General features: G+C 40.4%; 2 protein-coding genes across 3 annotated transcripts; both read left to right on the forward strand.

Annotated features, from left to right (window-relative positions):
• The first annotated feature begins 2,286 nt into the window (after window positions 1-2,286).
• TEX30 (testis expressed 30) lies at window positions 2,287-8,919 on the forward strand. 2 transcript variants are annotated; one of them, XM_080798342.1, is made up of 6 exons: window positions 2,287-2,424; window positions 5,550-5,623; window positions 6,102-6,332; window positions 7,090-7,141; window positions 7,643-7,848; window positions 8,446-8,919. In XM_080798342.1, exons 2-6 carry the CDS (start codon window positions 5,609-5,611, stop codon window positions 8,617-8,619), a joined length of 678 nt encoding a protein of 225 aa, XP_080654468.1. In that variant the 5' UTR covers window positions 2,287-2,424; window positions 5,550-5,608; the 3' UTR covers window positions 8,620-8,919. The 2 variants fall into 2 exon arrangements, with proteins under 2 accessions (XP_080654468.1, XP_080654469.1); XM_080798343.1 differs by lacking the exon at window positions 5,550-5,623 and having other exon boundaries at window positions 2,310-2,424.
• Window positions 8,920-14,332: 5,413 nt separating this feature from the next.
• Window positions 14,333-42,622, forward strand: CCDC168 (coiled-coil domain containing 168; the record flags this gene model as incomplete). Its single annotated transcript, XM_080798325.1, has 5 exons — window positions 14,333-14,560; window positions 14,903-14,936; window positions 15,036-15,069; window positions 20,986-24,408; window positions 25,615-42,622. The coding sequence occupies 5 exons, from the start codon at window positions 14,333-14,335 to the stop codon at window positions 42,620-42,622; spliced, it is 20,727 nt and encodes a 6,908-aa protein (XP_080654451.1).
• Window positions 42,623-56,019: the final 13,397 nt, after the last annotated feature.

Raw genomic sequence — 56,019 nt, forward strand, 5'->3', positions numbered from 1 at the left:
AAATATTATTAAAATGTCTATACTACTCAAAGCAATCTACACATTTAATGTGATGCCTATGAAAACACCACCAGCATTTTTCATGGAGGTAGAATCCTAAAATTTTAATGGAACCAAAGACCCCAAATAGCCAAAGCAATCTTGAAAAAGAAAAGCAAAGCTGAGGTCATCACAATCCCTGAACTTCTAGGTATATCACAAAGCTGTAGCGATCAAGGCAGTATTGTACTGGCACAAAAACAGAAATATAGATCAATGGAACAGGAACAGAAAACCCAGAAGTGGACCCATAACTATATGGTCCACTAATCTTTGACAAAGCAAGAAAGAATATCCAATGGAAAAAAGGACAGTCCCTTCAACAAATGGTGTTGGGGAAAGAGGACAGCAACATTCAGAAGAATGAAACTGGACCATATTCTTACAAGACACACAAAAATAAATTCAAAATGGATGAACGACCTAAATGTGAGATGAAATCATCGCAATCCTAGAGGAGAACACAGACAGCAACCTCTTGGACATTGGCTATAGCAGTTTCTTATTAGGTCTTTGGAAGCAAGGGAAGCAAAAGGAAAAATGAACTACTGGGACTTCATCAAGATAAATCTTCTGCACAGTGAAGGAAATAGTTAACAAAACTAAAAGGTAACCTTTAAGATGGGAGAAGATATTTGCAAATGACATATCTGATAAAGGGTTAATATCCAAAATCTATAAATACTTAATAAAGTCAACACCCAAAAAACAAATAATACAGTCAAGAAATGGTTAGAGACAGGACCATCATCATTCATCAGGCAAATACAAAACTAAAATGAGATTCACCTCACACCTGTCAGAGTGGCTAAAATTAACAACTCAGGAAACAACAGATATTTCCCGGGAGGATGCAGGGAAAGGGGAACCCTCTCACAGTACTGGTGGGAATGAAGGCTGGTGCAGCCAATGCCTGGAACTTCTTCAAAAAATTCAAACAGCACTACCCTAATGCAGCAATTGCACTTCTAGGTATTTACCCAAAGGATACAAAAATACTGATTCGAAGGGATACATGCACCCCAATGTTTATAGCAGCATTATCAACAATGGCCAGATTATAGAAAGATCCCAAAATGTCCATCGACTGATGAATGGATAAAGAAGATGTGGTGTATTGGGGCGCCTGGGTGGCTCAGCGGGTTAAAGCCTCTGCCTTTGGCTCCGGTCATGATCCCAGGGTCCTGGGGTCAAGCCCTGCATCAGGCTCTCTGCTCAGCAGGGAGCCTGCTTCCTCCTCTCTCTCTACCTACCTCTCTGCCTACTTGTGATCTCTGTCAAATAAATAAATAAAATCTTAAAAGAAAAGAAGATGTGGTGTATATATACAATGGACTATTCCTCAGCCATACAAAGGAATGAAATCTTATCAATTGCAGTGACATGGAAGGAGCTAGAGTGTATCATGCTAAGGGAAATAAGTCAGTCAGAGAAAGGCTAATTTGTCTTAAATTCCACATATGAGTGAAATCATATGTGGAATTTAAGAAACAAAACAGATAAATGTAGGGACAGAAAAAGAGGGAGGCAAATAATAAAACAGATCCTTAATTAGATTGCTGAGGATTGCTGGAGGGGAGGTGGGCGGTTCAATGAGTCCTGGGCATTCAGGAGGGCACTTGAGATGATCACTGGTCTCTGTGCACAAGTGTCGAATTACTTAATTCTACTCCTGAAACTAGTATTACTGGAATGTAAATAAAAAGTTGAAGCAAAAACAAAAGTATAAAACTTTGGTGGTCCTCGTAAGGGCTTTGGCTTTGGTTGGGAGAGGTCGGGAGCCTCCGGAAGGCTTCGACAGGAGGCGTCTACAGTTCAGCCAGGTCCAGCTGGTTGCTGTGCTGATCAAGTAGCCAACAGTGGAGGCAAAGGCGGGAACAAGAGAGCAGTTAGGAGACTTATTTCAACACTTGAGGCGGAGTTGAATGGGGGCTCTCCGACCAGTCTGGTAGAGAAGCAGGAGAGGCGGCTGGGTTTTGTTTATATTTGCAAGCAGTAGGACTGACAGACTGAGTGTGAATAAAAGAATAATCAGAGATGACCTCACATTAATGGACCTGCGCAACTGCTGGAACGAAGCTGCTGGGATGGGGAAGGGTCCAGCTTGAGTGAGCCGGCGGTGAGGCAGCGACCGGAGTTGGCTCAGGGGCCACCCCGCTGTTGGTGAGTACCTTCCGCCCGGTTCCCCAAGGAAATAACAGGAAAACTCCCGCTCCCAGCGTGCCCCGCGCGCCGGCCCGCGCGCCAGGGGGCGGGGCCTGCGTGCGCGTGCGCCGAAGCGGAACGGGCTGGCGGGTGCGGAGAGGCGGCCCCTTCGAGCGCGGTAGTTTGTTCCGCGAGGAGAGTGAGGACGCTTAGACGCTCTCGGCCACCTACCTTTCCCGGGTAAGTGCGGCGGCGGCGGTCGATGCCGCCGCCAGGTGGGGAACGGCATCCAGGGGAGGGTGCTGGCGCGCCTGGAGGCCCCATCTGACACATGTCGAGCTCGCGGCCGTCGCCCCTCGGGGGGTGTTGGTCGCCTTCGTGAGGCGGTCGGTGTTAGCTCGGAGCCCGCGGGCCCGGCCGCCGGGATTTCGCCCGCCTGGCGGATGGGGAGGCGGGAGTGAGGGGACGCGGCGGGCGGGGAGAGGCGACCTGCGGGGAGCCGTGAGGGGTCGCGCGGAACCCTGGGGACGGCCACCCAGCCCCGCGCACGCGCGCCAGTTGAGTGAACGATGGGAGCCTCCGGGGCTTTCGAATCCCGAACTCTGGGGGACTCCGCTCCGAATTTCTGCCCTGCGACCGCTCGGTGTCTGTCGTGGACCCGGCCGGATTCTCAGCCCCCGGAAGACTTGAACTCTTAACGCTTTTGTTTGCCCACGACTTGCAGCGTGCTGCTGGGGGTCCGACCGGTGGTGCCCACGCCGGTTTCTGGTGGAAGTTACGGTGGTTGTGGCATGTCGGTCCTGCAGCGCGAGCTGCGATCGCTCATTGCACGCTGGGCTCGAGGAGTCGTCGTGCGGGTCCCTCTTGAAGGCTCGCGATGTGGGGACACTGCCAAGGGAAGGGACTACCGACCCCTCGGCGCGGTGTCTCCGCAGCTCCGGGTTTGCAGAGCCAGACTCGAACTCTGCCCTGGGTCGAGACCGGGTTGCGGTGCGGTCCTGCTGTGAGTGATAGTGAGGACCGGAACACGTGTGCCAGTCATGAAGAACAGACTGTTCATCGGGAAATCTGGGAGTAGAGTTTTTTCTGGAGACACCCCCCCCCCTTACACAAAATCCCACACGCACGCAAACCCAAGTTTCTGAGGAGGAGTAGAGCATTCTGGGCTAAGATAGTGGGTTGAATACGTGTATCTGATATCACTCCCTCCGGAAATCTCACCAAACTTTACGGTGAAGAGGATTTTTAAGAGACGTGAATCCAGATGATGGAGAGAATGGGAAAGGAAACAACAGCAGTAAAATATTGGGGTCTGGAAAGCAAATGTTCTCCGCAAAGCTTAGCTTAATTCTAAACCTGCAACAAGAAATACCGTTGAACAAGTGTCTAGAAACCACACACAGACACTGGCAGCACCGGTCACCTTGGGAACTGACAATGAAGGGAATGGTGTTGGGGGTGGAGCTGGAGGGCTTAAGTAAAGCTAACTTAGGTGAAATCTAATTAGATATCTACATCTCCTTCCCCATTTCACATTTTTGGGTGACCGCCTTTCTCCCATTAGAAGGCAGGAGGCTGTTCTCTTGAGAACATAAAACAGGATCTTTGAACCAGGGGACCCCAGGCACACTTAATTATGGGGCTACATTTATGAAAGCAGGGACACTGAAGGCTGAGGTACTTTATCCTCCTTCTCCCACTCAAATCTCAGAATTGTTGTAGCTAGACTAATTCCCCTCATGTTCAAATAAGAATTTTTCTGCACACACATACACATATATGGAAGGACGATAAGTTCGTCACAGTGGTAGCTTCTGGGAAAGGAAAGGAACTAGGCGGCTAGGGGAGAAGGTTGAACATTTTTGTTCTTTTAAAATTTTGTACCATATGCAAATATTGCCTATTCAAAAATTAAATGTATTCCTTAAAAAATAGATATTCAAGTGAATACATCATTTGATACAGCAGTTCCTCTCCCATGAATTTATTATATGGGTTTGTCTACACATAAGAAAATAATGTAAGTACATGCCATTCATTGCAATATTTTAGCAAAATATTGGAAATAATCTCAGTGTTCAATAATAGATAATGGTTGGTGAAATAAATTATGTAAGACCCTTCCTTGGAATATTCTGCAGCCGCAAAATACAATGAAAGACACTCATTGTATAAAAAAAAAAGTAAGCACAAAATGTATTTTAAGTGGTAGGGGATTCAGAAAAACATGAGTTTATTTTTTAAAAAGGAGGGGTATGTGTGTATATATGTATAAAATATCTGGAAGTACATGTAAGAAGCAGGTAATACTAGCTCACTTTGGAGAAGGGATCTGGGTAATGAGTCAAAAATGGAGTGTGGGAGGCTTTTCACTGTATGTTTTTGGCATCTTTGAACTTTGAACCCTCTTATTGTTACCCAGTGAATGAATAAGTAAATGTTAACAGGTAAAAATAGATGAATAATGGAAATCTTGATGTTGGTAAGATCCTGAACAGGAAAAGATTTCTCAAAACAGGAAGGAATGCTGCATAACAATCCCAAAATCTCAGTGGCTTACATTTCATGCTCTTGGTTCTTCAGTGGCTTAGATCTTGGCTGGATTAGGCTGGACTCCAGACTTTAGTTTTGGGTTCGTATCTGCAGCTTGTATCTTCGATCTGGGACCCAGGCTAAAAAAGCAAAAATACCTGGAACATGCTTTTCTGATGGCTGAGGGTGGGACTTCAAGGGAGGCTTCTTGAAATTTGCCATGTTTTCTGCTCAGAAGTGACACATCGAAACTTTTACATATATTCCATTATTTAAAGCAATGTCACAGAGTCAAGTCCCAAATCAATAGGGTAGAAATGTATGTACACTCTGTCTACTGGGAGGCTCTGCAAAGGCACCTAACAGAGAATGTGGATATATACTTCTGTTGTGGGGTGAGAGGAGTTGGAGGGATAATATTGGAAAGATAATGATGAAAGAAATGGGTTAATAGAAAGATACTGTGAAATTAAATTGAAGATAGTTGGTTGAGAATAAAGATGCTTAGGAAAAAAGATATGCATAATATATGCCAAGATACAGCATTTTACTCCGATACGAATTTTCTTAAGGTTTCCATGTCAAGGTATCATATTGGCTTTTCTTATGTAACATCTGCCATCCCCACACCTGGCCCTGTAACCCAGTTCTGAGTACCTGTGGTTTTAGGAAGCTTGAAAATAATTAATGAAATAATGCACCTGTAAAGGCACCAGTTCTTAGAGAATTAGTTCTGTATGTGTTTATTTCAGCTACTGAATGTGTTCATTCATAGTTCTTATGTCATATCCATGTCTGCCAACCCACCTTTCACAACAGAATCTTCTTTTCAGGGAGATGTCCTTTGCTTCTCAGATGTAATGCACTTTAAGTTTGTTATTCAACAGTGAAAATGAGTCATACAGAGGTAATACATATTTTCGTATGTTCTGCATCTTCAGGGTTCCTTTTTTTTTTTTTTAAAGTCATGTGGCTCCAGAGTAATTTTCTTATTTTCAGCTTGTACAGTGAGAGACAGTATAGCATTAGTGGTTAAAAGGAAGGACTTTTAGAGCAAACTGCCTAAGTTTGAATCCTAGCCAGTGGCTGTTTAACTTTGGGCACAAAGTTACTTAACCTGCTGTGGCTCTGTTTTCTCATCTGTAAAAAGGAGGTGATGATAGTACTTCATAGAATTATTAGGAAGGTTATATAAGTTAATACATATAAAGCACTTATAATAGTACCTGACACAATAAATAAATACTTAAATACTAGCTATTGTTAATATTGCTTTTTATTTAGTGGCCATGTGAGTCATGGTTCTCACAGAACAAACATAGTTATTTAGTTGTCTCAATAGGCAAGGAAGTAATTTTTGATCCCTTTATTCTCTTGAATTCCAGGTTAAATTAAAAATACCTTTTGGAAATAAATTACTAGATGCTGTTTGTTTGGTACCTAACAAGAGCTTAACATATGGAATAATTCTTACACATGGAGCGTCAGGAGATATGAACCTTCCTCATTTGATGTCACTGGCATCCCATCTTGCATCTCATGGTTTTTTTTGCCTGAGATTTACCTGTAAAGGCCTTAATATTGTACATAGAATTAAGGCATATAAATCAGTTTTGGTAAGAAAATTTCTTTATATTTACTTATAACAGAATTTTGTTTTAAAATTCTTAATACATTTAAGACAAATTCTATTAGCAGTCATTTGATTTATTTAAAAAGCTTTTAGTGAATATTCTTAGAAACTCAATAGTACATGACAGCTGTATAGTAGTCAGATTTTTCTTTTTTGCTCTCAGTTTCCATGGAGATGAGTGCTCCCATCATAAATGTTCTTTCATGGTACTGCCAAGGAAACTATGATGTAATTTTCTTAGTGGTATTATTTAACTTCAGAATATAGTTCTGGATATTTGCCTACTATACTATGAATGTATAAATATAGTATTTTGAAGCTGTAAAATCCCTGGATAACACAAATTTGAAATTTTTAAAATCCAGATTATTTCAAACTTGCTAAGTTTTTCAGGTCTTTAAGTTAGATTTTAGTACTATTCTGTATTAGTTGGAAGATTTTACTGGCTTTGTTTTTAATGTAATTCTTTAAAGATAATTTAATACTTTTTTTGAGACAGGCAAAGTGATTTTTTTTTCTCATTTATTTGCCTGTATTTACCCAGCTATGATTTGATAGTGACAGCATGATCAGAAGAGCAAAGAACTGGTTACCTCTTTCAAGAAGAATCCCTTGAGATTTTATGGTTGTCTTTGCAAACAGTTTTATACACTTCACTAATGATGAGAAATATATGTTGGTTTTTCCAGTGGAGTATTTCATAGGAGAAGGACTGATAATTTTTTGGTTGGTTTTTCTAGAATTACCTAAAGACCTCAGGAGAATACAAACTGGCAGGTGTTTTCCTTGGTGGTAAGTTGCAATACTTGCTTTTAAATCTACTTATATTAATATAGGAACAGGTGATCAGTAATTAAAATTAATTGGTGATAGGAAGCTAATTTAAGGATTTTTTTGTTTTGCTAATTCACTTTCTTTTATAACATCAAGGCACTTTATATATTTAAAGCAAATTTAGACCTCATATATACATTTTGGAACCCAAAGATCGTTCCTTTTATTTATAACCCTGAGTCACTGTCTCTCAAATGATTCTTTGGTCCTTACCTCAAGTATTCTTCAGAAAAAGAAACCGCCCCCCCCCCTTTTTTGACTTGGGATCAATTTTTAGCATTTCATGAAGTTGTAGATGTCCATTATGGATATTACAAGTTGTTAATTGCCACCTTTTGGAGTTAAGTGATAGAGTTATGATGGATGAACAGTAAATGAAATCTTACTTGCCATATTAACACCACTTCTATATATGAATGTTTGTATTTCAAACTGAACTTAATTTTAATTGATTTTTAGGTCGTTCAATGGGCTCAAGAGCAGCTGCTTCTGTAATATGCCATATTGAGCCAGATGATGCTGATGATTTTGTTCGAGGTCTCATTTGTATTTCTTACCCACTGCACCATCCAAAGCAGCAACATAAACTTAGAGATGAAGATCTCTATCGTATAAAAGATCCTGTATTGTTTGTGTCAGGCTCAGCGGATGAAATGTGTGAAAAGGTGAATTATAACTTGATGTTTGCATAAATGAGAGAGTGAATGAAAGTGTCTTGGAACAAGATATTATCTGCAACTTTCAGTCTCTCTAAAAGGTGCTGATTGGACTAATGCTAGTTTTGTGACTTAGTTACCTATTACTTCAGAGAACTGAAAAATATAAGCATACTGACAGAATTCATCTCCCTGGAAAGAGTTGCTAAATGGATTGACTCTTATTTGGGAATAAAAAGATTAATATCTGAATCTTGTGATTTGGGGGTTTATACTAGGCTGTACATTTGGTTTATCATTTCAACATTTAAGCGGATTCTTCAGTTTGTTATAAAATTGACTTGAGACAGTAACTTAAACATGTTACTTTAGATGGTCTAATGGATGTTTGATCTGTTCTATGATATTGCTGTATTTGAGAGATGTGGACTGCCACTTCTGTGGACATTTCTTTGCATAGTCCATTGCCTTGAAAGTTGTCTGTGGAGTAGATATTAATGAATATTTTGTGAATGGATGCCAGTATAGGTGGTGCAGGGAGAGAGAGGATCTTTATTAAACCCTGAAAGAGCATTAGTCTAGCATCCTCTTCTTTTTTTCCTTTAGAACTTGTTGGAGAAAGTGGCACAGAAAATGCAAGCTCCCAATAAAATCCACTGGATTGAGAAGGCAAATCATTCCATGGCAGTGAAAGGACGATCAACAAATGATGTTTTCAAAGAAATAAATACACAGATTTTGTTTTGGATCCAGGAAATCACTGAAATGGACAAGAGATAATTGTATCTAGCTATAAACTACATTATTTTTAATACAAATACAGTTCATTTGATAAAGAACAGCATACCTCTCAGCATTATGAGATATTTCAGATGAAGTTAATGTTCTTTAATGTTTCCCCCATTTTTAAAACATTTTAATTGTGAAATTAATGTCCTTTATAAAATGTCTTTTGAAAGCACTGTTATAGTTGTATAAAGATGATGTACAAATATTGAAGTGGTCTAAATATAATTTATTTTCATTAATATAGTTAAGTTTTGAAAAAAAATTAAACATTTGAATTTTGTTACAATGGAACTTTTGTCTTCTTTGCTATGCAACTGAGAAAGTACTCTAATTTTGCAGAGCAGTGTCTTTAAAAAAGGAAAACAACTGTTTATTATGGTAAATTTAGTTGTTTTATAGAATGTATGCATTCATTCACCTAATCTTTTAATCTCAAGGGATAGGAAGGAAGATACATTTTCAAATTTGGGGACTCTGAACATTGTTTTTGGAATGAAGTAACTTCATTCAAGAAATGTTTCTTGAGGGGCGCCTGGGTGGCTCAGCGGGTTAAGCCTCTGCCTTTGGCCCAGGTCATGATCTCAGGGTCCTGGGATCGAGCCCCGCATTGGGCTCTCTGCTTGGCAGGAAGCCTGCTTCCTCCTCTCCCTCTGCCTGCCTCTCTGCCTACTTGCGATCTCTCTCTCTGTGTCAAATAAATAAATAAATAATCTTTAGAAAAAAAAAAAAAAGAAAGAAATGTTTCTTGAAGGCCTGTTACAGGCAAAGCCTGATTAGGTTTGTGAAGATAAGTAAATACTTAAGAGCTTAAATGTAATGGAGGAACTTGATATCTAGACCTCTCCCTCTGATTAAGGGGAGAATTAAATAAGGCCTAAATAGTGGGATTAACATCTTTGCTGTATCTAGGTGGAGTTAGGGTACCTAATTTTGGCCTGGAAAGTTCAGTTAATACTTGGACTGGACTTTGGTGGTGTTGAGTTACATATTAAAAACATAGTGTCTGTATTTCCTACAAAGGACACAGAATGTGATGGGGCTGATATATATGTTTGTAGGAAAGGGTAGTTTTCTATAGTAAGATATTAACTCTTTTTCCTGGCTTCTCTACTGCTCTGTTATTAGGCCCTACAGAGAACCTCAGAGTGGCCCAAGCCATGCAGATTTTTGAGGTCCCTCATTCTTCCTTCTCTGATAGAGTCAATGGATTTTAATTATTTGTTCATGTTTTCTAAGTAGTGCATAAAGAACAGAAGCCTAGATAACAATGTCTAAATTGTTTTATATTATAGAATGAAACTATGAAATCTAATTTTCTGTATCACTCAGTGTATAATAGTTACTTTTTAACTAAATTTCTCAAACAAGGCCTAACATTTTAAAAATAGTATATATTTAATCATTGATTAGCATTCAGAACTTTAAAACAGTACTGTTGTCAAAATATAAACACGTTAAAAACATCCAGAGCTGACAAATATAATAATGGTATATAAACTAGTATAAATCAATTGGGAAATATTAATACCGTAAGTCAGAAGTAAAACTAATGGGAAAGTGGAAAGGAAAACTATAGAGCAGACCATAATACAGAATTACAATGAAAAAATAGATTTAAAAGATTATTAACCAGGTTATATAGTTATTATAGTCCAGTTTGTAAATTAAAGTATAGGCATGATATAGATGACCAAAGTTACTAAATCAAATATAGAGAAAATGTAGAGGGTCATTTAAAGTTGATTATTTTCCCTGAGGGGCATGTAGGAAACTTCCTGATTGATGAAAGGGCTTGTCATTTGAGACCTGTGTACCTAGTCAGGGATGGGGAACATAGAACTCCTAGAGAGATATGAGTGAGCTGGGTAAGGCTGAAATAAAACATTTGTGAAAAGGTCCCAGCTGCTTTTCACAGATTTGCCACATCTTGCAGGAAAAATGTGCAGCCCCTTCAAGTTTGAGATTATGGTCAGGTGCTGTCCTGGCACCTCTTCTGGTAGGCACCCCTGATTAATGGCACAACCATTACCTAGACCAATAGTTCTCAACTAGTGATTTTGCCCCCTGAGGGACATTTGATATGTCCACTGCCACTTGGTCGGCACAATGGGGTAGCAGTGCTACTAGCATCTGATAGGCAGAGGAAAGGGATGCTGCTAACAGTTACAATGCACAGGACCGCCAGACATAAAGAAGTATCGGATCCAAAATGTCAGTAGTGTCCAGAATCTTGTCCTAGACAAACTTTACCTGTGGGGATACCTTGAAATCTTTTCTCCCTCACCATTAGCTTTTCTACCCCCTCCCAAAACCATTTGCTTCCTTTTAGTTGTCAAACACTGGGTTTTCAGTCTCAAAGTCTGATTTTATCCCCTCTTCTGTTTACACTGCAATCACTGTAATGTAGGCCTTTATCGATTCTCATCTGCATAATTACAGTAACCTAACTGACCTTCCTCTTTTGCGGTGGTCTTGCTTCAACAAACCAGTTGATACCCTCAATCAAAAGCTGTTGATGGATCTCTAAAAGTGGCTATTAAGGCCAAAGTCTTGAGTTCAAGGCTGTCCACAATAGGCACTATAAACTTTTTAGCACATTTCCCCATAATCTGAACATGTACAGCACAGTGACTCCAGTCAACCTGGACTATCCAAGGTTTTGGAACAAAGTGTTTCCGTTTCCTCTTCCTGAAACTTTCCTGTTAGTCTTCGTCACCAAATCTTCCTCATCCTTTAAGACCCTTAAATTCGTTTCCTCTTTACAGCTTTTTTTGAATTACCACAACCAAGTATCCCTTCTTGGAATACATATAGTATCTTCCTTTCTTTGTTGTTAATCACACTCTGCCTTCTTAGTACATTATTGCCATATTTGTGCTATATCACATGTTAAATACTCCATGTCAGGGAATGGTTTTTACAGATCTTTCTATCCACAGAGCACTTTTTAATTAGTTGTGTTGAACTAAGATATTCAGAGGGAGAATTTTTAACCATTATGAGCAATCCTTGCTTTTTTGTTGCTATTTTAAACACATATTATTGGGACTTTTTCCCGATACATAAAAAAAAATGCCTAATTCACGATGTCCAAATAGTGTAAAGAATGTAGCATTTGTAGATATAATTGGTTTTTAAAAACTAAACAATCTTTGGGCATATTCTCCTAGAGTGTCTATATTACTGTTAGTGATGGGGTTTCTCTGGTGTTCATTATTTTATTTTTATTTATTTTTTAATTTTTTCTTAGATTTCATCCATTTATTTGTCAGAGAGAGAGAAATAGCAGGCACAAGAAGGGAGAGCGACAGGCAGAGGGAGAAGCAGTCTCCTTGCTGAGTAAGGAACCTGATGCAGGACCCAATTGCAGGACCCCAGGATCATGACCTAAGCTGAAAGCAGACACTTAACTGACTGAGCCATTCAGGCGTCCCTGTTTTATTTATTTTTTATTGTCTTCATACTTTTTATTTTTATTTTTTTAAATATTTTATTTATTTTTTCGACAGAGAGAGATCACAAGAAGGCAGAGAGGCAGACAGAGAGAGAGAGAGAGAGAGAGGAGGAAGCAGGCTCCCCGCCAAGGAGATAGCCCGATGTGGGGCTCGATCCCGGGACCCTGGGATCATGACCTAAGCTGAAGGCAGAGGCTTTAACCCTCTGAGCCACCCAGGGGCCCCCATAATTTTTAAGAATAAATGCAGCTTAGCACTTACTTTTGCACAGCTTACTCGAGATTGAAATGAGAAGAGGTTTCTGGGATAAAGAACAGAGGTGTCTACGCTGAGAACTAGGTGATTGTACCTTTTTAGTAGGCAAGTGCATAGGTAACAAACATGACAAAGCCCTAAAGGAAGATATGCTTTTCTTCCCCATCGGCAGGAGTGGTACACAGAAGTTCCACTTCAGTTCTTACAGAACTGGTCGGTGGTATACAAATCAGGAATTCAGTGCCATAAAGCTCTGAAACATCTAAGGAACTGTAAAGTGTTAAAACATTGAATACAGTAATTAACGTTAAATGAATTAGAGAATTCCTGCTATCAGGCAAGAGAAATCGAGTATTTTGCCAGCTGCATTAAATTCTATGGAAAAATCAAGCAGAATAAAATCACCCTGATTGTGTAGGTGGGTTGGGGGGTCAGAGAGGAGGGTGTACTTTATCCTAGAAAAATCCAGAGGAATTGCTGAAGTTTCTTCAAGAACTAAGGAGTGCCTGCCCTGCATTCTGGAGAGCTATCCTTTACAAAGACAAACCCCAAGATCGTAGTTAAACCTAAGTAAAGATTGTAAATACCTGTAGGCTGTGGTCTGGTAGACTGGAAGACTATAAACCGATGCTTGGGCTGTGTCACTGAGCTCATTATTTCCAATAGTCCAGGAAGATAAGAGCTCAATAAATCTTTCTTTCACTCAGTTATATATAATATGACAGAAGAGACCTGAAGAGATAACTCTGTTGTAAAGAATATACTTCTTTCCTCAACCCACCTGGAATGAGAGAAGACAAAGAGAGAATTAATCTTCAAAGAGAAAGTACTCTAAATCCAAGGTAGTGTTAACACTTTTTTTTTTTTTTAAATAGTCTAGACTGTCTTGTGTTTGCTCCGTAAACTTTTACACCTACTCTCTAGACTTGGAGGAAAAGTGAGCAGTACTTAAAGCTGGCTCGGCTCCATGCTAATTCTGACATTAGGAAGCCTCAGAAGTAGCTGTTCCTTGGAATCACCAGAAACAGGGCAAAAAGGGAATTCATCAGGAGACCATTCCAAAATCCAACCTTGGTTTTTAGCATAACGGCAGATTCTTTTTTTTTTTTTTTAAAGACTTTATTTATTTATTTGACAGAGATCACAAACAGGCAGAGAAGCAGGCAGAGAAGAAAGAGGGAAGCAGGCTCCCCGCTGAACAGAGCACCTGATGCGGGGCTCGATCCCAGGACCCTGAGATCATGACCTGAGCCGAAGGCAAAGGCTTTAACCCACTGAGCCACCCAGGCACCCCACAGCAGATTCTTAAGGAACATTGCTAACAGACTCCTCTAGCAAAAAGAATAAAATGAGACATTCTATTAAAAAAAAATCAGGCAGGCCTATAAGAGAAAAACTATCTTATGTCCTATGTCCTACCTAGTAACAATGAGACATACCAAAAAATTATTTGGTATTTATCTGAAACTCAAACTGGGGCATTTAGTTTCATTTTTTATTTTGTTTTTCCTAAACCTGGCAAAACTATATATTTCCCTTATCACGGGCATACATATACAGTATTCCTGGTGGTTATGTCTAATTCAAATTTGTTCTACATTTTTTGAATTCCAGGGTAGTAATAATCCAACTGTGCTAAAGGATTGTTGATAGAATTATGTTTTCTTTTTGTGAAATTAATAAAGGATTTAAAATTTTTAAATGAAAAAAACTACTAAAGCGGCATACATGTCTCATCAATGAACTTCCATTATTGCTAAAGTAAGTTGACATGAGCTCAGTTGAATACTCACTATGACACGTACCTCCCTTTACTTAGGCCCAGAGCAGGCCCTGCTGCACTTGACTAAGACACTAAGCAGCACCAAAAATATTTTTCTGGCAGAGCATTGCATGTGGTTATGAAATGGGCATACCACCTTTTTGTGTTTTGGGGCATCCGAAATTGTAAACTTCAGAATGAAACATCAGTCTATCTCATATACTACATTAAAATGGCAAAGCAATTTTATTTCTTTAAAAAAGCAGGACAGAATAGACTGGAAGATAATACATTTTGGACATTGTGGGAACTTTTAGAGTCCTGGACTCAAAATGATTGGATGGCAATCTTTTTCATAATTTTCCTAGGGATTATTTTTGAGATCATACTCATAAAGATTTGTTCATCCTTTAATAAGAAGCCTACACTTCCAGAAAAGGGTAGTTCAAGCGCCGAGAAGGTAAGAACAAATGGTTGATTTCTTTCTTTCCTATTTTTCAAAATCATACATAAGAATAACTTACAAAATTGGGTGCCTGGATGGCTCAGTGGGTTAAGCCTCTGCCTTCGGCTCGGGTCATGATCTCAGGGTCCTGGGGTCGAGACCTGCATCGGGCTCTCTGCTTGGCGGGAAGCCTGCTTCCTCCTCTCTCTCTCTGCCTGCCTCTCTGCCTACTTGTAATTTCTCTCTGTCAAATAAATAAATAAAATCTTAAAAAAAAAAAGAATAACTTACAAAATTGTAGAACTCTGGTATTTGGATTACTCCTCTGATATTTGTTATTAATCTCCCTTGAAATAGAAGGAAGACAGTTGCCTGAAAAGCACGAAATTTGGTATGTTATAAATTTCATACTTTAATATAAAACTTGCTCAACTTGAGCCTCTCCTATTGGTGCTCTGACCTTTTTTTTTTCATTCCCTCTTATCTCTAGATAACTGTCCAACTCTTTCATCTTCTGAGGAAAGGTAAGTGATAATATTTTGAATTTAAGTGAAACAGGTTGGTTTTGTGCTATGCAAAATTGTGTTTACATCTGAATTACAGAAAAGTATTTTCCCATATGTATAGAGGACCTCAGGTACTTGACATCATAATTCAACTTAACATTGATTTTTATTTTTTCATTTTTTAAAAATTTAAATTTATTTAGCCAACATATAATACATCATTAGTTTCAAATGTAGAGTTCAGTTAATCATCACTTGCATCTAACATTGATTTTAATGGTTGCTCTGTTCCAATCTGTATTAATGGCTTTTCATGTACTATTGAAATTATCCTTCTAAGTGGGTAGTATTATTACTGTTTTTACAAATGAGGAAAGTTTAATGAGGTTTAGTAGCTTGCTTCCCTATCCAACCTTTCTCTCCAGTACCTACTGTGAACCAAGTAAACCCTGAGCTAGGTACTGCAAGAGTGACATTCTGTTTATAGAGTCAAAATCCTTTAGCATCCCGAAAATATACTAGTGCTAGGGATTAAATATGACATCACTACTCTTGTTGCATTAATATTTTAATTGCTCGTATCAAAATCTATTCAACAATCATTAGATATCTACTCTACAATGGACATTGTGTTTGGTACCCCCGTACCAAATAAGTGGGTAGTACAAACAATAAGAAACAATACAAACAATAAGACAGTCTCTATTCTCTAGAAGCTTATATGCTTGTGGAGGAGATACATGCGTAAAGGATGATTGCCTTACAGTATGATAACACAGTGACAGAAGCATTAGGAAAACATTTAGGAGATAGCTAAGCCAGCATAGGGTGTTAGAGATGGCTTCATGAAAAAGCTTATACTGAGGTGAATTTTAAAGAATGCATGAAAATTAGAAAAAGACAGCAGGTTGGGAGAATAAGGAGGGTGTTCCAGGACATGAGTAGAGGCAAGTAAATAAGAAACAGCAGGGTATGTGCAATAAATTATGACTACCATTAGGGAAGATATAGGGCTCCTATGGTGGGCAGCATATTATAGTGAAAAAACACAAATTTTAATTTAAAAAAGTCTAGGTTTATGTCATAGTTCTGTCTTTTAATGACATTATAGCCCTAGGCTTAAACTCACCGGCCTGAACTCCATTTCCTTACTTTCAAAATAGCAGTTAGAAGAATTATCTCTTAGAAAATCATGAAGATTAGCTAAAATGATATGTGTAACAAAGCAAGAATACTTTACCCTAGCACCAGAATTATTTTTGAGGGCAGAGCCATATTTGGGAGAGCATCTTAGATTATTTTGAAGTGATCCTGCTTGAAAATTGATGGAAGCCCAGGCATCACGCTGGTCAGAGTGGATTGCATCAGACTGAGTGAGTTCTGTCTTGCTTATGAGGTGGGAGAGAAGAAAAAGGTGGAGGGATGAGCAGAGGAGGGGGAGGAGCAGGCGAAAAGACCTGAGGCTTAGTACTGAAAGGCATCAAGGACATCAGAGGATGAGACCACCAGTCACTAAATCAGGGAGAGTCTTGCTGGCCAGGTGTAGTCTCAGTGAGCAAAGCAAACTGCTCATGGGACATCGATCCACTTTTGGGGAATGGTTTGTTTCAGGGTTGACGTCAGCCTTAGAAGTGTGTTGGGAAAGCCTGCCACCATTATATGACTTTCAAAGCTTGGAGCTGTCATTGGTTGGTCTCAGAAGCGTGTTTCCTAAAGGGTGTTATCATTGATAAAAATGTTTAAAAACGGAATTGGTATTTATTTGTTACCATGACCTTAGGACTATACTGACTGTATTCCATTGAGTGGTTTAACAGATTTACAATTATTTCTGATGTGTCCTTGTTACCATGGCTGTAGAACTGTCAGTCTTTTCCCAGGAGTGCAGGGACTTCTTTTTAAATTTTCCAAGGCCAGGGCACCTGGGTGGCTCAGTGGTTAAGTGTCTGCCCTTGACTCAGGTCATGATCTTGGGGGTCCTGGGATCAAGCCCCCACATTGGGCTCCCCGCTCAGCAGGGAGTCTGCTTCTCCCTCTCCCTCTGCCTCTTCCCCTGCTTGTGCACATGCACACTCTCTATCAAATAAATAAATAAAATCTTTTAAAAAAAATAAAAAAATTTCCACAACCAGTTGAGGTTGCTGGGAGAGGCCAAAGGACATTGCAAAAATGGGGAGACACAACCAGTGTTTAAGTGGGTATTATTTGTATTACTGTAACCAACTCCCCTCCATTTCTGCCTTCAGTCCTGAGCCACTTTTATGGGTGTTTTGTATATATGGATTTCCCCCCCTTACTGAACTAAAAGAAAAGGCTGGGTTGTATGTCTGGGTCAGCTTGTTGTGGCTGAAAGTTAGTAATCAGAAACCTACAGTGAAGAGTGGTCACTCAACAAATATTTACCAAGGGCCTGCTATGTGCCAGGCATTATTGTATGCCCTTGAGATGTATTCGTGAATTAAAAAAAAAACAATCATTCCTGCCTTAAGGTTTAGTTGGAGGAAAGTCTGATAATAAAAAACAATAGAATAAATAAAGAAATAATATGACAAAACATGATAGGATTTATGGTAAAGCAAAAGATAGAATAGGGTGAGAGGAATGAGGTGCCAGAAGTAGGGGAGGAGAGGTAGGTTGTAACATATATGGTGGGGTTTGACTAAAGCCTTGAAGGGATATGGGAGTTAAGCAAACAGTTAAGGTAGAAGATGATTCCAGACAGTGGGACCAACTAAATCAAAGACCCTAAGGGGGGGTGTACCTAGTGTTTTAGAAACTATAAGAAGGCCAGTGTGGCTGGTGCAGGGAGTGGGGGGTAACATATAGAGGTTGGGGTCCGAGAAGTAATCGGTGACCAGATCATGGTTGGGTCTCTTAGGCCATGTTAAGGACAATAGCTTTTACTCTAAGTAACAATGGAGAATCATTGTAGAGTTTTGCATAGGGAAGTGATTTTTGTATTAACATACAATGTATTATTAGTCCCAGGGGTACAGGTCTGTGAATTGTCAGGCTTACACACTTCACAGCACTCACCATAGCACATACCCTCCCCAATGTCCATAACCCAACCACCCTCTCCCTCCCCTCTCCCCCCAGCAACCCTCAACTTGTTTTGTGAGATTAAGAGTCTCTTTTGGTATGTCTCCCTCCCTATCCCATCTTTTTTCATTTTTTCCTTCCCTACCCCCAGCGCCCCCCCCCACATTGCCTCTCAGATTCCTCATATCAGGGAGATCATATGATAATTGTCTTTCTCTGATTGACTTACTTCACTCACCATAATACCCTCTAGTTCCATCCACATTGTTGCAAATGGTAAGATTTCATTTCTTTTGAAGGCTGCATAGTATTCCATGGTATATATATATACCACATCTTCTTTATGCATTCATCTGTCGATGGACATCTGGGTTCTGGGAAGTGATATTTTTAAAGGACTATTCTGCCTGCTGTGTTGAGAGTAGACGATATTTGCTCAAGGGCCTATGCAGATGGCAGGCTGAATTCCGAGTAACCCAAAGTGAGAGATAAAGGTGAATGACACCAGGGTGGCAGCAGTGGAGGTGGTGAGACGTGGTTGGTTTCGGGACATACTTAGAAAAGTAGATCTGACAGGGTGTGGATGTGAGAGAGAGGAGGCAGAAGTGAGTCCTAGGAGTTTTGGCCTGAGCCGGTAGAAAGTGCAGCTGTTGTCAACCCAGATGAAGAAAACTGTGGGTGAGGCAGAGTTTGATGGGGAGATCAGGAATATTGTCTCCTCTTTGTTGAATTAGGGCTATTGATTTGATATCTAATAGAGGTAGTGAATAAGTGGTTTGGGAAAGATGTCTGGTAGAGGCAATAAGTTTGGGGGTTGTTGGCTTATGGACAATATTAAAAGCTGTAAGAGAGGATGAGATTTCAAAGGGGCTGTGAGAAGGGAAAAGGAACAAGGACTGAGCCCTGAGATACTCTAAAAGAGTTCAGAAAGAAGAGGAGGAGCCATCAAAGGAGACTGGGAAGGAGCTACCAGGGAGTGAGGAGGAAAACCAGGAGAATTATGATGGCCTGGAAGCTTGCCAGATGGAGATTATGTGGAATTGGTATACAAGATAGATATCAGACCCAAATCCCTTATAAATAGAAAAGCAAAATCCCTAACAAGATACTAACACACCAATCCAGCAGCATATTAAAAGGATTATATATACACTGTGATCCAGTGGGATTGTTCCTAGGAATGCACAGTTGGTTCAACATATGAAAATTATCTAGCATTGTTTTATTATGTTTAAAAACACAGTATTACATTGCTGAAATACCTGTCTTGTATTTCAGCTTTCCTCTTTTTCCTGAAATATGCAAAAATTAATCCTTTTTGTATTATATTTTCACTATTTGTTCTACTTTTTTAAGTGAATAATCACATTCTTGTCCTGATGAAATTTTATCCTAATTATGTTTGGACACTGCTATAATTTACTGGGGTCACTTGATTCCCCAGAATGTTTGTACATCCTACCTTTACCAGTTTGGATATTTTAATTCTCAGGTAACAGAAAACCATGATTCAAACTGCCATACTAAGAGAATTTATGGTATCATATGATAGGAAATCCTGAGGTAGACTAGGCTGCAGAACTGGTTGACAACGTGCTCAACAACTTCATTAAGGGCCTTTCTCTTCTTTTGCCTTTCTCAGTTTTAGTTTTATCTTGAGGTGGGTAGAAAGGTGGCCCCTAGAGTTTCAAAATCAGAACTGCAATGTCCAGGGCAAGTAAGAGGTCATTTCTTCCTGTGTCTTTCTTAGGAATGGGGCAACTTTTCCCACAAGTCCTCAAAAATCATTGCCTTTTGCTAGGACTAGTTCATGCCCACTCCTAAACTAGTTACTTGGAAATAAGATTTCTGTTCAACTTAGCCTAATCATTTGATGTAGAATAGATGGTGGAGAGTCCACTTCCATGATCATTATTCCAATCCAAAGTTGGGCTGAGAAGCACTACCCTAAAATGTAGGCCTTTCTCTCGATCAGAAATAAACAGCTGTTAAAATAATCTGGATTTATTTAAAGAAAACACTTATTTATGGTACTGGACCTTCTTCTCTTGGATCTAAATTTTCACAAGAATATTTTTATCCTTGTCAAAACTTTCAGAGAGCAGAAACAAACTGATATTCCTTATAAAATGATATGATCTTTTAAAAAAGATTTTACTTATTTATTTGAGAGAGAGCATGAGAACAAGTGCATGAGCAGGGGGAGGGATAGAAGGAGAGGGAGAAGCAGACTCCCCACTGAGCAAGGAGCCCCATATGAGGCTTGATCCCAGGACCCAAAGATCATGACCTGAGTCAAAAGCAGATGCTTAACCAACTGAGCCACCCAGGTGCCCTTGTAAAGGGATAAATCTTAACCTGCAACTTTTTTTTTTTTTTTTAAGATTTGATTTATTTATTTGACAGAGAGCGATCGCAAGTAGGCGGAGAGAGAGAGAGGAGGAAGCAGGCTTCCTGCCGAGCAGAGAGCCCAATGCAATGCTCAATCCCAGGACCCTGAGATCATGACCTGAGCCAAAGGCAGAGGCTTAACCCACTGAGCCACCAGGCGCCCCTTAACCTGCAACTTTGACTCACTGCTGTCAAAAGTAGACTTCGGATGGGTTTTTGAGATTTAAAAAAAATCCCTCATTCTCTGAGAAATGAAACTAATTTACTTCGTTTTGTCAGTGGATTTATTTATGAATGAATGAAACTAGGTTATGAATTATTTTATAATGTGGATAATGGCTTTTCAATTTACCCTTCTGTTGAGCTATGTTTTCATATACTATATTGGGTTTCCGTAAATCTAGAGAGGGATTTGTTTCTCTCATATAAGAAACAACTTGTTTCTTATATGAAATACGTCCTAAGTGACAACTCATTTACATACTGTTTTATTATATCCAGCGTTAAAGACTCTTCAGAAAGAACAATTACTTCATCACTTACCTCTGAAGAAAATGAAGGTAACTTTGAAGATAGAGTTTCAACAATAGATGAAGTAATATGGTCAAGTACCAGTGAAAGTAAATATCAAGTAAGTCACTTTAGTGAAAGTCATATGATATCTTCAAATGGGACTAGTTCATCTTTGTCACTGTTTCATTCAGAAGTAAAGAAATTTTTTCCAAGCCATGGAGGGTATCCAGAAAATGAACATGAAACAATACAATTTTCATCCAAGAAATTATTTTCAATAATGAAAACCAACAAAAATAAAAATTTAATATTTTCTTCTGACTTTAACTTTTCAAGAAGTTCTAGAATCACTGTAGAAAGTGAAGATCTCGATGTGGCACCATGCCCTTCTGCCCACTTACTTCTTTCTAGGGACCAAGTCAGACTTCTGGAAGAAAATGTGAGAAATCAAATTGCTTTAAAATCCAAAACTACATTAGAGAATAAAATTACTTATCTGTACTCAAGACTTCAAGAGTCCTTGATCCAGAATCAATGTTCTGTTAGAATGGGTATTTCTGCCCAACCACAAGATTCTTTTTCAGGACAGAATGCTCTTCAGAATCAAGATTTTTATGAAACCAGATTTACTAGTCAAGCCCAACAATTTGTTAACAACCAAGAATCAGTTAATAGCCAGCCTGATATCATGGCCAGATACTCTGCGCTACCTCAGGATTTGATAAGGAAGCCATTTTCCAGCAGCATGCAAGACTCCTCTCAGACCCAAGATATGGACAGAAGCCAACGTTTGGTCGATATCTCATATTCTGTTGAGACTCAAGATTCAATCAAGGGCCTAGAGTCTGATAAACACTTCAGTGAGGCCCCGTATTCTGTTTGGCTTAAAGATTCAAACAAGATTAAATATTTAATTAAGGGGCAAAATGCTATTTTTAAGAATGCCAGATTTCTAGTTTTAACTCTAAATCCAGATTCACTTGCAGAAGGGGTGCTGCAAATGGAGAGTGTAAAGCCAGGGGGACAGAAACAAATTGCTTCTTCAGAATTAAGTCAGTATTCTGCATATGGCTCAGGGCCTCTTTCACCTATCCTTAAAAGGCAGAAAAACAGGAGACAAGCATTACACAGTAAGAGTAAACTTAGTCTCAAAGTTCCATCTCAAAAGTCAAAGAAAACACCAACTCCATGGGTATTTCAAATGACAGTATGTCACACTTCAAAACCTAGCAAGTTAGGATGCACGTATAATGCTAAGGAGAAAGAATTACATCAAAGGAAAGGTATATCAGATACGGCTTTGCATCTTACTTATGTTTCCAAGCTTATTCCTCCCTATGTTAAGAAGTATTCCGGAAAAAAACTAGTGAAAGTCATGCCAGGCGTAACAGGATGTAGACATTCTCTGTCAACAGATGCAGAGAATGTCGATTACCTGGGGTCTCTTGAGAAAGGAGGAACCTCAGGCAGTACTAAAAATATAAAGCAGCATGGTGGAGAAAATAAAGGACAAAAAACCATTTTACCAAAAATCCCACCTCAGCTAGAACAGTCTTTCATGGTCAATACTTTTCCACTAAAATCACCTTGTTCTTCCTTGATAGAAATGACCTGGAAGAATAGAGAGTCTCTTGGAGACCCAATTATACAAGCAAAGGAAATTGGTATTGCAGAGTTTCATGCCCCCAATAGTAAAAAAACATCTGACCTGCATATTCCAAAGCAGGAGGCCCCTTTAAAAGAAGCTTTATCAGAACCTTGGCAAAAACGTGTCTCCTCTACAGAAGTGGAATCAAACAGGAGAATGAAAATGCAGGAAGACCTAAAAAATACAGAGAATTCCCACCTTCCACTTTCAAGTAGAGAGAAGTTACCAACTAGTTCACCAGAAATGAAAAGGGATTTTCCACATGGAAACATACAAAAGCAAAAAGATTTTCTAGAAATTGTTCTGGAGACCTCAGAGGTTAATCTGCTTATTTTACTCGGAATCAAAGAGCATAAAACCAGTGAACAATTAACAAGTGTAAAAACTCAAGAGAGTACAGAAGATGTAATTATGAAGGAAAAGAAACCACTACTAACACTTCATATTACAGAATGTGATAACCTGAGTGAAAGTGAGGGACTGGAACATGACACTAGAGGCAACATAAAAAATATGCAAGGTAAAAGAATATTTGCTACATTTCACAATGCCACTAACACTGTCATTTCTGAACCACCTGATGTAGAAATGCATAGCAGATTAAAAGCCAAGATAGATACATCAACAACAGGGGTTAGTCATTCAATGGCAAAGCTGAAGAAATTACCAGACGAAAAGAAAACATGGGATGCAAAATACATTGAGAAGAGAGGTGTATCTAAAAAGCCACAAGAACATGACAGAGAAGAAGAACAACAAACTTTTCAAGAAGCATTTCCACAGCTGACACAAGATTTCAGCCTCAGCCTGCAACTAAAGCAGAAACCTAAATATGTCAGATTTAAAATAAAACAGAGCAGTTCAGAAAGTAGAAAAACTCAAAATAAAGAGCAAGAGGTACAACCACAAAGTCTTCCTACAGGAACAATTCTGGGGACTAGTCCATGCCCCACGATGGGTCCATTTCAAGTTGAGGTAAAGCAAAGCAGACATAGACCTACAGGCAGAGGAGCTGCAGATCCAGAGAATCCTCTTCCAGGGCTGGAGAACTCACGAGCTGGCGAAGTTTTGATTGAAACAACAGAATGTGGTGTCCCATTTGGTGGAAGCCCCAGAAGGATAACAGAGGATCATATTACAGAAGAAAAGGCAGACCTCCAACAAGTTTTACCTGCAGCTGCTCTGAGGTCCTTCATTATCCATATGCTTCCTTTATCATATTTAAAAAGACAGCAAATCAGAAAAAAATTATCAGGGGCAAAAGGGGTACTCCGTCCCAAATCTATAATTCTGAAAGTAAAGAAGCCAACAAATGTACTGATGCCTAGTATTAGCAGGCATGGTACTGCAAGTCTTAGGAAAAGATTGAGTGGCAGTTTTAAATCCTTAATGAAAGAGATGCTGCAAGATAAAATTGTAGCAGGTGAGCTTGTGAATGTTACTTACCCTCACATGTCTATTTTGCCTTGGATTAGAACACAAAGCAGATTAAGTGCAGAGAATCTCAGTCAGACCAAGCTAAAACAAGAGAAATCAGAAGATGAAAGGATAGAAAAGTATTCGGATTCTGTTAATAAAGGCAGTGACTCTGGCAACATACTGGAAGCTAAATTGCAAGGCGAAGCGAGTGGAGACAAAGAAGCGCCACCAAAAGCAGTCCTTCAGGACAGCTGGGGCCCCCGGTGGGAGGCCGGTCCAGAGGAGGTATTCAAAACAGAGGAAGAAATACCTCCACCAGTTACATCCTTGGAAACCCTTATGGAGTCTGTTTACTCTCCCATAATAGATCAATTTCATGTTGAGACTATGAAGAAAAGCCTAACAACACAAGCCGACTTACAATGCAGTGCAGATTCTCAGACGCCTCTCCCAACATCAGAGACACCTCTCCTAACCTCAGAAGAATCACTGGCTGAAGACCCTTCAAACCAAACCAGAGAAAGTGATGTTCTAGATTATGGAAGTGATACAAGGGAAATGGGTTCCTTTTCTGCAGAAACAAATTCTGCAGAATTACCAAAAGATTTACCAACAACCTTTCCAGAGACTTTTAATTGCCACATGCCTATGGCAACTCATTCCAAAATAAATAAAAACAAAGTAAGATTCTCATACACAGAAAGTTCGGTGAAGTCTAGACCTGTAGATGCGAAGACTGTGAAGCCATCAATTTCACAAGTATTTAATAGCACAGGTCAGAGAAGGACACTGGACTCCAAATATAAGGCAAAGTTGGAGAAGATCAACCAAGCTAATGGACTGGTATATGAATTTATAAATACCCTTTACTCTCCCATGCAGAGCTCCTGTCCTGCTCAGTTAAAGCAAGGGGAATTCGAGGAAGTGAGACCATGGTATTTTGATTTCTTTGACAAGAGCTATGCATTCCAGAACCGAGAGGAGAAAGCGGAAGATGGAGAGGAAGTAGAGCCAAAAACTTTGCTAGAAGCAGCTTCACAGCATACCCAGTATCTCTGGCCCAATGCCTCTCAAGGGAAGGAGACCCACCTTGATGAATCAGACTCAGTGCTGGACTGTTTAACACAGGAGCTGCCTGTTAATGAGCAAGATGTGCAGCACCAAGCATGGTTTGTACAAACTGCACTGCATACTGGCCCCCAAACGGGTCCTAGAGAAGCTGAGGAACTCAAGAAAGTGAGCAAAACAGAAAATGACATAATAGCCCCTATGGATCCAAAGATTCCACCTTCCAAAGCAGAGAACCCATCATCTGATATACACTTGAACACCATGACAAAGGGTGGCTTACCGTATGGTAGAAACCCTGAGAGGGTACTAGATTCTTATTTTGTGGAAAACAATTCAGAGTTACCAAAAGATTTGCAAGCGACATGCCTGACTTCTTTTGATTCTATTGAGCCCTTTGTTTCTAAATCTGAAAGAAAGAAAAACACATTAGAATTAGGGAGGAAGCATATAATAGCAAGTCACAGATACAGAACTATTAGGGGGAAAAAGCCATCAGTTTTACATATGCTTAAAGGCACACAGAGCAAGGGACTGCAGTGCAATTTTAAAACAAAGATGAAAAATCCACAACAAAATAAAAACAGGGCAGAAGCTTTTCTCAATGTCGTTCAGTCCAACATGCCTATTTTGTCCAACACCAAAATGAGTAGCAGGTTGAATGTAGAGACAGATACGCAGAGGATAGCAAGACTTGATTATATGCAGCCAATGCAAGACAAATTGCTAAATGGAAGAAAAGTGTGTTGCCCAGATTATATTGTGAGTACTTTAACTGACGGTGTGAGAGATGAGAAAGAGGAAGGGAAACATGAAGCTTTGCCAGGTCCAGAGAATAGTCGAGTCTTTACATTCAGTGCGTATCAGAAGACTCGTGACCTTGTCAAATCAGATGAGGAACTGAAACAACTGCGAAGTCTAAATCCTCAGGTACAACCACAAAAACATGGTTCACAAACTATTTTAGGTTCTGCTTCATGCCCCATATTGGATGAGTTTCAATTTGAAAAGCTGGAGAGTTATGCTAGGTTTTTACCTCCAAAGTCAGGGGGAGCAAAGATGGATGAAATCATTTTTTCTGCAAGAGAATACGGTGTCCCGTCTGATGCAAATCATCAAAAGGAAGACGCTGGTGGTATTGAAAAGAAAGACACAGTGACTTTTGATTTCCGCATACCTGCTTTATCTACATTCAGAAGGAAGAAAAATTTAAAAAAATACTCAGGCACGAAAACTTTAGTGAATCTCAAATGTGGAATTCTAAAAGCAAAGAAACCATTAGTTTCATACATATTCAGTATGAAGGGTGGCGCCGGCCCAAACCATAGAAAAGATTTGGGATCTAACTCTACGGCCAAAATGGAAGAGATAGATCAAGGTGGAAAAGTGGCAGCTAAAATATATTCTTTCATGGATAGTACACCTGAGGTTCATATGTATAGCAAGACAGAAAGAGGAAAAGCTACGTTAGGAGAGAGAAGTCTCGGTTCTAAACAAGTAAAGCAAGTCATATCACCACAGGAAGAGGATGTTACTTCAGATGACACTAAAGAGAACAGTCTTCAAGATGCAGAAGAAGAAAGTGAACAGGAACCATTAGAAGTAATTCTACAGCACAGCCAACACTTCAAATTCTGTTCAGACCACAAGGAAGAACTTGGTTTTCATCAATCAGAAAACCAAGGAAGTGGGAAAATTCTGTTTGTTACTAAACAAGACATCTCACAACAAATGCTGCCTCCAGATTCAGTGCAGGGACAGAAGCCGAAGAAATGCTACCAGACACAAAGTGGTGTAACATACACAGTAAGTTCACAGCTTCCTCTTCTAAAGTCAAAGAAATCACTAATCCATCAAGTTTTAATGGATCCTAAGTGTCCACTTAGGACAAGTGACCTAAGTGTTGGGAGCCATAAGGGGGAATTTTACAGTCATGATAAAGAGGAAAATGCAGAGTTTATAAAAGATCTACAAGCAAATGTCCTGGAGTCTTTGGTAGTCTCCACACCTGGTCTATCTGAATCTAAACTGCAGAGAAAGACATTTACATGTAGAGCCTTAAAAAATAAAATTAGTCCCAGATGTGTAATTATGAAGGCAAAGAAGACACCAGTTTCACCAATATTTAATATCTCAGGGAACGGTTGTCTAAAAAACCTACGTCCAAAGACCCTGAAATCACAGATTATTGACTTGCTAATTCATATAAAATGCTCTGGGATCCTGGAAGATCTTATTGCAGAGAGAAAGAAAGAATTAGCACAAGAATTACCAGCAACAAGTCTGGAGTCTTGGGATTTATCCACACTTGCTTTACCTGCATTAAAAAGAAAGAGAAGCAATTTAAAGTATATAGACAAGAGAAATAAAACAAGTCTTGAATGGGTAACTTCAAAGGCAAAGAAGGCAGTGATTTCCCAGACACTCACTATCACAAAATGTGGCACACCCAGCCATAGAAGGCAATTCACATGCAACTTCAAAATCATGATGAGACGAGGGAAACCCATGGCAGACATGACCCTAAATGCCACCTCCTCTCCTGTTCCTGTTTTACTTGATGTGAAAGTGCATAACAGAATAAAAGCAGAGTCTGATGTGTCCTGGAAAATGAGATTCAGTCACAAACTGCAACAGCAAGAGGAGTCACCAGATGGAGAGAGAGCCTGCTATGCTGACTCCAGTGATCGGAGGGGCCGCACCTCCAATGACACGACGGAGGTCAAAGACCAGCGTAAAGAGGCAGCCCCGTGGAGTTCTGAACGCCCCAGCTTCATTGCTGGTAAAATGAAGGAGCCTTATGTTGTGAAGTCAGAACTAGAACTGAAGAACTCAGCAAAGACAAAAATCCCAGAAACACTTAACACAGCCCTGGAGCTGCAGCAACAAACATTTCTCACACAAAGTGTATTACAGTCTGTTTCTTGCTCTATTTTGAATTCACTTCCCTTTGAGAAGCAACCAAAAAGAACAAAAACACAAAAAGGCTTACAATATGCAAAGCGTCCAAAGATTTTATCTCCAGTGCTAGAGAAATCAATTCCCAAATCATTAATTGTTACAACACAGAGTGACATCCCAGCTGAAAGAGGCCCTAGAAAGGAACTTGCTAGATCTCCAGAGGAAAAGATAAGGTTGCAAAAGGATTTACAAGGGAGAACCCTAAAGGGCTTTGATTTCTCCCTGCCAGCGCCATCTGAATTCGAAGGTGGGAGAAATGCAGCACAAATCCCCAAGTCTAGAAATGGGAAGGCATCAATTTTAAAGACAATCAACATCGCTAGGTCTGGTGCTCTTAGTCATGGAAAGGAACAGGACATCACCTTGGAAAACACGGCCAAAGAAACACCTCAAAGTATGTCAGATATATTTTTGAATACCTTCCCTTCCCCTACACCCGTTTCACCTGCCATCAAAACACGTAAAAAAGTAAAAAAGAGAGACCTATTAAGAAATAAAAGCAATATCATACAGCCAGAACGACACGAAGGGGAAAGATTCTGTCCCTATTCTTCTAATAAATGGAGCAACTCAAGCAGCCCATCAGAGTCAAGATGGCAAAATAGAAAAGAAAGAGAGGGCGACAGAGTTTTATTTGAAGCAGGTCTACAATTACTGTATGATACAGGAAGGAGAAAAGATCAAAATATGCTTCTTACGGAGCAGGACGTGCAGCAACAAACACTGGTTTCAGAAAGTAAATTGGAAGCTACTTGGGCTCCTCCAATTCCATTTCAAACTGAGGAGCTGAGCAGGACTACCCCACCGCGAGAAGACATACCGAATGGAACAGGGCAAAAGATTCCATTTCCAAAATCAGGGAAAACAAAGTTCGACGACTTAGTTGATGAAACAGCGTCTAGTATTGTGTCTGGCGGGAGCCCTGCAAGGAAGCTAGATGTTCACGTTGCAGTTTCCCTACAACCTGAAGAAGAAAATGTCATAAAAATTCCCAAAGTAATGAAACACAGAGTTGATCAAAATATCTTACCTACCAAACCAGGGAACACAGTACTTGGAGATCCAGGTGATAAAAGGTCTGGAAGGAAGAAAAGTGGTCCCATTGCCAAGAAACATAGAATGCTGCAAAGAGATTTACTAACAACATCCACAGTATCTCTTTTATTTGACTCCGAAAGTCGGGAGAAGATATTAAAATTTCCAGGAAGGAAAAATCGTAGGGGTCCCAAATGTGTAACCATGAAGGCAAAGAAGCTTCTTTGTTCACAGATGCTTAATATCACTGAGCGTGATAATCTCTACTGTAGAAAGGAACAGGACCACAACTTAAAATCTACAATAAACGACACGCAACAGAATAAAAGCACAGCAAATGCATTTTTGTCTCCCATGCCTGTTTCAACTGATAACAAAATAGGTATTGAGATGCATATCACATCAAAAGCAGAGGCGGGTCAACCAAGAGTAATACCATACAGCTGTACTTCTGCAGAGCTAGGGAAATCAGCATGTGATGGGGAAGTGTGGAAGGCCAACTCAACCGATCCACAAAACAGATCAAGCAACACAATGAAAATGAATGTGCAACATGAAAAGGAAGAGGAAAATATCCAAAAAATATTATCGGAATCAGTCCCACGCTATAAGCAGCACTTCAGTTTCAATGCCCATCATATGAAATCTCCTGGTTCTTACCAATCAGAATCTGAACTGAATAATTTAGAAGTCAGAAGCACTTGGAATTTGTCTTGTGCAGCACAGAAAATGAGGCCAGAAAAACGCTTTAGAGGAACTATTTTGAAGCCCGTCTCTAGACGCGTGATGAATTTTCAAGTTGAAAGAGTGAAAAAAAGTCTTCATACTCAAGAAGGAATTAAATGTATGGGAGGAAGAAAGACCCCATTTCCGAAAGCAAGGAAATCAGAGACTGGTTCAATACAATGTGGTGTTCTCCGGGATGGAAATCGTAGGAGAAAATGCGATAGTTGTATTTTTGAGAAAAAGGCAAGGAATCAAAATGACTTAGTAAGAACAGTCTTAAAAAATTCAGATTTTCCCAGCTTTGATTCATGTGAACCTAAAAGCCAGAGCTACACATTAGAGTTTTCAGGCAAGAAAAGTATAATAAATCCCAAGCGTGTAACTTTGAAGGCAAAGAAACAACCAGTTTCACAGTTGCTTAATATCACAGGATGTATTATAGGAAGCCATAGAAAGATGAAGGGGTGCAAATTTCAGTACAAGATGAAAGTGAGGCATTGGTTTGAGGGTGTGGGCGAGGCATCACTCCTTGCTGCGGTGGGAACTAAGATTCCACCACCCAAGTCAGTGACTGATAAACACTCCTTCGAAGCAACAGCAAGGGGCACTCTGTATAACAAAACACTTCACAGAAATCTGCACGGTCATATTACAGAGGAAAAGGCAGAGTTACAGGAAAATTCAGCCACAACTTTCCTGGAGCCTATAGATTTCTTTTCGCCAATTTTATCTGACTCTGAAAGCCAGATAAGCACAGTACAATTATTAGAAGAGAAAATCACATCGAACCCCAGACGTTTAACTCTGAAGGAGAAGGAGCCAGCAATTTCACAATTACTTAAAATCAGAGGGCGGTTTACCACAAAACGCAGGAAAAAACTTGGATCCGGTTTAAAAACCAAAATGCAACAGATACGTCAAGGTAAAAATGTGGCTGATACATTTCCAAATACCATGTACTTCACACCAGACACCTCTGACATTGAAAGACAAAATAGGTTCAAAATAGGGATGGACAGAGTATCAAGGTTTAGTCATGTACAACCAACACAAATGCAGTTGCCAGTTGAAGGGCTACTGATTTCACAACCACTTAATCCCACTGGTCATGCTGCTTTAAGCATTAATGAACAACAGGAAAAGAAGAGAGATGGAAAGAGAGAGGAGACTGCATTAAATGTGGACCTAAAATTTGTATATGAGTCTATGCCTATTTTATCACACATCCCAATGGAGCAGTCACCTAGTACCTGGGGTATCTATGAAGACTCTTCTGAAAAGAGACATGCCCTAAACAAAGCAGGTGCTAGTTCTGCTTATGCCTACACACCTATGTATCCTAAAATCATAAAACATAAAGCTAAGGCAAAAACAGCAGATGTGAAAAACACTGTGCATGCCAGACGGATGAGACTGAAGGCAAAGAAGCAACGTGTCTCCCCGCTGTTTCATACTATAGGTTGTGGAATCAGAAGAAACAAAAAGGAACTGAGACATGAAATGAAGAAACAGAAGGAGTTCCAGCAAGATAAAACCATAGCAGATTTATGTCTGAACACTGTTTGTGATTCTGGATCTCTTTCCTCTCAAATTAAACAATTTACAGAAGGAGAAAGGGAGAAAGACAGGCCAAGAAAGCCGATTTACCTTCTTCCACAGGTAGAGCCGGTGAAGTCACTAAACAAAAGGAAAATGTCATCTTCAGAGTCCACTGATATAAAGAGTACTATATCAAGACATATCAAAACACTGAAACAGTGTATTAGAGAGCAAAAAGAAAAGGGCCGAATTGTTTTACCAGACATTCTCCCACAATGTAGAGATCAGGTAGTGATTAGCCAAGAAGTGAAGAAGGAGCTTGACCATGTGAAAATAGGAGTAGCTTTGAACAGAGAAGTCCACCCTGGTCTGGCTTCCCAGAAGAGGGAAGTCAGTTACACTGGGTCAGACATCCCAAGAAACAGAACACATACGGAATGTGAATTTCTGGTCGCGCGAAGAGGAAAGCACAAAGATGCAGACGTAGTCAAACATTCAGTTTCAATTCCAGGCGGGAGAAGAGTATCCAAGAAAACCAATGTTTCAGTAAATTCAAAAGGACAGACTATATTTCTTAAAGAGTTGGATGCTTCTCAACAGATGACTCACAAGGAGAAAGTATTCCGGAAACAAAGAAATATTTCACTGACAATTTGGGGATCTTTTGCCTTCTCCATTAAGGAACCTCCTCGTTTGAAAAACACAGGAAAGGTAGCTGAGGAACATACGTCCACTAACCAAAGGACTATTTCACATCTATTGAGAAGAGAAGACAGAAAAGAAACTGATATCTCACGAGGTTCAAAAGGACAGAAATTTCTTTGTACCAATCTGCGGGTCTGGCCAACTATGTCTGCAGTGCAGAAAGGAGAGGTGAAACCAGATGGCATTCCTGAAAGTATTGTGGATTCTGTGTCTCGTCCAAATAGAGAGCGTCTTCAGGTAACACAGGCAGTAAATACAAAGAAAGAAGACGTAAGCACTCCTCTAAGTTTACATGTAAATCCATGCAGAAAAGAGCAATCAAAGCTAATGGATATTCCATTAAGATTAAATGGATGGAAAATGACTTCTTCTGAAAAACTGAGGGCAAAGCAATTCCATAGTTGTAATCAGAATAAAGAAAATATTCTGGAATCCGTTTCTTCTTGCATATTGGATCAACTCTATAATGAAAAGCTAAAGAAAAAAGTCTCAGCAAAAGGAATGAGTTCAAAAGTTTTGAGTTCCGTGGTAGACAAAGCATTGAATGAAGTAGATACTCCAGTAGATCAACCTTATATTAACTTGCATAACAGAAGAAGAAAGGAACATCAAAAAGAGAGTACCTGCAAGGTTCTCCAAACATCAGTTTCTCATTCCTCAATGGATGTACTTCAGATTAAGTTGCCATGTGTAAAAAAAACACTGAAGGCTCCAACATACCACACTGCAAATACAGAAGGGATTGGCTTGCATGTGGAGGGAAATGAAGAGCATCCAGAATGTATACATCATACTTCTCCAAAGTCTGCTTCTCACTCTTCGAGGGCTGTATTTCAGAGTAAGACACCATCTGAAGAGAAGGCATCAGAAGAAGTAGTTAGCACTGTGGAGTACATTCCAAGTACAGAAAAAACTAGCTCACTCTTTACAGGAAAAGAGACCAAGGTGCAGACAGATAAATGTAAATCAGCTATAAAACTGTCAAGCTTGTGTACTTCCTTACCGTCTCTATCACGTACTAATGTGGATTCGAGAATAAAAGTAGGGCAAGAGAAGTCAGGAATACCAAGGAGCTGCCTTCCACCACTAAAGCTCCAGGTATCACCAAATGTCAGGAAAACTTCATTTGCAGAGTCCATTAATAGAGGTAGCTTAAGCAATGTAAGAGAATCAGAACATTTGCCACAGGGAAAAAAGGAAGATGGAAAAAATGTAGTGTATGTGAAAGACATAATGGGCGTCAAATGTGTCGCTTTTAAAGGAAAGAAAACACCTTTTAAACACACACTGCATGGAAAAGAACCACAGTGGAACAACAAAGAACAAGAGGAAACGATGCAGAAAGATAAAAGCGATCTAGACATAGTTCACAGCAAACGCCATGCTTCCATTCCTCCTCCACCTCATGTAGAATGGGATCCTGAAATAAAACAGGTGCTCATGCGAGGGATCACAAGATTTTGTCTTCCATCGCTGACGCTCCAGAAATTATCAGATGCAATGGGAGTATGTGAGGAACCAGCTGATGATATTTTAAGCAGTATAAGAAAGGCAAAATATGTGCCACAGGAACATAGAGGGGAAATGGCTTTGGAAGCAATCAGGCATCCCAAAAGAACAGTTTTGAAGGCAAAACAGAGTTCAATTACACAGGAATTACAGTTGGACATCAAAGAAAAAGTGAAAGAGATGCAGGAAGGTGAAGATAAACAAGTTGGGATTTGGAGCAAATCTTGTGTTTCCGTCTCTATTCCTCCTGACTCAGAAGTAGACACAAGAATAGAAGGGGAAGATGCCTTGCTAATAAAAGCAAGATCTTCTTTCCTACCAAGAGAACTCCAGGAGTCCTCAGATACAGGAAAAATAGCGTACAAACAGTCTATTTATGGCGATACCTCAAACAGTGTAAAAGAAGCCAAGGAACATGATACAATGCAGGAAGAAGAGGAGGGAGTAAAAATGATTAAAGTCATACTTTGGAGGAAAAAGAAATCAATTTTACAGGAAATCCAGCTGGACACCAAAGAGCAAGAAGAGAAAATGCAAAAAATTAAAGGTGAGCCAAATGTCCTTGTGATCAATACTAGCACTTGCGTACCTGCTCCTTCTCATTTACAATCGGATACAAAAATAAGAAAAGCAGACTATGTAACTGAAGTAACAAGATACTGTCTTCCAGCACTGTCACAGCAGAAATCATCAGATGCAGTGAAAAAAGCAAATAAAAAGTCCACTGATGGTGATCTCACAGGTGATGTGCAAGAAGCAAAAGAACATACACCACAGAAAGAAGAGACTAAAGCAGAGAAATCAGCCAAGAGAGACATGATGCACCCAAAAGGTGAAGATGTAGAAAGAAAGCAAGCACTAGTACAGGACATACCGTTGGATCTTAAAGAGCCCGTGAAAGAGGATCCAGAAAGTGAAGAGCAGGGGACAGTGGATGGAGGAGGTAGATGTGAACAAGAAGTAGTTCTGCCCACAGGCTGGGCTTCTGAATCTTCTCTAACTCACCACGAATTGAACACAGGAATAGGAGGAGAAGAAGACAGGCAAGGGATCGCCAGACCTGCTGTTTCACAGCTCCAGCTACAGAAGTCATCTGATGCAGGGGAAAGAGTGTATGCAGAGTCAGCTGGAGATGATATTTCTAATGGTGTCAGAGTAGCACAAGAGTATGAGCCACAGGAAGGAGAAGATAGGAGAAAAATAGTAAATATAAAATATATAATGTATCCCAAAGACACAACTTCCAAGGCAAAGGTATTACCACTTCCACATGTACTCAACACCTCTGGAGGTTGTGACCGCCAGATTACAGAAGTACAGACAAGCATGAAAGAAAAATCAAGACACATACAAGGAAGAAGTGAGCTAGATAAGGCTCTGACAAGACCTTCTCTGCCTCAGTTTAAATTAAACAAAGGTATAGAAGGCAGGGAAGAGAAACGAGTAACAAGACCCTTTCTTCCACCCTCATGGCAAAGGGAATCGTCAAATGCAGAGAAATTGAAATATCCAGTACTACCTTTGAATGCTATTTCAAACGATTCGAAAAGAACAAAATACACGACACAGAGAGAAGAGGATGAAGAGAATACTTTTGAGAAAGACATAATGCATTCCAAGTATATAGCTTTGAGGGCAAAGAAATCACCCCTTTCCCTTATACTCAAAACAAAGACGCTGCAAGTGAACATCAAAGAACAAGTGAAAGTGGGACAAGAAGATAACAAGGAAACCGTTGTGCTTCTGAGCAAAATTCATCCTTTTCTCACTTCCTCAACTCATCTTAAGTGGGACACAAAAGACGGGGAACATGAGCCAGAAATAATAAGAAATGATGTGCCACATCTTGAGCTCCAAGAATCATCGCCCCCAGGGCAAATAGCATCTACAGAGTCACCTGATAGCCACGTGAAGAAGGGAGCACAATGCCCACAACAGGCAGAAAGGGACAGAGTACAAACGGAAGCCATGAATGACTCCATGCAGCCTCAGGGCTCAGATTTTAAGGCAAAGACATCACCGCGTCCTCATGAATTCAGTGTCACTGAGCACAGTGCTTCGGACGAGAGAGAGGAGCCGCAGTGTATAAAGGAGAAAGTAGAAGCGGAACAGCGAAGCATGGGAGATCGCGACGTGGCTCGGACAAAAACTCCTTCTTCCACACCTTCTCCGTCTTACCACAGCTTGGACACAAGAACCGAAGTAGACAAAGACTTGCTTGCAGTTACAGGATTCTCTCCTCCACAACGGCCGTGCCCCAAGTCATGTGCAGGAAAAACCAGATATGCAGATTCCAGTGAGAGCACTAGATCATGTAATATAGTAATAAAAGCGTATCAACATGTGCCAAAAACAGAGGTAAAGGACAGAGTAAAAATAAAAGCTGGGAAAGGTAGAAGATTCCCCCAAATAATTACCTTGACAGCAGAGACATCCCCGTTTCCACATCTACCCAGCAGCAAGAGGCTACCCGGGAACATTGAAGAGCAAGGGGAAGAGGTGCCAGAAGACAGAAGTGAACCAGAAATGGTTCTGAAGGAAACCTATGCCTCCTTACCTTCTCCATCTTCTCCGAAATGGGACACAAGGATGAATGAAAAGGAAGACACACTAAGAATAACACAGTCCTGTTTTCCACCACCAAAGATTCAAGATCCGTTCGGTTCAGGCAAAAAGCCATATACCAAGTCATTTGATGTTTGTGGGTTAGAAGAGAAGGACAGACTCAAAACAGATACAGAAAACAAAGTGGTCCCAACACCTGTGGCTATGAGGGTAAAGGAATTACCACTTTCACCTGTACTCGATACCAAAAAATTGCAGTGGAAATTTAAAAAGCAAGAGAGAAAGGTGCAGGAAGATGAAAAGGACCTGGCTACACATCTGGAGAACATTTGTACTTCTTTACTTACTCTACCATACCTTAAATTTGGTGCAAGAGAAGGAGAGGGGTACATGATGAGAATTACAAAACTGCCTCTCCCGCACCTACCGTCCAGGGAATCCCCAGATGCAGTGAAAACAGCATATGCAGAAACAACTGACGGAGAACTTTCAAATGCTGTAAAAAAATGGGAAGAATACGCGTTACAGAAAGAAGTGAGGGATAGAGAGAAAAACGTGGATATGAATAGTGGAGTGGATCCCAATGACAGGTGTTTAAAAGCAAAGGAGTCGCCTAATTTACTTAGATACAATCTAAGTGACCTTGGATGGAAAACCAAAAAGCAAGAGGGAATGGCTCGGGAAGGTCGGCGTGAGCCAGGTGAGGCGAAGCTGGCTGAGACCTACACTTGCCGATCTTCTCTCCTTCGCTTCAGCACGAATGCCAGAGACGAGGGAAGGAGAATGCCGACATGCACGACTTGCTCTTTTTCCTCGGGCAGCTCCGAGGAGTCATCGGATTCTAAGGCCAGGGAATGCACAGAGCCCATTACCAGCGATAGTTCGATGAGTCCACGAAAGGGAGAACATCCTATGCCCCAGAGAAAGGAAAAGGATAGAGTGAACCTCAGGTTTCCCAAACACCAAGAAAAGAAGATGCAGGAAAGCGAAGACGAACCAGGTGTGGTTGTGTCCGGCTCCTCGTGTTCATTATCATCTCTCCCTCACCTGCAGCGGGGTAAGGAACTACAGGTAGGTGATGAACTGCTAGGACCCACAAGGTCTGTTGCGGAGAGAGAATCAAATACCAGGGAAGTAGTACACCCAGAAGCAATCCATGGTGACGTCATTACAGACAGTCAAAACGAGAAGCAACTCGTGCCTCGGGAAGGGCAGCGGGACAGAGAAAAAACAACAGATATGAGAAATAAGACACAGATCACGGATGTAAGTTTGAAGTCCAGGAAATCACCTCCTTCACTTACGCTCCACAGAACAGAATTGCATCTGAACATCGGAGGGCAAGAACAGAAGAAACATGAATGTCCAGGTAGACCAGCCTGTACAGTGCTAAGAAAAATTGATGTTTCCAAACCTCCAGCTACACTCACACTGGGTAAAGGTATACAAGTAGATGAAGGTAGGCTTAGAATCAAAAGACCCTCTCTAATTCCACGAATGCTTTCAGCAGTATCAGATAGAAAGAGGAGAGCAGATACAGGGGCAGTTTGTGCTGTGAGTGAAAGAAAAAACAAACAAATGTCACAGAAAGAAAATAAGCATGAAGTGAAAACAGTAGATATGAGGATCAGGATGCATCACAAGGAGGCCAGGATCTCTTCAATTTCACATATCTTTAACACAAAGGCATTTGTGTTGAATATTAAAGAGCGAAAGGAAAATGTGTGCAAAGGTCAAGATGAGCTACCTGTGGTTTTGACAAGGACCTTTTTTTCTGTTCCATCAGCACCTCCCCTTTCTCTAGACTCAGGGAGCAAAATAGACAAAGATGTGCCAGGATTTACAGGATCCTCTCCTGCACAGCAAAATCTCCAGGAATCCTCAGGTATCCAGAAAACAGGAATTACAGAGGTAGTTGCTGGTGATGGTGAAATTGTTAAAAAAGCAGAACACTCCGTACCCCAAGAAGAGGCGGTGCAACAGTGGGCCTCAAACTTCCTGATCAGTGTACGGCGAAGGAATGATCCTTCACGAGTCAAATCCGAAGGAGATTTGAGTCAGTTAGTTTTAAATTCACAGCATGAGGATGTTTGTTTAACAGGATTTGGTACCATAAGTGGGAAAAGGCTGGAGTATTTCTTTACAGGGCAAGAGGTTCAGCCAGAAAAATACAAAACAGAAACTTTCACGACATTTCTTTCCTACCCCACCAGGGAGCCCACTAAAATTGGAAATCTGAAGAAGCAAACTGAAATAATGGATAACTTAAACCATAAAATGAGTCCTAAGGTTTTAGTTTCACCACCAAGGGAAATATCCAAGGAAATATATATTACATTTGGTGCCCCTGTAAGTGCAAAAGGATTTTCTGTTTCAGAGCAAGTTGCCCACCAACAAAAAACTTTATCAAAAGCATCTCCAGGATCTGCAGATTCATATAAATTGGATAAGCCAGAGAAAGATGTACACAGTAATGATAAAGGGAACAAAATGCTCTCTCCCAGAGTCTCAGCCCCACAGACAAAGGGATCACTTGAGAAGACGAGAATCACAGAGTCAGATGCCTCCCCAGGTACAGAGGAACAAGAGATCGTTGTGAAAAAGCAAGTGGTGCTACAGTCGGAGAGTGGACATAAGACCTGGCTGGACTCCAGCTTTTCTCTTAAGTTCCCACTTCAAAACGGAAGGCAGAAGACACCATTGGAAAGAGATGTATGCAAGGAGACTGTAGTGTACCACAGAATACAAATACTACCAGGAATACATGTGGATATTACAGTGTTTGATACCGTAGGAGGGAAAGGAGAGCAGGGACTGCCAGTTCCAGAACAAGAGGAATGTATTCTAGAATCACTCCACAAGTCTCTTTCTTCCCACTGGACTTTTCCACTTCAATCTGGAGACCTGGCGGGAGAAAATAAGGTGGACACAAGCACTACTATAAATCTGGAGCAAAAAACATTAGAAGTGGAAGAAGGGGAATTAAAAATAGACACAAACATAGCTATCCTTCTGGCAGCGGACAAAGCAGAAGTGCATAAATACACCATGGTCAAGCTGGAGGAGAACAAGAAAAGGGACACAAGCAATACCGTAAACCTGAACATTCCACCTCTAAAGGCACAGAAATCTCAAATTAACACTCAGGTGATAACTCATATAGCAAACAGCTGCCCAATCGAGCAAAAGCATAAAAAGGAGCTAGAAGTCTCTGGTGCAAAACAAAATATTCAGCCACAGAAATTGTTTCAAAAACATGTTCTGGATTCATTTTATGCCTATATTCCTCTTTCTCTCAAATTTAAAGGCTGGAAAGGCAGATTGACGGTGGCAGATTTGAAAAGAGAATTGAGCCCCAAATCTTTAACCATGAAAATCCCAAATCATCCAATTTCACAGATTCTCAACAACACAGGACGTGGCACTCCAAGCAATAGAAAGAAATTAGAGTATGACTTGAAGAAACCAAAGAAAATAGTTTTGCAGAGTGAAGATGCCTCGGGAATATTTATCAGAAATCTTTCTCTCTCCGCAATGAGTTCATCTCAGACAGAAGAAATAGTAGACTCTGAAACAAATCGAGGAAGAAAAAAGATACTCTGTCTCTCTGAATTCCAGCAGAAATCACCAAACACTCAGGGGAGCAGCTCAAGCACTGTGAAAGAAGGGGACCAGCATTTCACCAACACAGCCCCACAGGATTCCCAGCCCTCTGTGGTGGAGAGGCAACGAAAGCGAAAACTCCCCCGTGTCAAAACAGAAGCAAATCTCCGCAGCAAAACAAAAAAAAAGATTTTCATTCCACAAACAAAAGAAGAAAGGGTTGTTCCAGGGCATGACAGTTCAAGGATCATGAAAGAACCTGACTTGCTTATGACTGAAGATGAAGAAAAGGCACCCAAACCCATCCTGACACCAACAGAGCGTCCACTCGTGTCTGACCATCTGAAGGACAATGTGGACGCCCCCATGGAGAGTACCCTAATTATGATTATTTCCCCTCCAGGACCAGAAGAACCACAACATGCGATTCAGCCATTCAAAACCATGGAGAGTGGCTCACCCCCTCAACAGGGGGGTCAGAGCAAACCCATCCAGGACGCAACCACACAAAAGGTTGAGCAACAAAAAACTTTTCCAGGAATTGGGCCTATAGCATCCCAAGTTAAAAGTAATGAAATAGAAGGAGTGGCAGATAGTACAAGTACAGAAAGTTTACTTCCTCTTTTTGAAGCAATTAAGAGTGTCTTTGAATCCCAGATAAAAAATATCCATGACAAAATTTGTGAAGATATACTGAAAAAGGTAAAAGCCCCAAAACCCGATGATTGGAAGTCACCGCCATGTGCAGGGAGCCCAGATACAACATCCACAATGATACCTCCCAAAGTGCAGCCAAAGCCCATTTTAGAACGTTTTACTCCCAAAGAAAACAATAAGCTCATTAGTCATTTTGAGTCAAAATCATTTGAAATAAAACTGAATCTGATGCCAGAGATGGCAAAACAATCCTTCCAAAAGTTTAACTTTTACCTAAAACAGTCTGTTTCAGAAGATAACCGTTGGAGGCTATATCCAAGACGTAAAAAAATGTGCTTTGTGTCTCTAGAAGGGATTGATCATATAGAACTTAACTTAAAACAGAAATACACCAAGGATTCACTGCCTGTCAGGGGTATGAAGACATTGACTGTCAGTGTTTCAAGGGACAGCAAAGAGATCATTACAAAGCTGAAGAGTATTAGGAAGCTCGAAAGTAGAGCGTCTTCAGTGACTTCTGCTAAGCAGATGCCATTGCCTCATATTCTTCAGAACTACTCAGTAGAAGAAGAAGACAAACTGCTCATACACTTTTCTATGAAAACACTGGAGATTCAAATGAAAGCCTTTCCCAGAATTGTAAGAGAATCTTACGCAATGGCCAGACCTCAGAATATAAGGAAACCTTTATCTAAATGTATTCATTCTGGTTTCAGAGTACCAAAACGAAAAAACAGAATTTTGTTACTTTTTGAGGAAAAGTCTCTTCATCAAATAGATCTTGATTTACAATTCAAATACCTTCGTTTTCTCCTGGGGCTTCCGGTCGGACATATATTCCCTAAACCAGCTACACTTCCCAAACATACTCTTAAGTTAAACACAGTAGCAATATGTGAAAATATAGGTAACAGGGGAGAAAGTGATGGTGGTCTCTGCATTGATAAGGAACTGTTAGAACAGCACATCTCTTTCAAGAAGCAAAATCCTCATGAAAACTCAAAATTGAGAAAATTCCTGGAGCCACCCCTTGTGTGTGCTCCTGACCCCAATCAACAAGGCACAGTGGCGAAAGATACTACAGCTCTTTCAGAGTTAAAATCTCACATGACTCTGGAAAAAGATAAACAATGTCATGTATGGTTTCAAGAAACAGATACATCCAAATCTTTTGATTCGAAGACTCAGGAAAGCACTCCCAGTTTAGTTGATTCCCGTTCAACTCAGGTTTCTGAAGATTTTACCCAGAGTCAGACAAATATTAAGAGTTCAGTCAACTTGGAGGAATGCTTAGCTCTTGAAGCATGTGAGAGTGAAGAATGTGTGTTTTTAGAAGCCAACCGTTATTTAAGTCAGGAATCACGAAACATTCTATTTGAATTACAGAGAGGCATTCCTTTGGAGAATCTGTACAAGACGAAAAAAAAGAAAACTAACTTGAAACCATTGTACAGGGAAGATTCGGGTTCCCAACGTGTAAGAGGCTGTAGAAAACATTCCTCAGTCATCACACCTTCCTGTGAATCCCACAAAAGCAGGAAATATAGATCGTCCTCTAAAATGCTGTCTCCTGACTGGTTGTGCCACGGTTCATTAAATGCTATAGAAGTTCCATCTAGATCATCTTCTGTTCCATTCAGTGAGGAGAAGGCTTCATGGACTGCAAGGTGCAGAACCAACCATTCTTTAGCTCCCCTAACGGAATCAAATATCAAATTGCATCTTACAAAAGGCCAAGGCAAACCTCACAGGCATATGGAAAGCAAAGAAGGAAAGAAGGCCAAATTTGATTTATTTAGAAAGAACAACATTCACTGGGCCTGTGATTACAGTTATACATGGAGTAAAGAGAAATGCACAAAAAAGAAGAAAGTCCGTAATTATGAGTCAGAAAGACCAAATTACTGCCCAAGCAAACCTAAGTTACCATCAAAGCTTCCTCAAGAGGATATCAACTTTCATTTTGAAAGAAGACAAAACCGGCCATTTTTTTATGCCTGTATACCAGCAGACTCACTGGAGATTATGCCCCAAACCATCCGCTGGACTATTCCCCCAAGAACTTTAAGGAAAACAAACTTCAGAGCTCCCCTGGTGGCAAAGCTTTCAAGCTCTTTCAATCTATGGACTTCACCCAAGAAGATTCTGGAGTCCCTCTTGGAGTCCTTCAGTCCAGTTCGTCCAAATTGATATTAGCACATCTAGATTCATCTGAAGTGGAAAACTGGTTGCTATTGTGTTATCCTGTGAAAAATAAAATCACATAAAGTCAAATGGTTTCCTCGTGAACTGTTTTCTAAACTGATGTATTTTATTTCTGCAGTAAATTTGCACAGTTTTTCTGGAGGACAGGATGGAAGAGCGGATGACTTTGGGCTTGATCCCACCATGCGGTGGGATCTCCTTTTAGTTTAAGCTGCCTCCTCATAATCCCACAGCAGAGCAGCAGAGACGAGGAAGCCCTCTTTCCATCCCACATGATGACTGAGGGTGCGTCTGAAGAAAGGGACCCTGTAAATGAGATTGGGAAAGAGTGACCAGAAAGTTGGGAGGGCATAGAAACCAAAGGGAGAGAGTTTTAAACAGCAGTGAGGGTTCAGCAATGTCAAAGGTTACAAAATACAGGTGAAGGTATTGGTTTTGCAGAACCATATTCCTGTGATGATTTTGTCCCCCTTTTGGACCTGAGTGGCAGCTCATTGGCCTGCACCTGATCACCGTCTGCCACTGCTGGGTCACCTGGTCATTTCAGGACCTCAGTCCGGAGCATCTGCTGCTGTGCAGGAACGTCCTCTGAGGGGCAAAAAGTCATCCTGCAGAACTACCAGGGGAAGGGAGACTGCCTCCCAGTGTACCTGCATGACCTGTCTGCCCATGGCCACCTGCCAATGTACTTCCCTGCCCTGGGCTTCAGGGCCCCTGGCTCGGGGGTACCGCAGGCTCACCTCTTGGTGCAAGTGACTGATTTGTGTCAAAATGCTAATGGAGGGGCACCTGGGTGGCTCAGTAGGTTAAGCCTCTGCCTTTGGCTCGGGTCATGATCCCAGGGTCCTGGGATCGAGCCCTGCATCGGGCTCTCTGCTCCGCGGGGAGCCTGCTTCCCTCTCTCACTGCCTGCCTCTCTGCCTACTTGTGATCTCTGTCTGCCAAATAAATAAAGTTTTAAAAAAATACTAATGGAGAAATGGATGAGAAGTAGATAAGACAAGTTTGGCTATAGATTGAGGTTCGAGGGCTGCGCGAGGGGTACACAGAGGCCTATACTACTATCCCGTCTTGTGTGTGTGTGTGTTCAATATTTTTTATAATAAAGACGATTAACATATTCAATCTGATTGTCAAACCCCATGGACAGATCTCATATGTAAGATGCCAAGACCATCATTCTGATGACAGAATCTATTAAATTGGTTGTAGTGCATGTCTTGGGAGGTAAAGTCTTTCTATTGTTAAATATCAAAAACAAATAATTTCATTATTTCTATTGTTAACATAAAAGTTATATGTAAATTGTATAAAATTATCTACTTTGCTTGGTTAAAAAAATGGAATATTTTGCAATTGTTTGTTTTATTAAGCATGCCCAAATATTCCAAGCATAGTAAGTATGTGTTTTAAGAAGATCAAGTAACATTTATAATAAAAGCATTGTTATTCTATCATGAATATAATGGTGGTATGAAAAACGATCATCTGTCTTGTCATAATATTATCTACAAATATTTTCTGTATCTCCACAAGATAACTATTTTTAACAAAATCATTTCACATCTTAAATAGTAACATTGATTTCTTAATATCAACTATTCAATCAGATGATTTCCAATTATTTCAGAAAGTCACTTTCTAAGTTTGTTCGAATTGGGGTATAAAGAAAGTTACACTTTACACTTGGTCTTTTAAGTCTTTTTTAATTCATAGGCTTCTCATTCCTTTGGGATTTTTTCCTTACAATTTTTCAAATTGAAGAAACCAGGTTTTTTGTTCTGTAGAGTTTCCCATGATCTGTGTTTTGCTGATAGTGTCCCCATTGGCAGATTGAAATGATTAACTACGGATCCCTAATTGTTCCTTTAAAAAGTCTTCAGAGAGGTTACACAATGTGCAGCATTTGAAATAAAATGTGTTTGCTTTGGAAGATCAGCTGTCACTGTGGCAATGCAAATTAGAAGGTGTTAGAGCTATAAAGCTCTTAAATAGTTAAATGTTATATAGTTGGAGGGCGCCTGGGTGGCTCAGGCATTGAGCGTCTGTGTTTGGCTCCAGATCGTGATCCCAGGGTCCTGCTCAGTGGGGAGCCTGCTTCTCCCTCACCCATTCCCCTGCTTATGTTCCCTCTCTTGCTGTGTCTCTCTCTGTCAAATAAATAAATAAAATCTTTTTTAAAATGTTATATAGTTAGAGCTCTTATGGCTGAAATAGCCAAATTTCCTCCCATACATGATAGGGGAGGGATTGAGTGATTAGTTCTTGCATTATGACTAGTTTTTACATCATGAGACACTAAATGTGTATTTGTTAATAGAGAAATATTGTAAGATTCTGAATGTAAAAGTAAATATGAAAGGGCATCTTCAGAGTAAGAAATCAATACATAGTTCAAAGTTTGTAAAGCTGATCAAGCCCAAACCATCATAATCCAGAAAAATGACATTTTTGTTAACTGTTTAATGTACTTTTTTCCAACATTATTTTGGCTGCACACTCTTTGATCACCTCTTGGAAAAATAATTTTTTTTGGAAAAATAATTTTTTATAATTTTTCGTACAGAGATCAAAGGTAAACCAATCTTCTAGTGGTTGATCAAAATTTATTTATTACTGACAATGTAGAAAATGCAGGCACTTTTGTTGACTCAGTGGCCATTTTGCGTTTCATTTCATTTGGAACCACCAGACTTCATTAGAACTGGATCCATCGGATCAGGAAGATGCAAGCTGATAGACTAAGATGTGTGACGTGTTACATGACACACAGATGTCCTTGCCGTTTGTGGTACTGGTATGGGTTCGTACCACAGCAGCAAACGGTGGTAAACTCTGTATCATGCAACCCCTGTGAAGAAAGAAAGTATGCTAAATGCATCCTGTGTGCTCTGCTCTTTTGCGTATATTCTTGTCAGAAAAGAACATCCTTTTTGACTAGGGGTTGTGGAGAATGACTCAGCAGCTCATTTTTTTTACATATTTTTACATATCTGATGGAAGATTTTCTATAGAGCAGTTTCCTATACCTTCTCTCCATGTCCCATTTTTTCCTCTGTAATGGACATTCCTCCTGCAGCAGGCACTGTGGGAGGCTTTCACGAGACCATACCCCTGACTTCATCTTCTCAACCTGGGATGTGTCCTTCACAGTGCGCAGGATTCCTGGCACCCATTTCTACACGGGGATGGCTAGCATAGCTATAGACAAGAGTGAATGTCAATCGCAGACATTTAGCTCCTTGAATCCAAACTAAATGCACCCTAGCACCCTAACTCCACTTCCCCTGAGATGGATCCCAAAAATGTTTACAGCCTCTCTGATCTCACCAAACATGAAGTCAAATATGACAGAGGCCAAGGCAAAGTAGAAAGAGAAAATATTTTGAACTAATTACAATGAAAATACCTCAAATATTTATAAATCTTTGGGGGCCCTACAGCTTAAGCTTCTTCAGTTTTTTTGGTACATCTGCTTATGCAAATTAGATAACAGAAATTTATTAATAGCCACATTCTTTTTTTTTAAAGGCTTTATTTATTCGTTTGACAGACAGAGATCACAAGTAGGCAGAGAGGCAGGCAGAGAGAGAGGAGGAAGCAGGCCCCCTGCTGAGCAGAGAGCCCGATGTGGGGCTCGATCCCAGGACCCTGAGATCATGACCTGAGCTGAAGGCAGAGGCTTAAACCACTGAACCACCCAGGTGCCCTAACAGCCACATTCTAACATCAAACATTATTCAGTGTCTGCCATGTGCCAGGCCTTGTCCTGGGTACTGAACTGAACTGAAGAAAGCCCAGTCTTGACTTGGGAAGCTCACAGTTACAGATCAAGAAGAGACGATCTTTGCAGAGCCCTGTAACAGGCTCCCCACACGCACACACACATATACAGCTTAGTGGCAGCTCATTTCCCCAACACACAGGCATTTGTTCCCGTATCTTTGCTGGAGAAAACAAAAGCAGATCTGAGGCCACAGTTATGTGGCTTAAGCCATCTATCAAGAGTTATCCATTTGCAGTGGATGTTGGCAAAACAATTAACATCCAAGCCAAGTCTTCTGGTGACCCACATGGCTCTGGGGGAGCTGAGAGTCCTGTGTTTCCTTTTGGCTTTAAACACCCAAGTTCTAACAGATGCTGATGGAGCAGCCAAGTGCCATTAAAACCGGGTAGAGAGATTTCCACTCAAGTTTCAAGGTAATGAGGGAGGGAGGATTTTTCTTAAGCTATCCTGTGCAAGATTCAGATGTAGGTGTGAGAATTTCCTAGTTCTACTGCGCACAACTACATCCCTCGAGGGCCTTGACCCATTGCTTGGAAGAAATACAGGAAGCAACAAGAATTCATCCTCAAATCAGAGATTCCCGAACTTTCTCAGTGCCTTTGGTGTCTCTGATTATACGCCTAGACCAAAATAAATAGCTAATAATTCTTCATACTAAGTAGCTTAGGTCTAAACAACCTCATTATTATTCATATCTTAACAACATAGAAGTTGTTTAAAAAAACATAAATGTGAAATTTTTAAATTTTATTCTTAGATAACCACAACTGCTCGCTAGAGGGTTGTTTGTAGCTGTTGGGCACTGCACTTTTCAAACTTTGGAATCAGATTGGATACTCCAACTGATTTTTGTGCAGTGTTTTATCTCAGCAAAAGCTAGAAAACTCAGCTTCACAAATAAATTAAGGAATGAACAGAAATATAGAACCATCAAGTAATGTTAACTGTGAACTACGTTGACCTAGTAGTTTGCACCATGTCCAACAGATGTCGCTGTGTTTCCCTCACAATTTAAAAATACTCCATGTGGCCACAGGGCACTTTTGCAACTGCCACCTTAAGTTTGTTGCAGTGCTCTATTTCTGTAGTTTGTTCAAGAGCAGGTCTTCAAGAATAACAGGACGATGAAGGTGGTGTGAGTGGGGCAAAGGGACAGATTACTGAGCGACTAAAGCTGGATGGATTCATTTCTTTCTCCAAGCAGATTACCCTACATACACACAGTCACTCTATTTTGTGTCCTCTTATTTTTGCAACAACAAAAGTGGTGGGCCTTAGTACAGTTCCATAATCCATTCACTCCCAGCTCTCCTAGCTATCTATTTTACACCTTTACTTCTCTCCTCACACCTCTAATTCCTACCCTATCCTCACAAGCAAATGACCTTGCTTGGTACTTCATTGAGAAGCGAGGATAATTTTCACAGACTGTCTTCCCATTTGCACTGACCACGGACGGACGATCCCTGATGCTGTCTGAAGCCAGTGCCTCTGCCCCTTAGATCCCATTCCTTCCCATCTATTCAAGGGGTCATTTTGACATTCTCCCCTCTCTGTACCGTATCACTGTTTTTCCTTCTTCTACTGGGTCATTCCCAACAGCATATATGCTATTATTTCTTCATCTAAAAACAAAACAACAACAACAATAAAATGGGTTACCCATGGGTTCAGTCACTTGCACATCCAACTCTTGGTTTCAGCTCAGTTCATGATCTCTCAGTGGTGGGATCAAGCTCCATGTTGGGCTCTGCGCTCAGTGAAGTCTGCTTCAGATTCTTTTTCCCTCTCCCTCCTGCTTTCACTCATTCTCAAATAAGTAATCTTTAAAAAAAAATTTTTTTTAAATTAACATGTAATGTATTATTAGCCCCAGGGGTACAGGTCTGTGAATCGCCAGGTCTACACTTCACAGCACTCACCATAGCACATACCTTCCCCAATGTCCACAACCCCCCTCTCCTGACCCCCCTTCCCCTGGCAACCCTCAGTTTGTTTTGTGACATTAAGAGTCTCTTATGGTTTGTCTCCCTCCCGATCCCATCTTGTTTCATTTCAAATAAATAATCTTAAAAAAAATAAAATAAATAAAAACAAAAACCCAACAGATCAAAGCTCTGAAATCATCTTTTAACCTTTCTTCTACTGCCAACTACTTCCCCATTTAGTTTCTCCTCTTAGCAAGAAAAGTCCTCAAAAGAATTCTTCACTCACTATCCCATTCCTCTACATTCCTCTATTCCACTGTCTCATAAATCCACACCAACCATGTTTTCCCCCACCACTGCACTTAAACTTTTCTTATGGAAGCCATGAGAAACCTCTGCACTGTGAAATTTAATGCTTTAAATCCAAATTATAAAACCTCTTCCACTCACAATATCTGACCCAGGTGAGCTCTCCCTTTCTCTTGAAACAGTTTTCTTCAATTGGTTTCCATGATACCACAGACTTTTGGTTTTCCTCCTGCCTCACTAGCTCCCTCTTCTCATTTGCATCTGCTCATTCATTCTCTTTTCCCTCATCTCTTAAGGTGCTTGGTTTCCTTTCCACTCCCTTAGTGATCTCATTCAGTACCATGGTTTGAAAGATCTCTATGTTTAATTACATCGAATTTATATCAATGACTCAAACTCTCCCCTAAATTCTAGACTTAGTTATCTAATTGCCCTCCTCAATTTTTCCACTTGTTTGAGTAGTAGATGTTTCAGATTCACTATAGCCAAGACTGAAGTCCTGATCTTCATGTACAAACTTGATCTGTCCATAGCCTTTCTCATCTCAGCTGAGGTCAACTCTAATCTTCTAGTTGTTCAGATCAAAAAACCCTAGGGTGTGTCTTCTGGTTCCAGATAAGGTGGAATAACACATGCCATCCTACTTCTTCCTTTAACTGTAGCTAAAAACTCGGGACAAAATAGGTAAAACAAATAGCAGAAGACTCTGAAAGGTGGAAAAAAAAACAAGACAAATTAGCCAAGGATTTTAGGACTCAAAAAAGGGGATAGAGGTGAGTTCTCTGTCTTATTTTCCACCTACTTATCCTGCTCTGGGGACTAGAGAATGCCAGCACCTAGAAATACAAGAAGCAGACAAAATAAAAACCTCCAGAAATGACTTCGCCCTGAAACCGAAGGACCAGGAAAGGGGAAGCTGAGCAAGGCAGAACCCTTTTGACAATACCTGTCCTACTCTACACAAATACCACAAACTGTACCCTTTCCTCTCTCTGCTAAGTATTGTAGCCCCCCACTGGCACGTGGGCCGAGCCCTAATTCCCTCCCTGTCCTCTAGAAATGAGGTGACACATCTTCTTCTTCCTACCAGTGTGTGGGTAAGGTTTCCATGGAGACTACAGGTGGCACCCAGCCTTCACTGCCACCTTGCAGTAATGAGGTGGTGCTTCAAGTGGGGAAAAGATTATTTAGAGAAAGATGCAAGGGAAGAGAATTCCTTACATACGCATATGAAGTACTGGGACATGCTCAAGCAACCTATGCATGAAATGTGCCAGGATCAAACAGCAAAAGGTTTTAGAAGTGAATTCCACCGTGAAATGCTAACTGGGATTCAGACTGTCCTCTAAGTAGCACACAAATAAGCAGACTAAAATAACAGTGCAAAACCTTTGAAAACTAAGTTGACATTTCAACAAAAAAAAGAAAACAGAAAAGAAAGAAAAGTAAGAAAACAAACCGAAAATGCGCCAGGATATATGTGCTAAAGGGTAGCCACCTGCCAAGTTAGAAGAGTTAAATAACTAGATTCTCAGAATACCTAAAAAGTCCAGAACACAATCAAATATTAGTCACCACACCAAGATTCAGGAGCACCTGACCTCAGTGAGAAAAGATAAGATCTGTCAAAGGTTTTAAAACAGTCATCACAGAAATGTTCCTATAAGCAAGTAGGAGCAAATTAAAAAAATGAAGTCTCAGAAAAGAAATAGAAGACATAAAGAATCAACTGAAATTTTTTAACTGAAAAATAAAATTAGCAAGCTCATTGAATGGGCTAAAGAACAGAATGGAAATGACAAAGGAAACAGCATGTGAATTTGAAGGTAGATCAGGAATCTGAGGAATTCCTAAAGAAATTCTTGCCAAGATATATCATCATAAAATTTTTGAAAACAAAAGACAAAGACAAACATTGAAAGTATTCAGAGAAATGAAACATTTCCTATATAGGAAAAAAAATAAGAATAACAGTATATTTCTCTCTTTTTAAAAATTTTTCTCTCTCTCTTTTTTTAAAGGTTTTATTTATTTATTTGACAGAGAGAGAGAGAGAGAAAGATCACAAGTAGACAGAGAGGCAGGCAGAGAGAGAGGGGGAAGCAGGCTCCCCACTGAGTGGAGAACCCGATGTGGGGCTCGATCGCAGGACCCTGAGATCATGACCTGAGCCGAAGGCAGTGGCTTAACCCACTGAGCCACCCAGGTGCCCCTAACAGTATATTTCTCATCAGAAACCAAGAATCCTGAAGAGAATGGCCACATGACCTAAGTGCTAAAAAAAAAAAAAAAAAAAGGAAATTTTAATAGAGAATTCTATATTCAACAACCTTTTTTTGTTTGTTTTAAGATTTTATTTATTTATTTGAGAGAGGGAGGGGCAGAGGGAAAGGGAGAAGCAGACTCCCAACTGAGCAGAGAGCCTGATGCAGGACTTGATCCCAGGACCCCAGGATCATGACCTGAGCTGAAAACAGATGCTTAACTGACTAAACCACCCAGACATCCCAACAATATCTTAGAAATGAAGGTGAAATACATTCTCAGATAAAGGAAAACCAAAATAATTTGTCACCAGTGAATCTTCCCTAAAATAATTTGCCAAAGGGCATTCTTCAAACAGAAAGGAAATGATAGCAGAAGGAAACTTGGAACATTAAGAATGAATAAAGAACAATGGAAGAGATGAGTATATGAGAAATACAGCAGACTAGCCTTTGATGGTTGAAAGCAAGATGTGATTCTCAATGTAAGGAGAAGAAATATTTAAAAGAAGTATATTTTTAAAAGGGGATTTGCAAAAGGACCTAAATGGTAAGGCTTTCTTTTCTTAAGACTGATTGATTGATTGATCTGAGAGAGAACAAGTAGGGGGAGGGACAGAGGGACAGAATCTCCAGCAGACTCCCCACTGTGTGCAGAGCCCAAAATGGGACTTGATCTCATGACTAAAATCAAGAGACAGACACTTAACCAACTGAGTCACCCAGGAGACCCCTAAATGGTAAGGTTTCTTTATTCTGCTATTAACTACTCTTTAAATATGTTCGTGAAGTTCCAGGCACACTTTCAAAAGACTAGTACATGAAACCAACTAGAATCAACCCAAAAAAGTTTTAGAAGGGAACTACAAACACCCAGAATCAGATCCTGAAGTGTGTGTGTGTGTGTGTGTGTGTGTGTGTGTGTGTGTGATATTTATATTTTTAAAATTATATATACCATAATGTATTTTAAGTTATATATATGTATACACACATATGATATATTCAAAGTAATCCTTGGAGGCATCAACAAATCGAAATTGATTACCAAATACCTTTCAAGTAATTCCCTAGAGGAATGCAGGAAAAGGGAAACATGAACAAAACCCAGAGGGAGCAAACATTTACAAAACACAATAAAAGGGTAGTCTTAAGTCCTAACATATTATTAAGTCCATAAAAAAGAATGAAATCTTACTGTCTTGACAACATGAATGCTAAGTGAACTAAGTCTGACAGAAAAAGATAAATACTATATAGTCTCAATTATACGTGGAATCTGAAAACAAACAAAAACCAAAAAAAGGAGCTCACAGATACAGAGATGGTGTTGGTGGTTGTCTGAGGCATGGGGTGGGGTGGGCAATATGGGTGGAGGGGGTCAAAAGAAATCCGACAGGAAGAGGAGGATGCCAGGAGATCAACTGTATTTCTTACAGCACCCAGTGACAGCTCTACGCAACTGAACATTCCATTTCTTCTAAAATTCCCTACCACCAAAGCTATGTTCCTATACTTTTCCCAATTTCATTTTAAGATGCATACAAATTTCTTATTTAAGTTGTTTGCTGGTTTTCTTAAAATACTGTCAAATACCTATCCCCAGTCCCTTCTGCACAACATATAAACAATTCCGTGGCTTTTCCAGCAACTCAGATATGCTCCCTAAATATCCAGAAAAGCAGATTACCCCCTCTCAGCCAACTCATGAGTAGATTTAGAACATACATATCATCATAGGATTACCAGGATTATTACAAAATAAGCCATATCACCTCCCCTTGCTGACAAAAATAGACTGGAACTCTGGAAAGGAAAGCTTGCCCTTCTTCCAAGAATCTCAACTGATTGTGAGCTCCCGCATGCTACATTTACCAGGCCTCAGCATTACTCTGTGCTCATTCTAAGTTAACGTGTCATCAGTTCTTTAAAACTCAGCTGTTGCTGGCATATCATTTTCCCAAGAGAGTAAGTAAGTTGCAGCATACATTCTAAACACTAAATAATACCATCCCGATGTACAAAGCAAAGCCATGGGACCACCCACCACACCATGAGTGGCTACCTCATTAGGGAAGTTCTAGCCCCACACTTGAGCCAGGGAGAGCTCATCAGCCGGCACATATTAAGCACAAGGCATACCAGATACACATTATAGCATTTACTCTCCACACAGACCTGCTATTACTACCCTTTCCATTTTACAGATGTGGAAACTGAGGCTCAATCAATAACTTGCCTAAAGCCACTGGTTAAGGGACAACATTAGGGTTGTACACACATCTAATTTTAAAGTCTCATTAAAGAAAAATACAATTTACATTACCTTGAAAGATGAGATTTCAAAGGTGGCTCCCTCAGGTGGGTTCACCTCTGGTTAGAAAAGTTTGGGGAGCTCCGGTCTCCTCTCCGTCACTCCCTGAACCGGACCTCTGACCTCCACACTCTTGTTTTTCCAAAGCTGCTGCTCCTCCACGGCCAGCTGAAGTTAATGGGCACGTGAACACGGAGCGACAGCCAGGAGCCATGGGCTCGGCCCAGTTCTGCTACGATCTGCTGAACCTCCGTGGCCTCTCTTCTTTTTGGGATCTTTCCTATCTGTATCCAAGAGCCTAAAAAAAAGATACGTGACTTTTTAGTTAGCTTTATCTCAGCTGTCTCCTTTCAGCCTAACCAACCATGATTTGCAATGAATTCTCACAAAGCTTTTCCTGACAGGTGACACCAGCCCAAGTGATTTCTTTCTTCTCCGAATTCATGGCTCATCATCTGCCATGTAGAATGCTGTCCTGACATGATTCTTGCCCCAGGACCCAGGAAGAATACAAAAAAGACCCACATACCATTTGTCTAAATATGTAAAGGTTATAAATCAAACTAACAAGGTGTTATAAAAAAGTGTTATGTCCTTCGGCTGTGACAAATAAATCTTCATAATACCCTAGAAGCCCAGGCTCAAATTCAGGATTCTCAGACTTCTTGGATATCTGCTCTGGAAAGTAACAGTGCAGAGGGAGCTACTCTTGGTGCAGGATGCTGGCCCACTGTCCATCCCCCTTCCTTCCCAACCTGGCTCCATTCCCACAAGGAAGGGGAACATCATGCTTACAGGTGTGGACACACTAGCATACACAGGCAAGCTTCATCGCACACACAAATACACACACACACAAACATGGAAGTCCCTTGCCCACCACTGGGTCCTTCCTTGTGCATTCATTCCCAGACTTGAGAAGAAGCACGTTCAGATCCTAGGAGTTCACTCAGGTCTGTCTGGGAACCTGCAGCACAGTCCAGAGGAAAATGGGTTGTCATGACCCTTTCTCCCCACCTCCCATCCCACACCCTGGATACTCCTTGCCTGAAAGGTGGGCTCTGCATGGAAGAAAGTCGGGTGCCCTAAGACCTGGGTGCAGAGCAGGGTACTCTCTTGTGGGCATCTCCAGGTGGTACTTTGTGACATTCTTTTTACTCCTTCTGTTCTCTCTCCAACTTCTTCTTGTCAGATAAGTTCTTCAGAGAGTTTTGCTTCCTGTGGGTCGCAGAATTTTCCTATCATTTCTGTAAGATAATCGGATATTTTACTGTCAGCCTATTGACAGGGTTTTCTTTGCACGAGGCCTTTTCTAACACAAGATTCCTTATTTAGCCTTTATACGGAATTCTAGAAACCTAAACAATCTGTCATCAACCATTTACGGTTAACCATATATCCCTAGAGTTCATAGTTCAAAAGTCTTCTCCACTTCATATTTTTCCATCTTGTAGTCGATTTTCTAATTATCATTTATTGTAGCTAGCTTTCTGCAGTCTATTCACCACATGGAGTGTGAGTGTCACAGTCTGGAAACCACGCGTGTCCCCATCTGTGTCTCTGTTGCCACCTGGTTAAGTGCTACTTTGGCTGGATATGGATTCTTCGGTTGAAACCTTTTTTTAGCTGCAGTTCATAAATACTATCTGTTTCCTAGCCTCAAGTGATGACAGAGGAGATATTCAATAGTATTCTCAACCTTTTTCTTCTGTAAGTTTATTTTTTAGTGGAAGTTTAGCGGAAATTCTTCAATTTTCCTTTATCCTTGGAGTTCAGAGCTTTTCCAGGAAACACCCGCGTCTAGGTCTGCAGGCTTCCCTGGAGTAGGGAAGTTCACAACTGGGGTCATTCTCTTGTTTAAGGGTCTCAGTGTATTATTGTTATTGCCCCTCTCTTTGCTCTCTGTCTCCTCTGGAAAACCTAGTATTTGCACAGAAGGTCTTTTAGATGTGTCTTCCATGGTTCTCATCCATCCCTTCGTGTTTCAGACCTGTTTTTGAGACTATCTTCCACTTGATCTCCTGGGCTACAAATGTGTGTCTTAGCAATGAATAACCTCTCCTTTAATGCATCCACTGATTTTTTTTAAAAAGAATGGTTATTTTTATTGAAGGATTTTACAGCATTTTAATTGAAGGATAACATATAAACAGGCACACATCCCAAGTGTCCAACTCAGACATTTTTGAGAATATATTCATCTAAACATCACCCAAATTGAAACATAGAAAGTTGCCAGCATCTCATGTACCTCCTTCATGACCCCTTCCAGAAATTACCACTCCCACACGAATCACTGTTCTGACTTTCACCACTATAGGTTTGTTTTGACTTATTTTGAACTTTATACAAATGGAGTCACAGAATATGCACTTTTTAAAAAAGTAATCTTTATACCCAGCATGGGGCTTGACCTTACAACCCCAAGATGAAAAATGGCATGTTCTACTGACTGAGCCAACCAGGTACCCCACAGAATATATACCTTCTGTGGGTGGCTTCACTTGTTCAACATTTTATTACTCCATTCATCCATTTAGAACTAGGTCATTTATTCTCGTTGTATAATTTTCCATTGTATGAATGCACCATAATTTATTTATCCATTCTAATACTGATAGACAAACATGTTGTTTGCACCACTTGGCTATTTCACTCATGGGAAACATGCTCTTACAAGCATGTGGATAGGGGTACATGCATTTGTGCATGTGTGTAGTGTATACTCTTAGGAGTGGAGTTCTGGTGCAAAGGGCACACATATGCTCAGCTTCATTAGA

This window comes from Martes martes (assembly GCF_963455335.1).
Source record: "Martes martes genome assembly, chromosome: 3".
Lineage (NCBI taxonomy): Eukaryota > Metazoa > Chordata > Mammalia > Carnivora > Mustelidae > Martes > Martes martes.

Coding starts and splice junctions, on each gene's coding strand:
- TEX30 (XM_080798342.1), top strand. Junction 7,142..7,642: donor GGCAGGTGTTTTCCTTGGTG/GTAAGTTGCAAT, acceptor ATTGATTTTTAG/GTCGTTCAATGGGCTCAAGA. Junction 7,849..8,445: donor CGGATGAAATGTGTGAAAAG/GTGAATTATAAC, acceptor TTTTTCCTTTAG/AACTTGTTGGAGAAAGTGGC.